The sequence below is a fragment of the Falco biarmicus genome, chromosome 3 (genome assembly GCF_023638135.1).
Source record: "Falco biarmicus isolate bFalBia1 chromosome 3, bFalBia1.pri, whole genome shotgun sequence".
NCBI classification, from domain to species: domain Eukaryota; kingdom Metazoa; phylum Chordata; class Aves; order Falconiformes; family Falconidae; genus Falco; species Falco biarmicus.
In genome coordinates, this window is record NC_079290.1 from 48,865,954 (window position 1) to 48,938,042 (window position 72,089).

General features: G+C 38.9%; 1 protein-coding gene across 1 annotated transcript; it reads left to right on the plus strand.

The window, feature by feature from the left end:
- Nucleotides 1-2,696: 2,696 nt before the first annotated feature.
- On the plus strand, nt 2,697-39,950 carry ALKAL1 (ALK and LTK ligand 1). The gene is made up of 6 exons (XM_056333896.1): nt 2,697-3,509; nt 4,378-4,721; nt 31,135-31,188; nt 33,914-33,994; nt 36,308-36,384; nt 39,281-39,950. The coding sequence occupies exons 2-5, from the start codon at nt 4,388-4,390 to the stop codon at nt 36,370-36,372; spliced, it is 534 nt and encodes a 177-aa protein (XP_056189871.1). The 5' UTR covers nt 2,697-3,509; nt 4,378-4,387; the 3' UTR covers nt 36,373-36,384; nt 39,281-39,950.
- Nucleotides 39,951-72,089: the final 32,139 nt, after the last annotated feature.

The following is a 72,089-nucleotide window of genomic DNA, read 5'->3' on the forward strand; positions in this document are numbered from 1 at the left end:
AACTGCATAGCCTTCTGCTGTCAGCCAGTTCAGTAGTGTGTCGTGTGCATTAAAAGCTGCTTTCAAAAAAACTGTGGATTCACAGAAATAAAGGACTGCAAAAGGTATTCAAGAGATCATGTGACCAACTCCTCTGCATTGAGGCAGGATCCAGTACATCAGCCTCAACAGGTGTGTGAATATATATATATATATATGGCTGTTTAAAAACTCTGATTTTAGTGTGATTGTGTGATCTGAAAACCAGTTGGAAACCTCTGTTACTTATCAGAACTTATGGCAACCACCTATAAATTACTGCCTTGGTTAATACATTCATATTTTTAAGGTCATTTTTCACTTCCTCACCCCTCCTTTAGTAACAACCCTGCATTAAATCCCAGCTCAACAAAGTCAACAGGAAAATTCCGATGGACTTCAACAGAACCAGGTTCTCTCTCTGATTTTCGTCTTGATTTAGGTGAGTGGTCATGGAAGTCTTTGGCTGACAGATTTATTTAGAAAGAGTGAGACACCTACATTTTAAATCTTTGCTTTAGCCTGTCTTTTATTTGAGTGTGTGCTTTGGGAATACATTTAGATAATTTTTATATTTCACTTTAAATCCCAAGGTAAAATGTCACTACTAAACCAGCATTTACCAATTTTTCATTTAATGGATTTGGGTTGAAGTGTTGAGCTTGATGGGAGAAATTAAAAGTTAGGTTTCTTACTGAGCCCTGATGACATAGGTACAGTTGGCTCTGCCTGGGGCAATGGAAAGCACTAGATCTTCTCTCCAAGTCCTTGTCACCCTATGATACTTTGATTTAACTCGTTTGCTTTTAAGTTCAATCAGACAGACTGGTGGCTAAGCCAGATCAGAAAATAAAAGGAACATGACACAGGAAAAAAATGTGATGTATTTGTTTAAATCCATTGGCTACAAGAAACAAATAACCAGACTTATTTAGGCTCACTATGAACAGGTTTTCAGTTTCTAAGTAAGATACTGAGTGCAGTCTTAAGATGCTGTCTTTGATGTAAATCTCATGCTGAGGTTCTTTCTTCATATAATGATAAAGAGGCATATTATCGCTACTAACAAAAGGCCCAACATAGTTGTGACCTGAGAATGGGTTTTCAACCTGCCAGGATTGCCTGGGATTAGTAAAACAGTCATCTTCCTCTGGTTGCAGTCTGGTGGTCATTCTTTCAAGTGCTCTCTGAAGAATTCAAGTATCAAAACAATCAAAAAAGAGACAGGGCTTTGTGCAATAATAGAAAACAAATCTTTTAATTTGTTTTGTTTTGTTTTTAAAAAAGTCTTTAGGGTTCTTAGGCACAGAAAGAATCTGAAAAAACTACTTAAAACTTGTGATTTAGATGTGCTGTGGCTCTAATTGGTTCTTTTCATTTTAAGTCTTGCCCCAGCTCCTACAGCAGTGAATGGGAATCACTGCAGTAACTTCAGGGCCTGATAGATCTGCCTCTCAAGCTGCTCTGCAGGGACACTCACTCTCTTGTTTCCTCAACTACTTGTTTATTCTTTCAAAAAACCACAAAGGATAACATAAAAAAACCCCACATCCTGGTAACAAATGACACAACGAACCTGTTCATTCGATTCAGTTTAAAACAGTAATTTAAAAAGTGTATTGCCCTCTGGATAGGTATAATATTAATCCAAGGAAAGGAGAATGCATCTCTTCTAAAAGAGGGAAAGAAGTGACAGCAGATGCAAAGGACAAGGGTAAAACTGGGTGGCACATAATGGTAAAGGGTCTAGTTGGGTTCTGATAGAAAGCTTTTAAACCCTAAATACTCAACAGAAGATGACGTAAACCTAATCCATGACTAGTTATGAAGGTGGGCAGAGGAGGTCGAGTCAAGGTAATACTTTGGTCATTTCTAGTGGAGAATTCAGTCCCACCCTGTGGTGGCAATAGATGTCTCAGGACCAAATGAAGTAGAGAAACAAAAAGCAAATCAAGAGAAACTTTGGGATTTATATTGGAGCTGGTAAGTTAGTATGCTGCTTTATTTCTCAACTTGCCACTGCTCTCCCTTTTCCTCTTCAGTCAACCTAACAATCAGCTTGACCAAAGAAAAGTCCTTATATGCCTGCCCCCAATAAAGAGGTAAAAGCAGGAAAGCATGTAGCGAGAAAGAGATTGACACTGCCCTTCTGTTACCCTGGGAATCCACAGGTCAGACCAGTATATCAAGTGCAGTATGCTGACCTCTAAAAAGAATTGTGTGATAAAACCTTTTGTAACCCTTCATTAGTTAAATTCGGTTTATCCCTGATCTCTGTGGCATCACTCCCCCAAAGGTGAGTGAGGATAGCACAGGAGTAGGTGGATGTGGGGAAGAAGCTGGGTCCCATCACCCATGATGGTGTAGTCCCTGTGTGATACAGCCCTGAGTGTGCTCTGCCCGAGATAACCAGAGAAGGGTACAAATGACAGTTTTGGGTAAGAGACAGAGTTGTAGGGAAATGTCATGTCAGACAGATGCAGAATGTTTAAATCTCTTTCAGATCTAAATTCCCCATTTTCACATCTTCAAGGATATCTTAAATCCTTTTTCTTCTACTCAAGTAAGTATCTCAGTGGTATGTTCTGACAAAGAGTGATACTTGCAAATTCCATCATACCATGAAATATTGTCTGGTATGATTTTAAAAATTTGTATTTCTTTTCAATCTACCCAGACCATCTGTATGTACTGTTCTCTGAAAGTTGAGATCTTATTCACTAATTATTTGCTTACACATTTAGGGCTCTAGGAGGCAAGTTTTTTAACCTGTGGGGTTTAATGGTTTCATTAGGTCAGTACTTGTTTTGCTAGCTTTTCATTAATTGTCTCAAAAATTGTCAAAAATTAAAAAAGCTGCTTGGGAGAAACAAATTTTTACAGGGTCCCTAGTTTGTGAATTCACTTGCCAAAGACAGTCTACCACTTTCTTGCCATCAAAACAGAACCCAAGTTATACACACTTCACACTTCAGACTGTGAGCAACAGCTTCTTTGTTCGGTAAGAAAAGCCGGGGAAAACAGTTCTCTTGCTGTATTCCCAATGGAATCCCGCTAAGTTAAAATACAGTTTAATCTCTTGAGCCGGCAGCTTTATTAGTAAGCATTTCCCAGTCTTCAGGGAAATCTAATTTCACAAACAGATCAGAGCTGCTTCAAACGCAGCTTTCAGTTGCCATCCACCGGGGGACAAACGGGGAGGAGGAAGTTTGTCAGAAAAGACCTTCTCTGAGCCCAAGAGTGATTACCAGAGGTGTCTCCATCGACTGCCACCCACCTAAAGTCGATAGTACTCAAATGAGTACGCCGGTGCGGACTATATAAGAGAAGCGCATGGCCCTGGAGGGCGCATCCCCCCTCTCCGGGCGCAGCACCGACCGCCCCGCTCCGCGGCCGGCGGAGCCTCCGCGGGGACCCGGGCGCTGCGCCCACGGCAGCGGACGCCTCTCCCCAGCCCTCCCGCTCTCGGCGAGACTTGCCTCCGCCTGAAGGTAAGCAGCGGCTCTCCCGAGGGGCCTTCGGCGTGCGGCGAGGGGGTGTCGCTGCCCCTGCGGCGAAGCGCGGCTCCTTCCCCGGTTGCTCCCCGGGTTTGCCGTGCGCCCCGGCGGCGGCGGCGGGAAGGAGTGCCCGGAGCCGTCGGGGAGAGCCGTCTCCCTGGCCGCGCCGGTTAACTCTTTCGCCCAAGAGGATTTGCAAGGGAAGCCACGTATGAAACACTTCGTAAATAACAGAATTTTCCTCCCTCCCCCTTAATCCCAACCGTTTGCTATAATTAGAATAGCTTACTTAGGGGCATTAAAGCGCTGCTCTCAGCCTGCTGCAATTGTTTTTGCCCTTAACACCCTGATTTGCAGCGGTTCCCGCTGTAACTCGTCCGTAACCGCACTCGGGCCAGTCGCCCGTCGGCACGCTGTCGCCCGCCGGCCGCCGTGCGGCACTGCCCGGGCGGGGGGCGGCCTGGCCCGCGGGGCTCCCTCGCCGTCCCGGGAGCTCTGCCGGCGGCGGAGCGAGGCGACGGCAGACGCGGGAGGGCCGGGGGCAAAGGGAGCCGAGCAAATCCCCCACAAAGCCCAGGACCGCAAATATGTGCGGCGGGTTAATACCCTTCCTCTAATCCGCGTCTATAAATGCGCCCTCCGGGGCGCCGGGCGAGCGCGGCGGGGCCGCCCGGGGGCTGGCGGGGAGGCGCGGCGGGGCCAGCCGGTGGCGGTCCGTCGGGTCCCCGCGTCGCCTCGGTGGGGCTGCGCCCGGCCCGGGCGGGAGAGCGCCGCCGCCGCGGGGGTGCCCCGGGCGCGGTAGGGGGGGCGGGGTGCGGGCCGGGCCCGGCGCTGACCGCCTTCGCTTTCTGCCTCCTCCCAGCGCCGCAGAGATGCGAGGGGCGAAGAAACGCCAGGCGCTGCCCGCCATCGTGCTCCTGCTGCTGGCCTCGGCCCCACCGCCGCCGGGCGCCGAGGGCAGGGACGTGCCCGCCGCCGGAGCCGAGCGGGGGGCGCTCCTCGACCTCCTCCTCCAAGCCCTCGGCGACGGCGGCCGCCCGCTACCGCCCCGCCCGCCGCGGCGGGACCGGGTGATCTCCCGGCGGTACAGCGGAGGCGGCGCCCCGCCGCCAGACCCCCGCGCCATCGCCGCCGCCCCTCGCCCGCCGCCGGCCGTCGTCGCCGCTCCGCCGCCCCCACGGCTGTTCGCCACCGCCCGCCACGGAGGTAAGAGCCACCGCGCGGGAGCCCGGGGCATGCAGCCTTCTCCGGGTCCCGTCCCCGCCGCCGTCTCCGGCCGCCAAGCCCGACGGCTCCTCCGGCGGGGTTGTCCGCGGCAGGCGGAGGGGGCGAGCGGGCAGCGGGGCAGGGGTGCGCGCCCCGGCGGTTTCAGCCTTTGCCGGTGTCGGGCCGCGCTGCGGGCGGCTCAGCGGTGGCGGTAACCCCGGCCGTCAGGGAGGAGAGGGGCGCTCCGTCTGCCGCACCGTCTGCCCAGAGCCCAGCTGCGGCCACAGCTGGTCTACGCGCCCTCTGCGCAAGTCCTCCCAGCTTCCCGGTGTGGGAGGGCAGCCGGCATTGAGGGAGCCCCGGTTCCCCTCAGGCTTAGGACGGCTCCTCTGATGTGCACAAAGAGGAAGAATGACTAATCTGAGAGACAGATGCCGGGACTTACTCCTTTAAACTTCCTCTTCAACTTGACTGGTTCCCGTGTGATGCATTTTTCTAGTTTTGCTGGGGCAGGTGCGGGAGACCCGGGCTGTGCTGGGCATGGGGACTTGTTTCCCCTTCTGGAGGCTGGGGCAGGGAGATGTCACCAGCACTGGCACAGGTCAGGCCTGGCCATGACACGCAGGGCCAGTTCAGGGCCAGGCACAGCTGCCTGGTGATGCTGAGCCAGTGAGACGGCAGCGGGGCAGCCCTGCTGAGCTCGTTTGGATGCAGAGCCACACCAGGCAGTTCCTGCTGGAGTGGAGCTGCCAGAGGGGTTCGTGTGGGTCAGGATGGTGCAGTTCAGCAAGAAGGAGATTATAGTGAATGTCTTTTGGCTGTAGCCCACTAACATTTTTCTCTTGTTTCCTGCCAGAGACCCTACTGGAAAGTAAACCAAGGTGAGGTAAACTAGGGAAGTTTGGTTTCTTAGGGATCTGTTTCCCTGGAGGGTGTCCTTGTGCCTGATGGCTGGTAATAGGTGAAGTTAGGATGCAGCCCTCCCCAAGTCACACTGGCAGACTTGCTCTTCTCTGTCCGGTGGTCTATTTTAAAGGCTATTAAACCACGTTTTGGAAAAACTTGAAGTTGGGTGACAAGTTCAGAAGTTAGGTGAGCATCTGATTTGTAGGGCAGGCACTTGCGCAGTGAGATCACTTCGCAGTCTAAGGAAATTGGATTATAAAGAAACAAATCAAGCAAAAGTAATTAATGTTTGGGCCTTGGAAGCTTTTGCTGAGTGTGATCTGCCCCGAGAACCGAATCGTCCGTCAGTAAGGAGTTGTAGTGTCCCAGTGAACTTCCAGATATCCTTGCTTTTTGAGAGCATTGAGTCTCTGGTAATTAATAGAAAGCCAGGCCAAACCAAATTGCCACAGATTTGTTTGCTGATTGGAGAAGGGGCTGCAGGTTATCAATATGACTGGTCATGAGTGATTGACTTAATTGTGGCTTAAATTCTTTGTGCTGTGAGCACACTCTCAGTGTACACTTCTCCAGGGGAAAAAAATGTAGAAAGGTCTTTTCGAGGCAGAATGCATGAAACTTTACATGTGTCTTCTTTTCAAGAGAATGAAAGAAAAGTATAAACTGCAGAGCAATAGTTACTAGCGTCGGGTGGCTTGAGGAAGAAGTCTGTTGTGGAGAGTATCTCCCATTTGAGATGTTTACTCCTAAACAAGTAATTGTCTTAAGCTATAAAACAGCGTGAATATCTCAATACTTATATAACTTTGAAGGGGAGTTTTCTTGAATTCATCAGTATTATACATAATAAGGCTTAGTTTTCTATTAATGGTTAGTTTTAGTAACTATGTTGTATACAAAAGGAGTGGAACTGCTGAATATCCTTAAAGAAGTTCTCCAGTTGTCCTGGGCATAGGTGCAGTGTCCTACGGGCAGCCATAAGGGTAGCTTTCTCTCCAGCCTAGAAAGGGCAGATCTACAGTTTAAATAATAATCAAGTTTTCATATTCATTTGATGTTTTTATAAGAAACAGCAAGGATACAAATTACTACCGTTGTGATGGTGTGTGTTTGTTTTTTGGGACAGAGAACTATGACAAGGCTTTTCTTAAGTCATCAGCCCTTTTCTTGTAACTCCTGTTTCCAGCACATTAACAGCAGCTCTTTACTCCAGCTGGTGGTACCTGAGTCTCAACTGAAGAGAATGGCTCATCTTCCCATCAGTCACAAAAGGTGTTGCGTTCAGCTGAGTACTCAGCCAACTTTTAAAACCAGAGTTATATTTGGATTGTCTGTTATTGCTGAAAATCAAACCCAAATGTCTGATTTAAAAGAAAATTGAATGGCTCAATTGCTTCTATTGTTTGAAACAAAAAGGATCCTGAACAGTACCATATACACAACAGAGCATGCAAGAAGCATAATTTCTGTGTTTTCTCTTTTTTTTTTTTCTTTTCTGAAGATGCTACTTCATATTATCAACGAGCTGAATAGCAGGAGGGTTGAAATATGTTTGCCCTCCTCTTCTCTCCCTCATTCTCAGGACTGGTTCCAGCTTTAGTCTCACCCCACAATGAGCTAATTCAATTTACTGAGCAGCACCTCCACACACACATTTCTTTTATTTTATCTCATTTGGGGATTGATTAGCTCTTTGCATAGGGAGGAGAGCTGGCCTGGAGTGCCACCAGCTGAATTTTAGGAGCAGCGCAAGGCAAGTGGCTGATGCAGATGACTAGGGGTGGGCCAGGTTTGAGAAGGGTTAGGGTGTCCTCCTTACAGCTATGGGGACCTGCTCATTTAGCTCAGGCCGTAATGGTAAAGCACAGAATCACAGGGTGTCTTCAGTGAGGCTGGGAAAAGAAGGGCAAGACACTGTCAGACATCCTACATGTACCACTCATTTATAGATACATAAATCAGATCTAAAAGCAAGAGTGGTTGATCTGTGATGCCCCATCTAGATGTGGCTTGCAGGTGGTTCAAGGGCAGGTCCTGGGCTAGAGCTATCTTACGGAAATAACAGCTGTGCTCTATGTTATGTGGGTTAGTTGTGGGGCAAAGGAGCATGACAGCCCTGGAATAGGATGGATACTCAAATCTGCCCTACCGTGTTGGGGCAGCGAGCTGCTGTGACCTGCCTGGAAATGACGTTTTGGGTCTTTTTTTCCCATTAATAATCAGAGACATATTCTGCATTGTGTGCTTTTTGGCCATATGAAGATTTGGATCATGTGTCTTGTAGGACCCAGAAGGACACCCCCATATGCAATAAAGATACCAATTTCACCATCACTTTAGCTGTCTTAACTTCTTATCTCTTTTATCCCTACATGTTCAAAAGTCTTATCTGAGAGATCTATCCCTGTTTTTCTTGGTGACCTGATTAATGAGAGCGAGCAGTTACTCTGAAGAGTATATTCAGAAGAAATAATATATTCCAATTTACCAAAAAAGCAATCTTCATCTTTTGCTAGGATTTCTGGTAGGATGTCACTAAAAATACAAGCTGTTCCTTTGAATTATTATATCTAGCGGGATTAAATTTTCTGTCAAAACATCCTTTACTTGCCTGATTTCCATGAAGCTTCTATGCTTCAGTGTGGGCTTTTTTTTCCACTAGGAAGTGTCTCATAAAGTTTTTAAGCTTAGTGCTGAAAGCTCCTCAATGGGCAGTCTTTTTCATATCTATCCCCTGCTTCTGATGTGTAATTGTGGTCAGTTTTTTTAAAAATGAAGAACACAAATATGTATTTTCAGAAAGAGAGGGTTCAGCATCGGGTTATTTTTGAATGCGACGTTGGGGAAACTAGAACAGTTTGTCATTCTCCTCAAGTTTTCTTTGTTACCTTCATCCAAACACTTTCTGTGGAACCAAAATAGCTTCCACGTAATTAGATTTAAAGAAGTCTTGGGAAATAAAAAAAGCCTGCATTAACTGTTCTTTCCTTACACATTCCCCATGACAGTGGAGAAATGAGCTATCTAAACCTGCAAGGGGTAGGGGGCTGAAATTTTTCTTTGTGCTGGGAGACCAGCAAGACGTTTTAAAACATTTTGATTAGTTATTTTTCAAGCATGAAGGAATGAAAATAAATATTGCTCTCAGTTTACTAGCATGTTCAAATTAGCCTCCTGAGCATATCTACTTCAGATTTAGAATAACATATCAGAGAAGGGAATTTGGCCCTCAAACTATTTAAACTTTGAGGTTAAACTTAAGAGTTCAGTTTTATGCCAAAATTTCTACACATCAGCAGAAGAAAACTAAGTTATCCCATGGCATGGTGCTAATTTAACCATTATTCATAATGAGTTAGATTTGAAAGATATGTTTGAGGTTTATTTTAGTTTACAATTGAATAAAAAACATGTAACCTTAGGTAAGGCATAAGAAAAGTTTTGTTCTTTTTACTCACTTAAAAAATCTGTAAGTATAGCGATAGTTACAGCTGAAAGTCCATAATTCTGCAAGACCTGTTGTGCCTAATACTAAACTACTTCAGTGAATGTAAGTACAGATCTGGAATAAAAAAAGAGACCACTGAGGAATGTAAACCTTGTATCTAGGAAATCAAAATGTATGATATGGCATAATACAGAGTTCTTTATAATACTTATGTCTTGTCCAATTATTATTCCTATTAATAAAATAGGTTGGGGGGGGGGATGTGGGGATTTTTTTTAGTATATTGTATTAATAGGAATTGCTGGATATTCAGGAGGCTTAAAAGAAGATGAGAATTAATACAAATTGCATTCTCCAAAATCTTATGTTTACCAAAGCAGGCAATTCCTCAGAAATTAGCAAAATAGTGGATGAAATTTATTTAAAAGAAGAATAATGTTTACATTTAAAAATCAAAATATTAAGTCTGTTGGCTTATAGTAATTATTCCTGATTCCAGGTCCAAAGTTTTTGAATAAATTATTTTTACAGTGAAGTTGGAGGGTAGGCTTTTCTGGAACAGAACCAGGCAAATATATTTTGCTTTCAGAAGCTTAATATAATCCATATTCCAAACAATTAAGAAATTATTTTTCTTTATTTTTATTGAGCGAACATGATAGGAAAATAAATTATAACTCTGCTTATTCAAGAGTTAGTAATTTAAAGAAAATATATTCTCATAAATTAACAAACTGAATGAATTGTCAGATATTGTGCAACTGGCTTGGGTGCTGGCAGCAGTAAAGATGTCACAGGACGAGATGCTGCCCAGGCCAGTGGTTACTGAGGCAGGATCAGAGGGGCTGTGAGGATCTCAGCACACCATGATCCAGAAGTATGACCACATTCCTAAGGAGTTCAGCGGAAATAACCATTGTTTCTGCTTGTTCCAAGGTCAGGTGTCAATTCTTCCCAAAAAATTCAAGTAAGCAGGGATAGATTTTTGTCACATAGTGTTTCATTTAGGTGAGGAGAAAGAATTACTTTTCATTAAATATATTGATAGTATTTGATCTCAAAGCCATCCTCAAATTTTCCTTGAGAAATTCTCCCAAACAATTTGATATTGGCCACTTTTTAATGACCCATTACTTACTGTTTTCTGTAATAAATATATAGTTACACACACCAACAGATCTAATTGACAAGTGTGTATTTGTAACTGTATTTACATTTGTAAGCATATTTTATTTTTTCCACCTTTTCTACTGGTTTTAATGGAATGAGCCTTGACCTTACTGCCTTTCATTCAGGTTAGCTGTTATCACCAACATTTCCTTCCAGACAGTGTTACCGTTGTACTATTTCCCCAACTTGTAAGATGTCTGTGATCTCATTGCTTGTAGTTTGTGGACTGTCTTAATTTCTAATGTTATTAAGTCCCAAATGCTTCAGAGAGAGTGTATATTCCTTCAGTTCTACACAAGTGCTTGGATCTATCATTATGTCCAGCTCCTTCGTCATTGTGGTGCCTTTTTGATCTCTAACCCTGCTGCTACGTTTATTTCCTTGACTGCTTGGGTTTTTAGGTGTATTGTGCAATATGCCTTTGTAATACCAATATTGCGTGCTTGGCAAACATGACTGCCAGGTGGTAGTGCTAGGCCACTGAACAGAAGGCATCTGAAATCTAGGATAACCAGAAATCTTCCATATCACAGTGGAAAATGTCAAGCCCATGGGCTGGTCCTGATAGCTGATGTGCAAGTGAGCAAAGACGAAACATAGTTGTTACGTACATGGAGGTTTAAACTACAGCGCAGTCCATCAGAGCAGTCCTTCAAATGAAATGATGACACTGGCCCTTCAAGGGGCTCTGCTCTGATTTCCATTAATCACAGACAAACTGGGGGTGCTCAGTACCTTACAGTGTCGACCTGCTATTGCATGCTGCCCTGGCATGTGAAGGGAGAAGCCTTGTGGAGCTGCAGTGTGCTGGGCAGCCAGCGTTTCCGATGGCAGTACGCAGTCCCAGGAGCAAGAGAGCGTATGAAAAAGCTGTTTTGTTGAACTATTACGTGCAAAAAGTCAGTGACCTTTTATTTGTTCAATATGAGGGGGGTCTTTTGGGTTTTGTTTTAGTTGTGTTTCATACTTTTATAAAAATTGCATTTAACACTGCAAGAGACACAATTATTCATGTGTACAGTCCTGGCCCCAGAAAAGTGAGTGTCAGAGTCTTCACTGATTTACACCAGGATTGGGCCTGAAGTACACCAGGGCTCCTCCAGTACACAGGGGAGTGAATAACAAATAAAACAGAAGTTTCACTTCAAAGTAGATCCAAGTGCATAACTGTCTGTAACTTGGGAACTGTAGCATGCATTTTGAATTAGGCTAGCTTGGCCCTGAGCCTGTGAGCAAACTGAAGAGTTGGTATATTTTGGGGTGGTTTTTTGTTGTTGTTTTTTTTTTTTTTTACTGTAGACACGATTTGATTTTTCAGTCAAGAAAGAATGGCAGGTCTCTGTATTTTACTAGTTTATTTTGGATGGTAATCTGCTAGGAAAGCCTCTGAGAGGTGGGGGAATGTTAATGCATGGGTGTGAGGCCTTGCAGTACATTTATTGTTTGGTAGATAGGCTTTAGCCTTGAAAATGCACTGCTTCATGTCTGGAGATGATTTTGATTTTTAAATATGTATATATACAAGGAGAAAGATTTAAAAAGTTGAGAAGTGTAACTATCCATACATACTTACATGTAGCGCACACACTCATAATTTTGAGTTTTGTGGGTTTTGAGGACAATTTGAGGGAGAATGATGCAGTGTTTCAGGCCTACACGTGATTTGAAAGTTACAAAGGTGGCTTAAAAATACAGAATGTATATTCCAAAGTGCTTAAAACAGCATAAAAATTATTGCATAGTAGTAGTCACAGTGCAAAGCTATAGACAAAACCTCCTGATCAATGAGGCACCCAATAAAGATGTGCTTTCTAGGAAGATAGCCACCAGAAGGCTACAGAGGGAAAGGGGAGGCTAGTTCCATGTCTAAAGTGTACATAGTGCCACTGTCCACATTGGGGCTGTTTTATTCTTAAAGATCTTGCCAAGTGATGTGACAGTAGTTTGTAGGACTTAATAACACCTGTTTTGAGAACTAAAATTTTCAGTGGTGTCTATCTTTTTTTTACTGAACTAAAATAAATAAATAAATACTTAAACGTGAGCAAATCTTATGTTACTATTTTGTAAGACATGTTTTAAAATATGTCAAATAAGTGCACTTTAATAGCCATAGTAAATATCTTTTCTTTCAATAAAAGCATTCAGCTGATGGACTGAAAAATAATTAGTTTTGGTAATTTGTTGCTTACATTTGGGTTTGATGATAAGGGAGAATATTAAAGCAGATTGTTAGAAAAGAATATAATGGTTTCTGAATGTGTGCACAGCTGAGCAGAGTTACATGGGATGAGATACTTTTGTAGTTGCAAAACAAGTGTTCTTTGGGACTTTTTTTGTTGAGCAATTGCATATATGCCCTGCCCGCGAGACCACAACCAAAACTTAACTCTGGTGAAGGAAATGTGTCAAAATTAAACTTTCAAAATGACTAAAAATCAGGAGAAGATACATGGTAGAAAGTGTTTGGCTAGAAAAAGTGCAGCTGATTTCCCTTTGTTAGCCTCAGTTGGTGTTTAGGTTTTCTATTTAATTTAAGGATGAATGCTTCATTTTGTCACGTGTGAATTAGAGGTTACTACTTTAGTGGAAGCCCTGCAGGATATTAATGTGTGTTTTGGGCATTTTAATGTTGGTCAATTGGAAAACAGTTACTCCAGTGAGGGAATTGATTGACTATTGATTACATACTGAGGGTGCGATTCTTTATCTCTAGGGTATAAACAAGATTTGACACATGAAGAATCCAAGCATTTGATTGGATAGTGGCCATTTTTATATTATCCTATGTTTTATTATGTCTGCTGGTCAAAAAATCAGATTTTACTGAAACAGTGCATAAAACTATATTTATTTAATACAGCCTTTAACGGCAATGGAAAATACTGTTTGGAGTTACAAATTGTGGCTACTTTTTAATCCTAAATTATTTTTTTTAAGCATACAATTAAAATGGTAATATAATCAAACAAAAACACTTATGGTAAAGGCACAATTTTGCATACTAAAGGATATTTAAACTTTTTTTGTAAGGGTTTTTTTTTTAATTCTGGTAGATGTGTCAGTCAATTCAAGTAAATTGGTTAGATGGCATTTTAGTGTATATTCTCCTACTACGTGATTTGAAATCTGTGGGTTTGGCTTGAAGAAAAACATTTAAAGTTGCATCCGTAAAGCAACTATTATCATGTTCCTTGCAGATTTTAGACAGCTTCAGGAGTGACATGGCACAAATCAAATTTTAAGGCTTTGATTTTTAAATTATGTTCTCCTTTTTTACTTGAACCTGTAAAAGAAAGTTAAAAAGCAAAATAAACCTCTACAAGAAAAGTGTCAAGCACCTTTTTTTCCTTAATCTTTACTGTTCATGATATCAAGCTGTGATGTGTTTCAGGAGAAGGAACCTTTGAAATGAAGTGTTAGGAAATGCATCCTTGTCAGTATATGTGGCAGTACTGGATACATGCACTAGATTAGTAATACTCTTAAATCCCATTGGATTAAAATAACTGAAGACATAGCTGTGATGTTATTGCTGTAATCGTGATAGAGTAATTATTTCTTCCTTGTCTGATAATGGCATAGCATTCCTAACATGTGAGAAACTTCGCTTTTGTCACTGAAATTTTAATTTAGAAAATTTAGGAAAAATATTTTCAGAACTCCATGGTGGACAAAGACTTACAGCCAAAACACAGCAATATGAGGATTTCTCTGGAGAAATCTTCCAGGTCAGAAGACAATCTAGAGCAGGTTAACCACTTCCATTTGATGCTGTGGGCCTAAAGTGTGAATGGACTTGTTGGTCAGTACTGATATAGCAAGATACCCCATACAATTTGTGCTTCCCATTATTATATGATTAGATCCCAAGTTTACATGTAAAGTTAACATACACAGGTTTGCCCCCTTTATTCAGTAACAAGCTGCTTTTCCAGATGTCAGGCGATTTTAGACTTTCAGAAGAGGGATTACTACAAAATAAATAATTTGTGTGAATAAGACCTGCACAGGTCCAGCAAATTTAACACCCAGATGTACTGCTCATGAACTCTCCATCACCTACATGGTGGAGTCACTCTGTGTGTACATACATGATTTAGCTGCATGGAACTGTAGAGGGTCCCTTACGTAAGCGCAGTCAGGGCTTTCAAAATCCTTAAAACAGATACAAACTGCACATTTATCCTGAATTCCACAGACCCAGAACCGAGCAGCATCTCCAGAAAAGCCTTGCTTCTCCTTTACATTTTTCTGGGATAACTACTCCTTTCCTGTCAGAGCAAGGAGTGAAACAAGGAGGAGATCTGGAGATTAAATGATACCTACAAGACAAGTGTTATCTTAGATCAGATAGAAAACCTCTTGAATATTGAGGGTTACAGTTTCTTTTCTCTGCAGTTACACTCTCCATCTCAGTACCAGAATGTTATAAGAGTGAGAACATTATTCAAAACCAGAGAAGCATTAAACTTGCTCTGTTTTTTTTTCTTTTTGTTTTTTTTTCTTTCTTTTTTTCTTTTCTTTCTTTCTTTCTGCTCAGCATATTTTGGCCTGCTGGACTGTATTTTACACCTGCTTATGATCTCCAAAGATAAAACCTCCAATATTAGTATGTCTAAATAGCTCATTATGCCTGATGCATTTATATGTAACCCTCAAATAAAATATTTTGATCCCAGTTGTCATTTATAAGATGTCTCGTTATATAACTGTGATAATAAGGTAAAATGACCTTAGCTCGAGTATAAACATGGCATACGTTCACTGGGAACACCTTTGAGGTAACAATTTAGAATAAAGTGCTTACAAGGGAGAAACTGTGGGTTATTAATCTGATATGATAGTTCTGAATCTGTTCTGACTTGGAAAAAAATAGAAACATTTCCAAAATAAGCACAGGAAATCTAAAATACAGTTAAAAATTACCATTTGCACAGCAATCAACCTGGAGACTGTTCCTATTTCAAAAAGAGCAGGCTGTAATTAAGCTCTGGCAAACTCAGTTCTATTTCCTTTCACTCTGATAAAGTTTGCCAGTGTTTGTCAGTGCTGAGTTTGGCTTGTATGCAGTTAAGCACGTCATCAGCTTTCATTCAGATGATTCAACTAGTTCATGTGTTGCTTTTGATGTATTGCAGCTGTTCTTGTGTTTAATTTATGCAGATATCCTAGAATCTACATTTATTAGCATCCATGATAGCTAAAACAGAAGACATTGGTAGAGTGCTTCAGAATTGCAAGAAGTTAATTTCCTCTTCATGTTTATCAATGTGTAGTCTCTATATCTCATTCTAAGAGTGGTTCTGCCTTCAGTCGAGATCTGTCCAATAACTTTCCGGGCATAATTTGGAGTCTCTGGATTCAGCTGAAATGTCTGCCTTGATAGTTTAGTGATTTTAAATAGTTGATAGATGAATGAATGGAAATTCTTATCTGTTACAGAAAAAAAACCCTGTGAATAGGAAAAGATAGCTTCAGTAAATTAATGCCTTGAATAGTTTGACCAGTCTTACCTATATGTCTCATTATTTTCAAAATCATCCTTTATAATTTAATGAACAATCAATATTGTAATACATCTTTCCTCTTGGAAAGAGTGAAGTACGTATTCACAGCTTAGTATTCAAAATAATGGGGGTTTCATAATGTCGTACATTTTCCTACTTGAATTACTTGAGGGTATCCCAACCTGTTTATTAGAATCTCCTGTGGGGGGAAAAAGAGAGCTCTTCTGCATAAATTCACACATTGGGTCTGTAATTGTTTTGAGATTTTTTTCTTTTACTCTTCAAAATAGATGTATTCCAGTATTTTCCACGTTCACATCTCTGACAGGTGAAAAGAAGAAAAAGGATGTTTTGAATTATGCACGTAATGCTTACCTGTATGTGTGGTGCTGTTCAAGAAGCTCGCAAAATAGTATGGCTGCTAAATTCTTTCTACATTTCTTTTTCAATTGTAAAACTTGTCAGAATATGTTAATATAGATCTGTATCCATTCCAGTTCTGTTTTCTAGAGTGATCACTGACAGTAATAGCAGAAAAGTAATTGTATACACTATGTTTGGCTTATTTCTCGATCCCACAGCATTTTCTGGTGGAAATAGGGATTTACAGAGAGGAAAAAAAAAGAAATCCGTGCTTCTTAATGTTCTTTTGCTCAACAAATATAAAGGTCTCCACAGGCAAGGATTAACTAATACAAATATGCTTTTGGAGCAGCTATTGAAGAATTACTAACAAACATCATTATAGCTGAGTTCAAGATATTCAACCTTGTAAATATACCCCATTATAATTTCATTACAGTTGGCTGAAGCCCTAGGAGAAGCCAATGTTTCAACCTCTTTGTTGAAGTCTTAATGAATTATTAGAAGGTGGCTGATTAGAAAGCATTGAATCAGAAGGGGCTGCTGCATTCTGAATGTTACTCTCTTTGATGTTGTTTACCTCCCAGGTTGACTCATTTCCTTGGCCAAAACTCTTGGCATGCAAAGCTGTGAGCCTACTTTGCTGGGCCTTTACATCCCAGTGCACGTCTGGAAGTGAAATATGGTAGGTAGGTGTTTAGTGAACCTTGTAAGTGTTCCCTGAAACTCATGCTATCCAGAAGTGTGGCACAACTATATTGCTAGAGCTAAAGGGGATACAAGAAGAGAAGTTGAATGCCCAAGCAAAATTTTAATTTCTCCTTAGACAAAACACACTTTCCATACTTAATTCCCTACCTTTTTTCTATGTGGTGGATCTGCTTGCTTTCTGCTTCCACTTTCCTCTGAACTCAATGCCTCTTCAGCTGTCCAAGGCAGAGTCTGCACTGTAATGTGAAAATACCAGTTTGTGACACTCAGGCCACTTCACACGGCTGGGTCAGAGCTTGGGCCTGCCCCGTGTATTGGCATATACCTGAGCTTTGTCTTCTGGAGAGCTCCACATTTTAGGTAGTGAAATAAGAGCACAGGCGTAAGGAATTAGGATGTGAGTGCATCTCGTCTTGAGACTGGAGTGAGATCCTTGACTGACTCCTTAACAACATAAACTTATTCACAGAAGTGTGGATCAAGTCTGAGGAATTGGTGCTGTCATCATCGTGGCTTAGTGGTGTTCCACTGCTTCCCAGAGCGTATTTACAGGGCAGTCCCTCTGTGAGGATTCACATTTCCCTGCAGCTCAGTTCCACAATGGGATGTTGCCTGAAGTAAACTCAGAATAAGAGCAGCAATAAACTATATCCTGATTTTTCATCTCCATTAGACTAGTATTATTTAAAGATCTTTTCATTGGGTACATCACCTAAAATAATGCAAAAGGAGCAGCTGTTAACCACAAGGTTCTTCACTCCAGCAATGGTCGACAAACTAATCCAAGTGGGTTTTTTTGGTTGAACTTGTCTTCAGGGTATCCTGTACTGCAGCCTCTGCTCTCCTGGGGTGGAGAGGGGGGTTTAAAAAGTTGCCTTGCTTGAATTGAGTGTCTTTTCTTTAAGGATTACCTAGCAATATGATTAAATTCTTGAGCATGGCCTGCACAGATAGGAGTGACCTATAGTTTAAGCGTTCAAAGCTTTTGAGATGTCTCGTTGGTAACGTGCCTCGGACAGATCCTCAATTTTGTGTCTTCTGAAATACCACAGAAGGAGCATCATAGCAGACTATATTTTCACTTCAGTTACAACAGCCTCTGGATTATTTAAAATTAACTGGATACTTTTAATTTGAAGAGGCAAGTATGCAGGCTGAGATTATTTGAAGCATATTAATGAGAGCTGTAGCCAGGCCTCTTATCGTGCGCTTAAGGAAATGGAGAAGGTTCGGAGGGTGCAAAGGAGGAGGAATAAACATAAAAGCTGGCTTTGCCAGACAGGTAAAGACTTATTCATGCTGGGAGACTCTCCAGCTGAGAAAATCCATGGTTGTTACAGCCTTTGTGCCACCAGAACAGAAAAAAAGGTTGGCTGAGAGAAGAGAATCTGGCTCAAACAACTTAAAATAAATATCAGATGTCAGAGCTGTGACTTAATTGTTTAGCTAAGTAGATCATGTGAATTACTCACAGATTGAGGACCTGTTTTTGCTTCTGTTGAAATCAAGGAGAACAGAACCAGGGCATACTCTCCTTCCCATGTCTTACAGCCCTCAAAACTGTGTTATTTTTGAGAGTACAACGGCTTCTAGAGTGATTTCTTGTACCAGTTGGGAGTCCAGAGAGCTGCTAGTACACAACTGCTTTGTGTTTTATTACTGTAGACATAAGCTAAGGCTCTAAACAGAATGCATTTCCTTAGTTGCTGTTGTTTTTTATTTCAAAAATTGAAATTCAGACAATGGCTTCTGTGACTCTTAATAATGGAAATTGGATCTCCAGGTCCAGACATTGGTTTCTGAAAGTAGCCAGTTTCAGAGATACATTGAGACATAGGTGTATTCTCCTTCTAATGCAGTCTCAGATTACAGCTCTGACAGTCTCAGAATTAGACCAATGCCCCAAATCAAAGACATTAGCTTATAAATACCCCCTTGAGAAACTGGTTCTGAAAGCTTTATGACTGTGTTGTGAAAAAAATTAGGAAATACATTAAATGTTTGTTACCTTTATGAACAAAGGGAAATAAAACATTTTTCTCTGTTATTATACTATTACATGTTTCCTTTAGCATCTTAAAATTATTAAATAAAAATCTCCATGTTTACTCACGAAGGCTTTGCAGGAGTGAGGAGACTATCAGAAGGCAGACAGTGGCAACTGGAAACTTGAAAGGATTGTTTAGTTAAATTACCTGGAGCTGACTGACAATCTTACATAGGAAGAAGGGAAAGATTTTGGGAGAAGGCTTCACATGTGCAATTGAAAGTACATTTCCATTACCGGTCTAAAAGCCATCACATAGTTCTGCTGACAGGGTGAAATATTGGTAGACAGGTGGCAGAAAGAAAAAATGTTCGGAAAGATCTACAGCCAATTTGGAGACTGACCTGTATTTGTACAAACTCTGGCTGGATGATGAATGACTGCTGGTACAGCATGTAACTGATGACATTATAAATGAATGAAGCATAGAGAAATTACTTAGTATCATATTTCTCAATGTACCAGAAGATATTGTGGGAAATGTTCTGATTTAGATAGGGCAGTTTTTAAGTGCTGCTTTCTGCATTCATATTGCAGGGGGCATCAGAGGGTGGCAAGCATCTCTGTCCCCTGGCCAGCTGGGGTCAGCATCTCCAACGGTCCTTATCATGAAGATGATGGTAATCATTACTGCAGTTTTAAACGGCAACAAGTTGTGTTTTCTTTTTCTGAGTAATGAACGTACAGTGTCTGAGCACTTACCAAACAATTACTTTCCTTTCACAAATGGTGAGTTAAGCAAAGAAAAAAGTTTGAGGGGGACAGAAGGAATGTACTATCGCCAGTGATGAAAAACCTGAATAGTTCACAGCAGGCAAGACTATCCTCTCCATACCCTGTCCATCTATCCTGACATTTCATATGTAATTAAATGCTTTTTCTGTAGCTCAAGTTCTCTTCCCTTTAGCTCCTTCCAAGCTCAGGTTATGTGTTTCCCACAGTTCAGTGCCCAGGCTTGGAGGAGCCAACTCTAGGGATAATCTGTTGCCCATAAGAGGGTGTTGAACTGGAGCCTGGCAACCCCTTTCAGTCTGTAAATAGTCGTTACTCTGCTGAGGTAGGAAGGTCTTCCTGGAATTAAGGTTCATGCTGTTAGTTGTCTTCATAGCAATGATCGCTACTAACTATTCCTGTCACTCTGTTCCCACTCGCAGCTCCATGGAGACCAGTCAAGGGGAGGGGGCCAAGCGGAGCACAAGGGAGGGAAGAAGGCAAAGTGCAATGGCTGGGCAAGAGTAGGGCATAGGCAGGGACGAAGGGGGGCAGTGGCTGGCTGGGTCCTTCCCGTGGATATGAACAGGTCTTTATCACCTTCCCAAGACTGCAAGTCAACCTTTTCTGCTGCTAAGACTACTGGAGGGACTTAGTTAAAAATGGTTTTCCTCCATAGCTTCTGAAGAATTGACCCAAGTGTGGGTGGACATAGGAATGATAAATAGGTGTTCTTCTCCTGAGCCTTGTATCCTGCGTGGGTGATCCAAGTGATACAAGACGAACACCAAATGCTTCCATGCCTGTTTCTTCACTTCTGGGTGTTCTCTCACTTCTGGGTGTGTTTTCCAGCCTCCTCCCTTGTACTGTCACAGGTGCTTTCCCTTTTGTATGATATGGGAATGTGGATCACAGGGAGTGGTCAACTGAGACAACATGAGCAGTTGTGGTGTCTTAAAGGTGGCCCTCTAACTTCAAGTCAGAAAGCTGGGTTATAAAGGAAAGAACTTCCATATCCTTCCCAAGCAGCAGCATAAAAATGAAAAAGAGTGAACTCAAGCAAAATTAGTATCTTATTTGCTTTGTTTGCTCTTGTTTTGATTTTGTGGAAGTTTCTGTTGAAAGACTGATCACACCTGAAGCATAAAAAACCCTAGAGGCACAAGGTCATCTCAGAGGACTTTGTCACTTCACTTGAATGAAAGGAGGCAGGTCTCCCACAGATTGTGTTTGGGAGGGATCGTTTTCGCGAAAGTGCCATGATACTAACTGTAATAGCACAGGAGCTTTGACCTGGGCACTCCACTTTCTCCAGTAGAGAGATAAAAGGATTATGGGACTAAAGGTCTCGCTTTCTTGAAAAAAGAGGACAAACTTCACTTTCATTCGTTTTCTAACCCAGATGAATGGAGAGGAAACTGCAGCAGTGAAGAAAATTTAGAATACAAATGAGCACATAATGCCTTCTGAGGCAGCATCACAGTTGTGGTTCTGCTGTTTTGGAAAGGGAAACTTGAAAAAAGTGAACTGTTTTAAAATTTGTCTGTCTCATGAGGTACACCAAAGTTTAATTAGTTCTCATGAAAAGAGCAGTGTTTTATGATCTGAAACATCCAAAAAAGGAGCTAGATAATGGACATTCTTTTATAAAACCAAGCTGAATCAGTAGGATGTTACTTATGGATTTAGCCTGTGCTAGAAATATGGCAAGGAGTTTGAGACATTTAATTTCTAATCCCACGTACTCCTTTGTAATGTAGTAAAAAGAAAAATAAAATTAATTCAGAAACTAACTCCATTTAATTTCCAGTAGACAAAGAATGAGGGAGTTAGCAATAAAACACTATAGCAAACAAATGCATTTCTTCTCAGGGTGAAAGAGTGTGTTTTGCATGGCTCATTATCATACATGTACAAGACTGCATAGTCTTTAGGTAAGACTTAGCACTTGATGAAAAGGACTTCATAGGGGCAGGAGTAGTAGGGATTCCAGGAGAAATTTCTCCCTCTTAGGTCCTCTCATAGGCGATGATCCAATAGGGATAACAGCACATAGAACATAATGGAGATGATGGAACTGAAGCTAGTGTTTCACACTTAGAATCATATGACTGGAACCCATTGTATTTATTAAATCCAGCCATCTACTATTTCAGGCACCATGTCCTAGAATCTTGTTCATAACCTTTTCAAGGAACTGCAGTGTGCCTAGCTAATATAAGACTTGTCTTGCCTGTTTATCATTTAGCAGATATAAATAAATACCTCTTTCCTCTTGAAGAAACGTCCAAGACACATTAGCCTTGCTCTTTAATGTTACTATTTGTATTATAGTATGTACAGAATCTTCCATACTATTTATAACAGAGTGTTGCTAAAGCTTACTGCCCCATTGCTCAAATAAAGGGTGTACATCCAACTGAAGTCAAGTGTCTAAAGTCAGTCATCTGTTTTCTTGGTACCCACCTGAAGTGCTCTGTAATAACAGTACAGCTGAAAAATATTTGGGTCCAAAACCCCTTCCATAATTCCCTTGCAATTACATTAATGGAGTATTGATGTGTGAAGGGGACTATGTGGCCATCAGCGAGAGTGGAATTTGACCTTGGTCACTATAAAAAGGCAGCACTTCTGTTTCAAGATTTTTTAGAAAATAATAATAATTCCATTCCAAAGAAAGGGTGATGAATGAGAAATTTGAAATACTTCAAATCTTCTCCAAACTATAGTGCACAGATGTCAATCCATCAAACAAATGTTATGAAGATATATAAACATATACTTCTACAGACAGAAACAAGACATGCTGAATTAGGAAAGCAGTTTACCTTTGCTCTTTATATGTTTTTTAATGTGTTCTTTCTCTGACTTTATTACAGTTTGTAGAAGGTGACCATATCTGATTTTATTGACAGTTTTAGGAATCCCTTCATACAATACTTTGTGCACTTTTTTAAATGTTCAGCATTTGCAATACTACATTTTGGTAGAACCAAATAGATGGCAGTTACTCTCCTGTGAATGCCCTGTGAGTATTAATCCCCCCTGGGTTTAAGGGAGCAACTGATGTAGATAGGGCTTACAAGGGTGAGTAAGAGAGTTTTGACACAGGTGAGCAGAGATTCTGGGGTAAGTATGAATGGTTGGCACTACATGTGATAGACTGGCAGAGGGAAGACAGGAAAAAAATAGAAATTTTGACTAAATTCCAGAATGAGATTTTATAAGCTGGTGCTTCCTTTTAAGCCCATCTTTAGCACAATTAAGAATTACACTCATTTTTTAAATGCTCTTGCCATTGGTGACTGACATGGTAAACTTTATAATCCATAATGCAGGCAGACCCTATTAGGCTTTCTCTTTGGGGTCATGCTATTTTATTTCTGAACTGACCGATGTCACAGCCCACTTTGTTGGTCAAGTTCCTGGTGAATGTTACTGAATGAAGTAACTCCAGATACTGTATTCATAATGAAAGTTGGGAGAATTTGGGGATATACCAATTACTCAGTATTTAAAAGGACTATTATTTGCCATGCTCACATCAGAAAACTATTACTGGAATGAATACCAGGGAAAGTAAATGTTCAGTCACTAGTTTAAGTATCCTTAGAAGCACTGTTTCAAACCTTGACAAGTAAATAATCATGGAAGCATTTATTTGACATGAGAGCTGAACTAGCATTTTAGGACTTGACCAATGAGGTACAATCGTGTATCACAATGTGCGTTCCAGATATTCTCTATAAAAAAGTTGGAATACCGAACAAGGATTTTATGGGCAGGAAATAAATCCAAAGAGATTAGAATACTGTTTATGTCTACTCTGAGAAGCAGAAGATAAATTGACTGAGTCATTCATTATAAATTCTTAATTGTACTCTATCTGTAACCCTTAAGCTCTAGAGTACACTTCATACTGTGAGAACTGAAAGGGCTCCCGTTTGACAGAGTAGATGGGAAGCCTAGTAAACTGCTCTCAGAGCAGAATGGTATGCATGAGTACATTCAGCATATTCTACATTCAGTAGATGGCAGTGGTATGCAGTTGTAGATTAATTCAGGATTTTCTCTTGAGCAGATGCTCTCATCTCTGTGTATCCCAGCAGTGTTGATTTGGAAGTTTATTTGTTTTGGTGTTTTTTTGTCAGAAAATAGTAAGATACCAGATAATTTTTCACCTGCTAGAGCAGACAGTGATAGAAAATGTAAAAAAAAATTGCTAATTTATTGTAATCTTTATTACACAGCACTTGGAAGAATCTGGTAAGTTTTGAATTTCAAACAGAAAGAAATGCGTCTGTCTGGAACATTGACTCATTTTCCATCTGTGCCCCATGGAACTTAGTAGTACACATCAAAGTCTCAAAAGAATTCAGCAAGTGGGAACTGTGTGTGTGTTACTTAATAGGAGTAGTAAGACAGTGATGTCTTGGAATACTGCACACAGAAGCAGATATTTTCCCTTGCCTAAAGGAATGAATTCCAGATCTATTGGGGAAAAGTGGGGGGTGTGTGTGTGTGTAAGCAAAGAAATTACTAAGACAATTAGAAATTATTATAAAGCTTTTCATTGTGGAAAACTGGAAGAAATATAACAAAACAAAAGGAGAAATACAGTTTTATGTGGTAGAAACTGCAGATGAGGAGGCTAAGAGAAGTAAAATACATCATTTAAGAAGATATTTTCTCATATGGCAGTTATTTCTAATACAAATAGTAGAAAAAGTTTAATGATTTACGATTGTTAATCATGGAAGGAGTTGCTCTCTGTTGCAAAGAGCAATGTTTTTTCTTGCCTCCCTATGGGAAACTGCAATAGAAAATGCATTAAATATATCAATCTGTGAACTGAGTTGTAACACAACCACAAATTTGTCCTAAGGATTTTGAGCAGTCTTGGACGGCCCCCAGAATCAATTGGTGGTCCCTGAGTAGGGAATACAGATGTCGCATATTTTCAACAAAGAACTGCATACTCTCCTCTGCTGTATTGGACACCATATGAGGATCCAGAGGAACATTTCAATCTATATTAACATGGCTCTTGTTTGCAGAATAAAAAGTAGTACTGTTCTGGTAGCAGTGGAATAGCAGCATTAAAAAACCAGCATTTCCAACCTAGCCAAAGCTGCTGGAAAGTCTCAGTTTTGCAGGTAAGAAATTTGTCCAGCCAAGGGCACAGAAGTAAGAGTTTTGTGCAGTCTGGTCGCAGCCAAAGTATAATAATGAAAGTAGGAAATTAAGACCTTTTAATTAGTCAGGGTACTGAAGAAAGAAGTATATGTTAATTGATTCAACTCTGCTTACCATCAGCTGCTGCTGAGGGCTGTGTTAGGAGCCATTCTCCCAAGCACTGTGAAACCGTGGGATGGCAAATGCCCTCAGGGAAGGGGACTGACTCCCTGTGACAGCTGCCTACAGTGGTGACCGCACATTTCTGTCTACTTGTAGCAGGAATACATGGATCAGATCTCTAGGTGCATGCTTCATGCTCTGTTTATTCACAGGGTGTTTTACCATGTGGTTCCCTTGTATGACACTGTAGTCAAACACTTAACACACTGTACTCTTATCAAAATGAATGTTAACATTTTTTTTCTCCACTAGGATGCCTTATCTTTGCACTGTTTCCTATTTTAGTTGATTTTGAGCAGAACTTCCTTGTTGTGCTTTTTGTTTGTTTGGGTTTTTTTTTTGTGTGTGTGTGTTTGGTTTTTTAACTGAGGCAGTACATCTCTTCCTAACATTTGTAGGAATTATTACATTGTAAATTAAGTCATACAGAGGAAGGATGGTTTGGGTCATTAAGGTTTCTGAATATCTTTTTTTTTTTTTTTAAGCACTGCCTTTTAAAAAGATTTCATGTATTTTTAAGACAATCATGATGAGATACTTTCATGCTGGCATCACAATTTCATTTCGTTCACTCATTTTTCTACTATATCGCTTTACTTGGATATTTTCCTTATGTTCCAGTCTAGTTTCATCTCTGTTGATTAAATTCTTCTTACACTTTATCAACTTCTTTACGAATCTGAAAGATTTTACCATCACTTCTATCACCATACATTTTATTTTCACGTAAACTAAGTCCATCATGACATTGCTGAATGTATGCAAACCTACTACTACTAGTAGTGTTTCACCTTGTGGTACTGTCACAGCAGACAAGGGTTGCCATCTTCGGGCACTGTGGAGAGTTTCTAACAAAGAAAAGCTCCATCCAAATAAACGGGACTTGTCTATACAAGTACTTGAGAGACAGTTTTGCTGACAGCGTTCCAGTATTTGTAGAAGCATCGTATTTCATCCACTGCAAGATTTATTGTTATGCTATGAACAAACATAGGCTTTGTTTAAGCTGAAGCTTCAGAGAGTCTTGTCCTTCAAAGTGTCACTTCTATTTAAAACTTTATTAACACATTCTGTATTTATGACATGAAATGGTCTTTTAAAAAAAATATTAAAATTTCACATGCTATTTTCATGCCAAAACAACACTTTTAGAAGCCTGCATCTGAATTTATAATAGAAGAGTCAGCTGCATCTTACTGCTGGCAGCTTTCTTCTACCATTTTACAGAGAGGAAGAAGAAAATACACAACAAAACATTTATTTTCTAAATGCCATAGTTATAAAATAACTTCAAACAAAATACGTGGAAATTAAGATTTTAATAAGATTGTATGATGGTTTTGCAAAATTTAGATAAATCTGTATTAGACTAGGAAAAAATTATTGTAAGCTTGGTAATACGAGACCCGCTGAAATGTATTGCTTTGTACTAAAATTAATTTGGCTTGAAAAGGATTTAAAGTGGAAATACAACTAGGAAAGAAGAATAAAAAGCAAAGAAAGAGTTATTCTAAAGCATTTCTCTTTTCTGAAGAACAATTACATTAAAATGACTTTACCAGAGTAAATAAAACCCAAATCAGATCATATAACCATTGTAAGATATAATAAGATATATTATCATTACTATTGAATGTCTTTTACTAAGCATTGTGTTATAAACAAATTTATGTGAGATTATAGTAATTTGAACTGCCTAACTGTATTAAATAACTTCTTGAATTGCAGAGCAACATAAAACCAAGAAAGGCCTGTTATTCCAACATGTGACATGTCATTTCAAGGAATGTTGTACAACACAACAGGGGATATTCTGAATTCACAATGGATATTCTGGAAAATGGATAATTATTAAACCTGGCTAAAAATGCTAAGCTTTTAAATACTGCAGTTGTGTGTTGTGGAGAGCACTTTAGCATCTGCATCTGCATGTAAATCTGACAAATATTGCTTAGGTGGCAGAAAAAAAGGTGTAATGATAACTGATGTAATCACTGTTTTTATGTTCTTTTGGATATACTTATGTTTTCCTGAAGCATTTACCTCCTGTGGAGAAGTTTTCCACAAGTGCTTTGCCAAGCTGATTTTTTTATTCAGCCATTGAGGAAGAATTGCTTTGGATTTTGTTGAATTGCTTTTTTTTTTTTTTTTAGATGCATGAATATTCTTACAAGAAGAGAATCTTGATGAACAATGCGGGGTCTGAGCTCTGCTACTTCACATTTTCTGTGCTTGCCTACAATACAGCCTGCAGTGAGATGTTGTAGATCCTCTGCTGTAGACCCAGACTAGGCCAAGAGCAGGAGTAGTTTTTGCTGGCTGATTTACACTGCTTCTCTGAAGAAGCTTAAAATAATCAAAGGCTGCCTGTTGGGTGCACAAAAAACTGAGATTGTGATTTTTTTCTGCCAAGGTGATATCTATCGCCTGAGGATGTGGAGTTTTCATGCCCCAAACCAACAAACTCTTGTGTGGATTTGGCTTATTTCAGTGCTGCCAGCGCAGCTCTTATTTATACTCCAGCAGGGCATGAATTTTCCAGGCACAATTATGACATGGTGCTGGAGACAGTGCAAACACAGGGTGAAAATCAGCATCGTCTGTCACAGCTTTGCAGTCTGAACAGATGAAAAACAGAGAAGCTGAAGGCACAGAAAGGTGAAAAGCCTCACCCGAGGTGCAGCAGCTATGTCTTATATTGCAGGTTGAGCACATACGTGAGCCCAGGGCTATGGCTGATTAAGTATTCTACGTCTCTGTAATCATGTCCAAATTAGTGAAAAACTAAACATTTGTGTCAGCTACTGGGTGCTGAATAGCAACTAAAAGTGTGAAGAATAATGTTCTAGGGAATTAGCTTAACAACAGTAGTTTAAATCAACTTTGAAAAGTTTGCAACAAAAATGTAAGAGCTGGAGCAGCTGTTGCACACTGCTGCTTAGCTCAGACCTTGGTAGCTCTCCCCATCATCCCATTTATCCCAGCAGGGGATAAAACTCAGGCAGATCCAGTCACCTTTTACCTGAAGCCATGAGAACTTCTGTGAAGTGTTACAACTTGAGAAAATTAACAGTATGGATGGTTTAGAACCATATTTGCAGTATAAATTTAACCATTCTGTCTGTGAAGCAGAGCTTGAAAACCCTCTAAATTGGTCTTGTCCCTAGATTTTGCCATAAATATTCTTAGTATTTTAGACAGAAGATCCAGTAGCAAATCTGTCCTAGCACCATATAATAGTTGTCTATGTGCACTGCTGTCTGTGGAAGGGGTGTAGGATGGGCAGCATTTTGCCCCAGATGAGTAATTATCTAAGGACACGCATAGAGGTCCTAATGTAAATAAGAAAGAAATCCTTGAACTAAGATTATGTATGATTACAAACTGAGATTACCCAGGACAAACCCAGGTCAATGGCACAAATGCCTTTAACTCAGATGTACTCTCTGTGATGAGGAGTGCAGATTTTGTAAGCCTAGGTGCCAGAATGCCACAATCTGAATATTCTCCCAGCTGATTAAAAACAATCATTTACTATATCCCATGGGATATATGCTGGCTGTATTTTACTGATTTACGTAACATGGTATTGAGGCAAGAATGGATTGAATAAACTCTCTCCCCTCAATATTTCCTGTTCATGAGAGTTTCACACTTAAAACAATTTATTTTTTCATTTTCCTGTTTCTTTTGTGTTTTTGCCCAGTATTTTAATTTCAGTAATACTTTGCTAATCTATCTTATATATTCATGTTTCTGCTTCTCCTTTGTGAAATTAATATGTCAAAGGACTTTAACTTTCACTGTGAGGATGTGAGCATACAATGTGAGAATGGACATTAAGCTGTCTGTCTTAATAGGTGATAACTACCACATGAAATATGACTAAAAGTGTGTTGAAAGCCAGGAAAAGCTAACACAAAGGTTTTGTTGTGATGATTTCTCACTGCTTTATGAACACATGCTGTATGGGCTTGAGATTCTGTTTCTGTCTGCAGTGTGATCTGTCTGGAAGTCAGTGATACGTATTCTGTACAAAAAAGATGATAAATATTTTAATTGAAAACCTAAGTCCTTTGAGACCTGAGCTTCACAGCTGTGTACAGGTAGTGGGGCTTGGCTATGCTGCTGGAAGGCAGAAGGGAATTACTGTGCTTGCGCTGGGCTGTTCATAGTTCGGGTGGAGTTGCCCCTGCCATTATAGCCAGTGGATAGAAGTGTTCCAGTAACCTGCGCTGCCGGTGATTTGTATAGAAATGAGCTTAGACTGTCTTTGTGAAGGGCCCGGGGCTCACTGGTGTTTTACCAAGCAAATGCACTATGAAGAGAATGAACACTTGAAGAATGGCAGCGGGTCAGGGGAGGAGCAGACACACGGTCAATATCGTTCAGCTGCTTTCCAACACATGACTGACCTAGTTTTCCCTGTTGGGACAGGTGTAGCTGGGCTGGTGTGAACCTGGGGCCAATGCAGATTACTTATGGGAAGCCCACCCTGCAGCATTCCTTCTCAGGTTTACCAGTACAGCTACAGTACAATTTTATGCTTGCAATGCCTAGCTCCTTGCCCGAGCATCAAATCCATTACCCTGTTTTACCTTCTGTGCATTTAGGGATGGGGGTTTGGCTGTATGCTGTATTATGAACTTTTCCTAAAGAATTTTATGGGGCAAAAGACAGCTACTGCTCCCATAGTAAATTCTATAGACTTTGAAAGGACCTGGGTCTAAATGTTCTCTGTTAGAGCAGGAACGGTCTGTTCCTAGCCCAACCTTTGGTTACTTGTCAGTACTGGTCCACTTCAGCCATCTCATTCAAAACTCACACAGATTGTTTCACTATTTTGGCTTTTCATTTGCTTCATTCCATGTAATTTCAAACCACCTGACATTTCACATCAGTCAAATTCTTAAGTTTAATGGAGAAGCAGTGGTATTTCTTTTGCAATAAGAAAACAAGTTAATTAAAACAGATTTTTGAGGGATCTTAAGTAAATTGGGTCCCCTAACCTGGCTGAGTTGCAATAAGGCTTGGGCATTCTAGCTTCCATCCAAGCCTTGAAAAACACTGATGTGACCTGTGAGAAACTGCCTAAAGCCAGTGGTAAGGATTTATTTTGGTAGATAACCAGCATCTTCCTGTGATATCAAAGGGAACTTGCTCTTTTCTCAGCTAAGTGTTAATTCAGATGGGGAATTAAAAAAAAATATTGGAGAACAGGAAGATTTAAAATTACATTAGCAGTAAAGAAATATTTGTAGTAAATAAATATGTTTAACTGCAGGTCCTAATGCTGTGAGTTAAAAATGTTCCTTGTATTAGTTCTAAGAAAGATACTTCTTTTGAATTTAACATAACATGCAGCTGTTATATATGATTGCTGTCTGCAGTAATAACTGCAGTTACCTAAGAAATTTTTAATACAGTTTTTCAGTGGAAGATTTATGAGACTGAGGGGAAATGTACTAGTTCTGAGAGCATTTACTTGCATCTAATTTTTTTGCTGTAAGCCAGAGGGAGCATCCCATTGCAGAAAAAAATAGCGAGTATAGGTTTTGTGTTAGCTCTGATTTCTGTTCTGCCTGATTCCTTTGGCTGTTTGGAGACTTCTATTTTCTTATGTACTTTTTGGAAAAAATACCATATATGGAAAGGGAAAATCTTTAAATTCATATCCGTTTTTACAGAAGTACTATTTTAGAGTAATAGTGCAATGAAAATATGTATGGCCCATATCTATCTTAGGTGATCTGTAGGGGAATTTTCTTTACAGGTATTTGTTATTTCAAACCCCAAAATATAGTGTTTGGTTTGTATTTATCTAGGTATTTAAATAATTTATTCAGGTACTTAAATACTTATCATAACATGATAATTAATATTATTTACAGTCTTTCTGAAATTATAGCCCAACTCAGATGTAAGATGTGCAGAAATGATTGTCAGAAAATCTGATAGTGTGTGTTGTAGGATGACCATTTGGTACTCATTTGTGAATTCCTTGAAACATTGCACAATGTTGTTTACACACGCACACACATACACACACACAACTATGAATATTAATTTAACAGTTAATTTGGGAAGCTATTTGGGCTCTTTACAGCAGACATCTTGGAATAATACGCTTGCAGAAATTTTATGGTAATTCCTATACTACATAGATTTTTTTTTTCCTTCTTTCCTCAGAAATTTTTCCAAGAGATTCCAGTCTAAAAGACAAGTTCATAAAACATTTTACAGGTAAGGCAGCTGCTTGCTCTTAGTTTTCCTACATACGCATATTCTCAGTAGCCACAAGTGTCACACCATTAGCTTTTATGAGGTTCTGCACCAAATTTAACATTTGTGAAGTTAAATTTACATATTAGGACTAGAAATTTTTAAAGAAGTAATTACAGTGAGGTTTGAGTCTCTCTGAATAATCTAGCCTAAAATAAATTTCAAAACATGATACATTAAAACATTATTTAAAACTTGTTTCATTTTTATCACTCTGTTGTTGCTTGCCATATTTATTTTCACATTCACTGATTTTAAAACATGTAATTGGACTGCACATATCTTTCAGTATTTTGAGAATACTAAATCACAGAATAGAAAAAGAGCAAAAAATACTTGAAGGGCTGTTTATGGAGCCATTCCTTTATTTATTATTATTATTTTAATTAATTTTTATTTTTACAGTTTTTATATATACAAAACCAATAATTATCAGTTAATTATTATTATGGATCCACTAAATTAATAGTCCTTTTCTGCATGAGTAGTTGTGATCAAAATTGTCAAAATTATTTGACTAACATTAGCTGGAATGAGTAAGGAAAGCAGGCTCATTCCAAAATTGTAAAAGGTTATTTCTTTGTTGTCTCAGAATTTCTGCCTATATTTATTTGTTTTTAATCATACTCTTAAGATCTTCAGTGATGGGGGTGTTGCCTGTTGTTTGTTTCTTTTTCCACAGCTTTATTAGATCCTGTAATCTGTAGGCATTTTCTTAAACTATAGCCTAACTTTCTTTTACTTTATTCTGTTCAAATCATAATCCTCTTTTAAACAACCTTAGTTAAGTAAACTGTTGAGTTATAGTCCTTGCTAGTTCAAGAGTTAGAACATCCTAAACTAATGAAGTTGTGAGAAAGAGGAGAGAAGGGGAAATCAACATTATCTTTACAGTCCATTATCTTTACAGTTTCAGGGTTAAGAAAATTATTGTACACATCTAGTATGCCAAGAATAGTAGACACATTTTAAAGCCAAATAAGAACCATATGTAACAGTCCTCGACTATAGGAAAAATCATAAATAATCTTGTGAGTCATAAAGCTATCTGTTAATTCAGCTTGAAAAGCCAGCTGACACAGAGTGCTCTGTAAGGCGCAAATAAAATTAACAGCCTATTTTTGATGGCAGGGAAAAGAGCTAGAAAACCATATATTATCTGAAGGGACATGGAATTTAGTGACAAAAGCTGATGTTATCTCCATATATCCTGGGTAATTTCAAATCACATATTTTCTCTCGAGCCTAATTACTCACTCAGATAAAAACCAGCAACAACCTTCCACTTCAAAGTTGCAGAGGCTGCTTTGTCAGTTTATTGAAAAGCTTATCTGTGGCTGAAAAATCTCATGAAATCCACATACTACTGTAAAATATGTCTAGTGTTCAAGTGTGTTCACTGTCATAGAGAGGAAGTTTCTCTCAAGCTTGTGGTAGTTTGGCTCTGCTATCCAGAGAGAATTGGCTTGGTATGTTTTACCAGGCTGATAAACCACCTTTCAGATTGTAAAATAAATAATTTTTACCCAGAAATGCTTGCTCTCTTCCTCTGACCAGAAAGTTAGTCAATACAGCATGCTTCATAGGGATACTTTTGTAGCATTGCTTGGGAAAAGCTGTTCTTATTCAGGGTTCCTCTGTGCTGAATTTAGAAGATGCAAGTTAAATTTAGGCTTGTTCTGTTAGTGTCAATATATGTCAGTGTTTGCTGCCCAAATCGCAGGAATCTCATCCCCAGCTGTCAGTGGTAGTATTGCTAAGCAGGTTACATGTTGCAATGTTAAAAATATTACATTTTTACTCTCCTTTTCAATTTGGATGCCATCAGTAATACCTTTCATGGCCATCAGCAATTATGGAAGGGCTCTTTGGCAACTTGTTACATTTAGGCCATGTTTTGGAGACCAGTAGCTATATGTTCTTATCAAATATTAACACAGGCAGATGACACTGTATGTCCAGAGAAGGGAGCACAGGCTGGAAGAGCAAAGGTGGCACACTACACCCTGGGAACACAGGGATTTGCCTCACCCAAGTGTTGAAACACATGCTTCCCTCTGCGCCCTTTCTTTCTAGGACTATTTTAACAGGAGATCAGGTTCCTTGTTTTTCAGCTGTCATTTTTTTCCCCTCAACACCCACATTGAATATTAAGAACTTCATAGACCATCTATGTGCAAATTAGAAGCATTATTACATGAAACTACATCAACTTTCCAGGGCTTAGAAACTCCTCTTTTCTTAAAAAGTTGCTTTTATTTATCCTTAGAAATAATATCTGCATTCCATCTACATTATTCCTTCTACATTAGACTACTGATGACTACTGAGCAAACTAAATTCTGTTGTAGTCACACCATTCTATTTTTCACCATATAATAAATTTTACTGTTAATTTTGAATTACTGGAGTTTCAATGCTAAGCCAGTCCATCGTTTCCAAGGGCCATTTTTCTGTTATTCAGATCATGAGCATAATAGTGTAGCAATAGCATTTTTTTGTGTTATTTCAGTAGCAAAGTATACTTGTGTTGCATCGTAACTGTTTAAGGTGTAGTAAAAGACTAAACGTAATTTTAGCCAAAAAAAAAATGATTAACTTAATTCTTTGTGTTGATGTCATTCATTGAGGCTGCAAAGCAGCAACACTGTAAGCTTGTGGTTAACTCCTGCTTACTTTCAAACAGGACCAGTCACATTTTCATCAGAGTGTAGCAAGCACTTCCATCGACTGTATCACAACACAAGGGACTGCTCAACGCCAGCCTGTAAGTAGTAATTAAAGTACCTTATAATGGTAGGTGCGCTACTTGTTTAAAAACAACCCACCTCTCATACTAAGTGTTTGGTGTGCTGGTCCTTTTGTGACCGTTGCTCTTTAGCACCATGCCACAAAATGTTCCCAAGGTATTCTAATATACAAGGTTTTCTATTCATGAACTTGCAGTCAGCTGCATATAATGGAGTTCCTTCAAAGTGAGACTAACATAAATGGAAGGAAAACTACACTGTGAAAAAAGTGTCAGGCATGCCTGTGCAGAGGGCAGATGTGAAGCCATATTCTCCTTCCTCCTCCCTCTAGCTCTACTTATAAACTTGTGCAATAAGGTAAAATATGAACCATTCTCTGCCTTCTCTTAACGCTCAATAGTATGGTTATCTTGGCTTTTTAGTATATTTCAGTTTGTGATGATGATTTTCTATTATATGCCTATTGAACTTAAAATCAATTCATCATTTCTGTTACTGATAGTTGCAGTTCTTATCAAACACTATTCCAATGAGTTCCACAGAAGTTTTGCTTTAATACAGCCTGAATGTAATTTTGTCAGAGAGAATGGAAAATAAGTGTCCTAGGATGTTATTAAATGAATAAAACACACAAGAAAATCAAATAAAAACCCCCAAACAAAATGGATATAACTTAAAAGGAAGTTACTTCAGCATTCTTTAGTGCAATGAACAGTTCAAATAAAGTGAGTGGAAAACAAGCAATAGCATTTAATTAGAAAAGGTGAATGTCATTAGTGATGTGTAAGCACAGGCTGTGGACCAGGGTGCTTTGGAATTTTTTTGGCATTTAACATGAAAAAATAATGACACTTCTTGTCTGCATCACTTAGAAAGATGGTAAGCAATTTTTGTGAGCAGCTGAGATAGTCTCTCACCAAAGCTAAGCACCTCAGAGGATCTGGCTTTTGAAAGGGGGTGGAGCAGCCCTTGCGTCCATCTTCCCTTATCAGAAGCTGGAATGTAGAAACCCATGGCCGATCCTCAAAAGATAGTCATACAGCTTTGTAAGTGGACATACGAGTAGGCTAGACATATATTACATGCTGCATTACAAAAATACCGTGCATGTTGCATATTGCATACGTTGATACATGGGTCCAGAGTATATTAATATTATTTGGACTCCCCTGTATTGCCTGAGTGCTTCATTTTTTCTATGGATAAATAGTCATAGTATTTCTCTTCTAATTAAATAGCTTTTCTTAAAGTTAAAACCAAGATTGTGGTTAGGACTGTGTGAAGAACTATTTTTAAGTTCAACTATCAAACAAAATGTACAATAAATAAATAAATAAAAATTAAAACCAAAAGCAGTTTTTTTACCCCTTTACATCACCCAAACCCAAAGCAGAAAATGAGTTTCATTCAACCTTAAATGTTCTGTTGATCTAAAAAGGAGAGCTAAATCTTCAGAACTGTCTCCACCTTATCCAGCACTCAGGGTTTAGAGTACCTATCAAGGCTGATCATAACCAGGATTTTTTCCTAGCTCTTTAGAGGGTTTTGATATTTTCTTTCAGGGAAACCTTAGTCACCATAGGATGTCTGAGGATGAGTTACTTCCTCTCCTGCTGACATGGTTATATTCTGTACTAAATCATTCCCTGAAGAACTGAACCCAGGTTAGCATTCAGTCTGTTGCTGTTTGGCACAATTTCTATTGTTTTATTAAAATACTTACCAAGCAAGAAAAGAAAATTGCACCTAAGTATTTTTTTGTTACCAGACAGTCAGTCTTTCCATCAAAAAGGATGGCAGTGGCTCAGGGGCCACTTGAACCAGGTTGTCATTTGAACCAAGGACAACAGAGAGAGGAGATAGCAAGTGAGACAGTAGTATCTCTAGTCTGATGACTTGGAGATGTACTTAGACATGGAAAATATGGATTTCCATCAATGTTAACACTTCAGTGGAACAATAAAAAAGTTTGAAAGAGCCTGACCTCAAACTATCTCATAATCTGCTGGTTAGAATAGCCTCCCAGTTAATGACTTAAATTCCTTCAAGTAAAGTTGGGAGTTGAACCTGGTCTTCTGCATCTTAGGAGAAAACTACTTGGTAGAAAATTAATTGCTACAATCAATCACATTTCCTCTCAAGCCCTGGCTAGGATAAGGTACAATCTAATTTTGCATGTTGGACACGATTTCATGAATTTCCATCAGAGAATAGTTTCACTGTGTAGAGCGTCTGAAATTCTAGTACAAATTCTACATTTCATTTTATGCATTTTTGAGGGTATCTGGCAATGGAGATTCATTATTGCTGTGGGCAATTTTGTTTTGTAGATTACAAAAGGTGTGCAAGGTTGCTAACGAGATTAGCAATGAGCCCTTTGTGTACACAGTCCTAGGATGTTTGCTATGTAAGTATCATTTTCTCACCCATATTATTTGTTGAATGGTCTAGTGATTTACTTCACACTTGTACCTTGTTATCAGGTGTGCATTCAGAAATGTGGTATTAACAGAATGCATCAACATGCAGCCCTGGCATTGCTGTAAGGACTGACTGGTTCCTCATGGAAATATATAGAAGCACAAATACCTGTGATGGGCCCCACTGTAATTTCCTACAAGTCACTTGTAGCACCATGCTCCATAATTACACATTGGGTGACCTCTTACTGTTCAAAATTTCAAGGAGTCTGGCTGGTGAAAGAAAAATGCATGAGAGCTTCATCAATGCATTTATTTCAGGTCTTTCAGAAAAGGACTTTGTTGTTAATCCATGGAAGAAGCAGAATGTCTTGGTCTTAGGTCTGCCAATGCAATCTTCATGGATAACCCCTCACTTTTTTCAACTTTGGGACCACTTTTCATTCCCAGATTGTCTCCTGAGAATTTATCTAAAGTGAATATGACTTCATGGTGATAAAAATAAACTGAACATAAAGATCTGACAAAGCTAAAGGCTTAAAGTAGCAGACTTTGAAAAGAACCAGTCCATTCTTGTTTATGAATAGCATGTTAAATGTGTTAATTGAACGGCATTGTCACTGATGAAAGGAACATCTTCCACTGTTTTCTCCAGTTGTTTGAATACCAAGAAGATGATTACACTTCCAACAGTAATTTGAAAAAATGCACTGGTTATTACTGACCAAAAAATGTATACAATCAGTGAATTTAACTTATTTACATTTCTTCAAAGATGATTTCCTTTCACCACCTCCTCCTGACAAATACTGCGAGCTTGGAGTTTGGCAGAGATGTGTATGTCACTTCTTCCTGCATCAAGACTTCAATTCATACTAATCAAGAATAAGAAAGGAAGAGTAGGATATGAGTCAGTGTTAGCTGATTTCACTTCCAAGTGGAGGTGGGATTCATTTTGCTGGCTGTGAGAAAATGCTTTGAAGAATATAGCAATATTTCAATGCTGAGGAGAAATGGTATAATTTCTTTCTCATCTTTTTTTTTTTCTTAACTATTTTCAGTCTGTTTGGCCTCTTGCCTTCCAGGTCTTGCAGATGGTTTTGAATATATCAGGGGCACTAAACCAGAGACAGACTAGGGATTTCATTACTTTGCCAGGATCTCCTTTTTCATGACTAAGGGCAGGAATCCTTTTCTGAATGCCTGCCTTTTATTTTTTTCTTTTTTTTTTTTTTTTTTTTTTGAGGTGCCTAAATTCCTGTTTGTTAGTGTTCTCTTTCAAATCTCAGCTTCCTAAAACATCCTAGCACTCTCTCCTTTTCTGCACTTTCACATATTTAGTCTGTTTTTCTCTCATCTGTATCTCTTTACACCTCTGTGTTCATGGCTCAGGGCTTCCAGAATGATTTCTGGGTGGTCCGATACTTTTTTTTGTTTTCTTTCAAGAGGATGAGTCAAAGATCTGTCTCCATGTCCACAGTACAGAAGCATCGATCTCATCCTATTTCTGTCTTTAAAATACAAAAGGCTCAAAAGTTTCTAAGATTTGCAAAACCAGGTGTTCTAATTCGCCTGCCAAAAATACACTCAAAGAGATGACATGTAGGGAAGGGAGGTTTTAAATGGTAAGCAGTGTTAGCAGCTCATGTTCACTGTATTCACTTAAAGTTGTACCTAGGCTTTCTATTTTGTTAAGAGAAAAAACATTATAGGAAAAAGTAGAGCTATGATCTGAGTGGTTCCCAGCTGCCTGTGGGCTCCTTTACCCTGCTCCTCCACCAAGCATACAGAGTGGCTCTTTTCCCCTAGAGATAAGGCAGTCTCAGGTCTTTACGTTTACTCACATCCAGTATCTTGGAATGGAAGCATTTTCCTGAGAAAGGCGAAAGGTGGCAGGAGTGCTTTCTCTTCCCTCCAAGCAGACAGGGCAGCACAGGAGTTACACATCATCGGTTCATCCCTCCAGAACACGGCATTTCTAGCATGATTCTGTGATTGCTTCTACTCCATGTTTTGGCACAGGGGGTCTGTTTTCCTCACCACCCTCACTAGCTTAGAGAGGACCAGGGTCACAGTGCCTGTTTACTGTAAGGGAATTTGCCCTTTGCTTTAACGTCCCAGAGAGTCTTGGAGATTCTTGGTTGCCTTGAAGAACGAGGCACTCCCACTCGAAGAACTGACAGCTGTTTTGAAGCATCTCTCCTGAGTGTACCAAAATAGGCAGCGTTTTCCTCATGAAAAAGAACTGAAGTGCTATTATGCAAATATTTTCCTCCCTCTCCTGCAAGTGCCCGGATAGAAAAAGACGCGTTTTCTTGTTCGATGCGAAGTTTTCCCTGCGAGCCGCCGGTGTCCCCGCGGCAGCCGGTGGCGCTGGCCGCGGCGGGCGGTTTCAGCACCACGGAGAGGGGCCCGCGCGGGGTCCGGGCGCGCCCCGCCGCGCTGCGCAGCTACTGCCGGCCCCGGGGATGCTGCGCGGGGCGCGCACTTCCTCTGGGGGCGTCTGTTTGTTACTGTTGGGGTTTTTGGTTTGCTTGGGATTTCCGCCCCCCCCCTTCGTAATTCAGATTCTTGCACATGGAAGTAAAGTGTTTGATGAAACACAGAATGTAGAAATGCACGGGACTGGATGTGTGGCAAACTTCCTCGTAAGATGCATGTGTGATGTTATGTGTTAATTAAGCCTCAGCGTCAGTGCTGAGGATTTGCCACGGCAAAACTCATTAGTGTTCACAGGAAGGCAAGACCCACTGGCATTCTGGAGTTAATCTTCAGATTTATGCAAGACACAGAAAACTGTGATTTATAAACAGAATTGTAGTAAGCAGACTGCCTCTGTGTTTTGAAATTAATTACAAGATGGCATGTCCTTTTCTGTTGCAGACTTTCTACTAAGGAGAGAATTCTGATTTGCCAAGAAAGTGCCTTGAAATCTTCCAAGACAGAGAAGACGTCTTTTACCTTTTTGATTTACAATGTTTTGTTACTAGATGCATTTTATTTTCATATATTTGCCAGACATTCCATATTTGTGTGAAACATTATTTTATTTTAATTTGTAAATTTGTTGCCTATAGTTCATACAAGCCAATTATTTAAATGCATTGTATATAAAGAATACTAATGATATACTGATTAAATGTTATAACCATATGCAGGGACTTGGTAAAATTTTGCTGTTTCTCTTGTTCCATTGTATTTACATCATTCTGCTCAGGCTCTTACTTTCATTATTTGCACTAACTTGAAATGCAGAAGTCTATGTAACTGAAATCTGAATAAGCTTAAGTGGGGAAGTTTTACTTGCCATGGAAGATATTTTATATTATGAAGCTTTGTTAATATATACATATATATTATTGTGCATCAGAAAAAAATGCTCAGAAATGCACCTTGCTTTCAGGAACATTTGTATGACTCTTCTGGATTTCATCAGTTACATTTGTACTGGCACCTATGGAAAGAGTTGCAAATAATGTAAATATAAAGACTGGAAAACTGCAATGCAGTTTTGGTGGAATAAAGAACATAAAAATAAACTATTTTCCCGGAGGGGTTTTTTAGATTTATTAAGAGGTTACTTGTTTAATATATAAATTTATCTGGTGAACTTGAAATAATTTTCCACTGAGAACTTAAAACCTGTGGGTTTGGTTTTTGACAGCATTTCATTTGCAAGTGGCAATTTTTTTCAGTTTTAGTTCTTCTTAATTCAATTTAATTCTTCAGCTGAATGAGGTGCAAAGAAAAATGCTTCATGCACCCACTGTGAACAACAGAAATGTTTCTGTGAGGATGAAGAGAAGGTAATAAAATAGCCCAGTAGAAGAGAAAATAATGTATATCTTAAACCCAAGGTGTATAATGAATTAATCTGGCTGGTGATACATCAAGCTTAACTATTTGGGAAGGATCTAAAGCACAATTGCTATGTCTTTTTTATCTAAAATCAAATTGTGATGAAAACATTTGCTACTCATTTGTCTGAGCTCTTTTATTTCAAGCTTATATGATTGCTTTACAAAGAGCCTGGTATGAAGCGAGGTTTTTATGGTCAGGCCCAGAGTAATTGACACATTGATTACTGTGCCCAAATCGCAATTCTTGTGATTAACTGACCATTCAAACTAATCCCCTCAGATCAGATGCTGTCTCTATCCTTTCCCTCAGTGTGGGCTTCTTGAGTCCCTTAACTTCTAAGGCCATCCCTTTTCCCTCTACAGAACAGCAGGGAAGCTCTGCCCTGGGATTCCTTGTTAAATAGCAAACAGCTACCATATTATCCAAAGGAGGTTTGTTTCTTCTTTCTACATTGTTCAGTGTGTTTTAGCACCAAAGTTGTGCAGTGTCCTGTGATGCACCAGGCACTCCAGTCCACAACTTCTGCAGGTAGTAAGTACCATGTTCCATCTGGGCAACAGTATATTACAGCAGCAGTTTCTGACCAGCTCCTGAGTCACAGCTGTTGAAGTAGTTACTCTCTTTGTAGTCCTGGCTGGAAGGTTGTCCTGTGGTCTTTGTATTTATGGTTAAAATAGTTGCTTTTCAAACTTTTTCCCATCATGTTCTCTTGGTAAGAGCAGTTTTGAAGCCTGATTCTAATCCATGTTGGAGGCAGTATTCATACTGAAGATACAGTGGTATATGGGAAATTCTGGTGGTGGAATGGTGAGGTGTGGGATGGATAGCCTTGTTTCTCTGTGATTAATGTACCTCATAGAAGGATTATCGGCCAAAACACTTCACACAGAGGAGAAGGGATGAGGCCCAGAGTAGACATCAGAGACTCCAAGAAAAGCATCTGCCTTTAGTCCTGCTTTTGTATTTCCACTCTGGTTTGTTTTCTTCTCAATTTGTAAAAAAATCCCTCCTTTCTCTCCTCAAGGGACTTAAAACAGTGAAAGGAGAAGCAGAGAACATTCACTTTGGTTACTGCTGAACAATTAACTTATGTTTTCATGGAAATATTTCATGATCGCATGGAAAGATTTCCAGATCGCACACTTTGGTAGAAAATAGTGGCTCAAAGCCCATCATTATCTGTGTGCATAAGTATGTAATATGACTTTTCTCATATGCATTGCTTTATGGTTATCTACACTGAATTTAATTTTCTCGTCATTGCCCTCTCGCTCTTCTTAAGGTGTGTTAGCAACCTTTTACAGGCTGACTTTCATCTTTGATACTCAGGGTGACTTCTTATCAGCAACAAAAATATTAATGATGGATTAGGTTTTGATCTTCCTTCTTAAGAGAGGGGTATATTTTGTATTTGGTTATAAGAGAGGGCTAAGAGGCAAAAGAAACTGCAGTCTTTCCTTTCTTCTACCTTTTGAAGCCTACTTCTCCCAGTAATATACCTCTGCCTTACATTGTGGTCCCTGCGCTGACTAGAAGGTATGAAGAACCATATAATTCATGCATTTTCTGCATGGCCCCTTGAATGCTTAGTTAGAAATGTGGGTGGACCTACCCTCCGTAGCTCCTTTGCAGATTGCTCAGATGAAGGGATAGGGGCATAAATACTGGTTTCTTCCAAGCATCCAAGACAAGCTGATGTTTGTCCACCCAAATTTTCAAAACTAACAGGTCCAGCAACCAAGCTGTCACATACGCCATTCATCTTCATTCTGTGCACAGATAGGACTGCACCAATGTCTAAAAACTAGAGTGTGAAAATAAGCTGTGACAACTGTTTGCAACTGCGTAGGGAGCTCAGCAGGAGATATACCAGCTCTGCCAGCATGGCTGATAGAGCTTCTTTGCTCTGTGCTACAGCACTCCCTCTGTCAGGGGGTCTGAAACTCCGTATTTCTTACTGTGGATCTGATTTCCTGGGAATGTTGTAGAACTGGTACTCGATGCTCTTTGGTAATGTTCCTGATACCTGGAGTGAGACAGTGCAGAACAAAAGTAGCAATGCACCAACATGGAAGTGATCCTTTAGGATCTATAGAAATAAAGAGCTGACAGGATTTAATGTGAATACTGGTTTGGAGAAATAGCTTGCATGGGAAATTCCTATGGGAATATCAAAGCTGCTACTGAAGATGGCATGACACTAATGTATAGCATGTGCAGAGGGGATAGCTATAGAGCACAGGATAAGAAAGAAGGTGCTAGAAGGGACACAGGTACTGATCATTTGGATTCCTGAGAGCTACAGCGTCCCAGCTGATACAGTTGTTCTCTGCTGAGCTGTAAAGGAACAGGAAATTTTCATCTCATACAGAAACAATAGTGTAGGGTAGAAGTAGAGCCACAGGTGGTCTTTGCCTGACCATGGTGGGATCTAACCGGAGGACAGTCTTTATACCCTGCAAGGAGCAGTATGCAATTCAGTTCTGCTCTTCAGTATTTTCCTTCTGTCTTTGCCTTTTGGAGATGAAGACACCCATAAAGCCGTAGGTGTTCTGCCAGTTTTTGGCTAGAAAGAGAAGGGCTCAGACTGAGAATCTCAGCAGATGGTAATGGCAGCAGATTTAAAAAAAAATCTTTGTAGCCTATTCTCATTAAGAAGCTCAGAAAAGAAGATGAAGAATCATCACTTTGGAATGCCTGGGTTTTTATCCTGAAGGTTGCAGTGCAGGAATTCAGACAAAGTATAGAATAGGTACTTTTTATGAACAATATGTAATTTAAATTGTGTTGAATTATTTAAGTCCATAAGTTAATGATTTTGAAATAGTCTGTCATACTCGGTTTCTTATACAAAGATGTGTTAATATATGTCAATAAAGAGGTCATCTTGGACCTGTTGAAATGAACAGTATCTGGACTAACCTAAATGTACTGTGGTAAAGGTAAAACTGAAATATCCTTCATGAGTAATTCTGCCATATCACTCTAATAGTAGACCCTCATGTCTGTCCATTGCATCACGTACTGTAAAAAGAATAATCAGTCCGGCAGAAGAATGTACATCTTCATTATGCTTTACTGTGTTTCTACTGTGACCCTTTTTTAGCATCTCATCTTCATTGAAATTATCAGCTGCTATTTACACAATTACGGGTTTGTGTTCCTATGGGTTTAACTATGTAAAGCTGCAAGTTCTCAGGAGCTGGCCTTAGAGACTCATAGGCAAGCTGATACGTGTGTCCAATGGAACTTTCTACTGTGCTAGTGCCTGATAGCAAAGTTTAATTTACTTTGATTACTGGTTTTGATTGGAGGATTGAAACATTTTGTTGAACGCTCATGGTGCAAAAGAAACAAAAGACTTGAAGCAGACAAATGTAGGGGTAAAACTGCCAGTGCACCTCATAAGGCTGGGCTGACTGCCAATTTGTGGCTTTGTCAATTGTATATAATCATCACAAACCTGAAGCCACAAATTTATTTTTTTTTAAAGTTAAGCCTCTCTCAGAGCTTCTGTATGTCTGATATACAGTGATAAACACAGCTATCTCTCTGTCTGTATCCATCAGCATTACTTCACAGTCAAGAATGTTTCCAGTCATAGTAAAATAAGAGCTGTCCCTATTCCCATATTTTATCATTTCCATCTAAACTGTGCTTTAGCAGCAAAATTGGCAATATCTGTTTTATAAGACTGTAACTAAAAAATGAGACAGTCTATTTCAGGGATTTTTTTTTTTTAATCTGCTGTCTGCTTTTCCCGAATAGTGCTGCTAGTACAGTTGAATACCTTGTCTCTAAATACTGAGAGGAAATACTTTCAGAAGTGCGTATGAGAGCTTTTCCAAGGAGAGAATTTCTCTGCACTTCGAAGTCAAATCCCCACTGAGCAAATAAGGTTATACGAGCTGACTGAGCCTTGACAGTAGTGTATACTTAGGAATATTTTCAAATCAAAGTGTCTTCATCCTTCCTCCCATCTGCTACATATATAAACATTTACCAAACAACCTACTGGCTTATGTATGTGTACCTTATATCTTATTCTGTTGATCTATTTAATCTATAACTTTGCTTTTATCTTTTTAACCAATATACTGATGTAATTATTGTCTTTTACTTTTTAAGTTCATTCTAAGGTTTTATTATACATGGTTTTCCAACCAGCAGCAATACTGATTTCCTTATCTTTCATTGGACACAATAAATTTATGTTATAGTGCTGTCATGAAAGCACTTTGAGCAGATTTTTTTTTCGTCTGTCCTTATATTAGTGGATGATGCAAGTTAATGTGCTATATGGAAATGCAGCTTAAATGTTTTTGTATCTCTAAACTTCTGTGAACTTGAGCAATTTAGCACCTCTTATAGGAATGACAGTTTGTCCTACTTCCCCCCCAAAAAATTCATAGTGCAGGACAAGGAGTATGGTTATTTCTTATACCCAAATATTTAATGTAAAAATGCATTTGGAATTAAGTGTAGACAATATTACAGTGAAATCTGAGTTTACTCAGTTTTGCAAATGTGGCCAGGGATGTTTGAACATGATTTATGCAGGTATTTAAGAGGAATTATTTTGAAAATATATTGTAAAGTACCACCCAAATTATTTTTAAAAGTGCCAGACTGGCATAGAAAGATGTGCCTTATTCAAAGATCTCTTTCCAGGTAAAGCCAGTCTAGATGAAGAGGATCAAATCCTTTTCCATGATTGCCAGTCATTTTGCTTTCTATATCCTAGCCTGTGAAACACAAAATGCTTGCACTTGCTGGGATATGGAAGTATGTCCCAAGTATTCTTTTACTAGGTTCTGGAGACGAGAGGTTGGAGCCAAATATACTAGACAGCTAGGGGAAATCACAGTTTACTTCCTGAGTTTTTCATCTGGACTGACTTCTTCATGTAAGAAAATCTGTCATTATCATCATGAACTAACCTATTCAGAAAGGAAACTTCCTGACTTTTATAGATTGTATCTAATTTATTGAAAGTTTTGGGGATTATATCTCTGGTTAGAAAAACCAGAACCAAACTGCCCCTTTCCATTCAGTGTAACTTAGAAGAAAATGGTGCCCATTCTAAAATGGATGTATCTTCTCTGGAGTGCTCCTTATTAATTTTTACTTGTGTTTGTACTAGGCATTTGATAGCATTGAAGATTTTGAAGTATTGAGTTGAACTGAATTTGTTGGGTTTCTTAGAAAGATGCAGAACAGCAGCTAAATCAGTTCTATAAACATCAGGAAGCTCTTCAGTAATCACTCTTAAACAGTTTTAATACTCAAAAGCTCATATTTTTATTTCTTAGCTATGGTTCTATATACTAGTCTATCTTTGAACCACACAATTTCTTCATTCTTGAGGCACCTTTTATTCTACAGACAGTAGAATTTAGGTTTAGCATTGACATTTTAAAATGTGCAGTCAAAAATGCACTTTAATTCCTACAGTCCTTCAGGGCTTATTTAACTTATGGATAGCATTGTACAGTTGAACCTGCACGTCCAAGGACCTATACATTAACTGTTGAGGCTTTCTGGACTGAGTAGGTGAAGACATTTTAAAGACAGAGCAATGAGTTTAGTAGACTAGACTTTCACTTTTGAAAACATTATGTCACAGTTGCCATCCTATCACATATGATCTTGACATCTTTACTGCAGTTCCCACACAGTATAAATCACTAACTCCTTGGCATAATTCACTGTCTGAAGTCTGTACGGTGACAACTCTAGGAGTTGGCTATGGACAAACTTCAGGATCATATTTAAGAAGTCTTAGGACCCTAATTAGTTTAACTGTCAGATTCTGAAACAGCCTTCCAATGGCAATTTTAAACATTTTTGTGATGGGACTCAGTAGGTTTATGAATGAAAAGATTATAAGATGCCTTCCTATAATAGCTAAATTCTGTGTCTCAGGAGGTCTCTCCCATTCTTATGCAGCAAAGAAAGACAATAAATGAAAGTACAGGCATCAGAGACTGAGGTTTGCAAGATGGGAGGAAATGGGTCTCCTCCTGAAGAGTTCCTACATACCCCGGGATTAACGTGTACCTCTCTTACAGGAATTGTGCGGCTGCCGGGGCACGTTAAGCGGGCGCATGGTGTATTTACAGGTGATAGTCAGGCAGAAAGCATAAAAACACTGGTTCTGAACACTAGAGGACTGAAGATGTCAAATCACGCACAGAGCCAGGGTACACAGCCGACTGGCACAGCACATGTCACTTGTCACTGGCTTATATGCAGCTGCCACCTGAATAACAGGAATGTGTTTTTAAGTTTATATGGGACTGAACTGTTCTTGGTGAGACTAGATTTTGTCAGTTTATGGAGTTATAGTGTATTTTCCCAAACAAAATAAGCATAACCATGCTTGGATTCTTACATGTAATCCTTACACAGGCTCATGGCTGAAGAGTGACACTAGACTGAGTGCCAGACTTCTAAGGGACCTAACTTGTTCTCCACTGCCTGGTATTCTCAGGCCAGGATGGAGAGCAGTTCCTCCGGCCCAGTGCAAATATAATGGAGAGTGACGGCGTCATTGTCACTGCCTTGCTTAAAGGAGGCTTTGGACTGAAAGAATTTTCTGTTTGTTTTTCAGCAAGACTAATAGTAACAGTCTGAGAGAATTTTCAATTTTAATTGTCATCCACTTTGAATAATACAAGGACTGACTGAATCACACTCTTCATCTTTTCATCACAATAATGATTTTTGGAGAAGGAGCAAGGAACTCAGAAGCTTTATTAGCATGAAACAAAGCAATGTATATCAGGCATGGTTTCGAGTTGATTGGACTAAAACTGAGCTAGAATATCCCTGGACTTGAGATTCTGGAGACCTCAGAGTATGGTGAAGACTAATGTGCTTTGGAAGAGTAGTAAGCTTTATTTTCATATGTGAAAATTATAATCAGAAAGAACAGAGATGAATTGAAGACTGGTTTATGTTGAAAGGGGGGGAACAATGCTTAGAATTCCCAAAATTAAATTACATGCCTTTAAATTTGTAAACAGAAAGGAAATGCAGATGCCAATGGAAAAACTCTGAATAAGTCAGGGATGAAGAAAGAAACCTGTATTCTTGACAGAACAAGTGATCATGGAAATGAAAAAAGCTCCTGAAATGTTGAAAATGTAAAATCTAAATAGAAGCCATCCTAGAGCTCTGGAGGGAGAAATATAGGACAAATTATACTAAACAAAAGAGAAGGGAGTCCAAGATGGCACGAATGAGTGACAAAATATATCATGAAGTATGCAGATGCAATATTTGGAGCAAACTTATCTCTTTCCTAACAATTAAAAAAAAAAAAAGGAAATAAACAGATAAACAGGACTAAAAGCTTTTCCAGATATTGTATTCAAGGCAAGTACACATGGGGGGAGCTGTTGGAAACCTGCTGTCTCAGGTGTAAGCTCAGTAACATGCATCCTCTTTTGGTAATAAAACACAGTCCTTCGGATTTGTTTTAATTTTAACTTTTCCAGCATAAAATAGTGATCTATGTTATTATTTAACGTTGGTAATACATACAGTGGGGGGACAGGTGAAAGCAGAGGAAAAGGTATGTGATGTTTCCAGTAGACTTTCTGGTGGAATGGGGAGTGCATATTCCAAGGCATCTTTCCAGTTGGTGCTTTGCCCAGAATAGAAAATCCTAAACCAGAACAACAATATGTGAAGCTGCTTCAATAAATCTGGCTTACACAAGTGTTTAAGTTTATTAAGACTTCACTGCCTGAAAGCTACTTGGAATTATTGCTACAGCTGGGTTATAACATTCTCTCACTGGTCCAGTATTCTTTCCTTTGTGGAAATCCCATAACTTATGTCTACTCTATCATGATGATTGCTAGCTTTGAACTAGAAGAGGCACATGTAGGATAATATTTTTGTCATGTGGAATTTTTATTTTTGAACCAACATAAGGTCTAATAATAACTTGCAACATGATACTTGCAAAATATCTCAAGGAAGATGAGATCTAGTCAAAACTTTTGCTAGAAGAAGCTGTCTGTATGCCCAATCTGTCATTCCTAAATAGAACTCCTGTCACTTGTTAACTAAAGAAAATGCAATGTTAACAAAAAGACTTGGAGGTGACCTTGAGACTTGACTCACTCTCTACAAGGAGACTGAGAACTCTTCCTCACTATTAAAAGTTAGATAATTTATTTTACCTTCTGACATCTAATCATAGGAAAGAAGGGACCTGGTGAATGGGGAGAAAATGAGGAGATTTGCTTAGGCACAAAAAATCAGTAACATCACAGCTTTTAACCAAGATATTCCAATCCCACTTCATATCTTGGAAAGTGCATTCTGGTATCAGGCTGCACTGTGTTTCTGTGGCTGTAGTCTTTGCTAAACAGTATATGCTCTCTACCTTTTTACCATCACCCAGTGCAAACTCGTGTGTGTGAGTAAGTGCAGTCTGCCAGTCTGGGAAAAACAGAAGATTAGAAGTGGGAGGAGAGCATGTCTCTTCACTTCATTGCCTCACAGCTTTGTGAGATCCTAGCTGACAATTAGGCTGGCTATATTGGAAACACAACATGAAGTAAGAACTCATACTGGGTTCCCCCCCCCCCCAAATTCTAGATTCTAGACACATTTATCCATATTAGTTTTATATGCTAGATTTGGTGAATTCAAGAATTCAAGCTGTTATGGAAGAAGTCAATATGTGCTTTTTTTTTTCATTTTAATAAACTTTATCATTTCCACAATCTCATATTTTCTTCTGTGTTCTATATATGCTATATTTTGTCTGTGTAGAATCCAAAGGCACATTTAGACAGATTACAAATAGCTATCAGACTGCTATCAGACTGATCTTGATGGGACTGTCAATAACAGCTCATTATTAATTGGGAGAGTTGTTGAAAAGGCGCTACACAGCAATTAATGCTTTTAAAGCCTATTAAATATTTTTGATTTATGATTTGGAAGTATGAAGTTATTGCTGGCAACAGACATGTTAAGTAATCACAAAAATTTGATAATTATATGGCTTATTTGATGACCAGGCTGATTTATAAGGCAGGCCTGCTTTAATATATTTTTAATATTAGCAAAACTGAAGCTACACATCTAGAAATATGGAATACAGACCATATATACAGAATGAAGGATTAAATTCTGAAAATTCTAGGAAGAGTTCTAGGTTCATATTAGGTATTCTAAGAAGTTTTTTACTGAGAGACAAAAGTGGCTTTACCATTGTGATATGTTGTATCACAGTGTTTGTTTTATCTTTATAGTCCCATACCTGTATCTTATCTGTACAGCTCCAAGGTATGTAGATATGTGGCATAAGTGGAGAGAGAACAGAGAAGGAATACAAATGTCTGGGGGTTGGAAAGTATATGTTAGAATGACAGAATTAAAGGGCTTAGTCTGCCTAGTTGATTTTTAAAGGCTACCACGTAATGAATAGCTTTCCATGTTTAATTACTTTCCCAAGGGAAAGGCACAAAGGGACTTCATAAATTTGTATGGAGAGGTACAATAACCACCAAAAGCTGGAAGCTGGTGTTATGCAGATTCAAATTTGAAATGGCTCTAAATCACTAATGATCTGTTCAAAAAGTTAATCAAGGTATGATGGATTCTCTGGAAACATCAGCAAAGTATTAAAGATCCTTTTTTCTAAAAAATGTACTAAGTTGATAAATTATTAGGCTTAGTAAGTAGCTAAACATATTAAGATGTCTTGGCCTGTGACTCATAAAATGTGGATATTCTAATGATCCCTTCAGGCCTTAAACCCTGTGCTATTCACTCTGCCTGTTTCTTTCTAAATAGAACTCCAGGAGGAGACTGGCAACAACTCGACTCTATAATTAGGTTACAAGAAAATGCAGTTTTATTGATGTTTTACTTATAACATACAAATAATGCTGATGCATCTGAAATTTCAGTTGCAAAGGCACTTCTATCAGAAACCACTTGTTTATTCCAGGGTAAAGAATAAAAACTTTTGATTGACACTTCTCCTCCCCTATTCCCTAAACTATTAAAATTAAGGTTCTTTGTTCTTTCTTGACAGCTTTGTTCTAGACACAGAACAGATGCAAACAAGCCAAATATCCCTTTTATATGACTGAGTTAATAGGTAATGACATATCACATAGTTTTGGCTTTCCCTCTTAGTGGCTGTGTATGTGACAGAAGATCAGATAGGAGAAACAACTGTTCTGTGTAACTTAACTTTTTCTGAAGCTGACAGAACACAGTGAATGTTTCTTTTTCATTTTAAAATATTTAAAACACTTCCATGCTTTCCCATCATTATTCTAATGCTATACTTGGTGTATGCATTTTGTGTCTGACTATGAGCAGCTATGCAAGCACTGTACAATTGCTATGGAGAGAGAAATGGAAAAGACAATGACTCTCCAGAGTGATCCAAACTGCAAAACACCCAGGGATTCTTGCCCTACTGTGACATTAAATTTTCTCTGGATCAAACTCAGGCTTTAAGAAAAAATGTCAATCTAACAATTTTGTGAAAAAAACCACAACTTCTCTGGTATTTCAAAAGAATTTTCTGATTATTTTTTTCTCTGCCTGCTTTCCTTTAATATGACATACTTAAAAAAGAAATATACAATAGTTTTTGGCCTACTGTTCACTACAGGAAAGGATTCTTGACAGCATTAAAGTATTGCCAATGAATAGAAAGGTGGTATTTTATGCGCTGAATTTATATATGTCACTATCACACGGGCAAATTTTTCTGATGTCTAATAAAAAAATAGAAAAATAATGGAGTCCTGCTAGCAATGTTTACTTTGGCTGTCATGGAATAGTCTATGTGTCTTCTTCCATGCTGAACTTCTTCTACATAAAGGTTTGCTAATGTCTAGAACAGTTCCCACAGTCTTGGCTTGTGATGAAAGTAACCTTCTCTGTGTCCTGCATGGCCTCCTTCCCATTTGGCCAAAGCTGAGCCCCTGCATGCCAGAGGTCTGCACCATATATCCTTTGTATATCTGAATCATGACAAGGATCAGCTGATACAAAACATGAGGAAAGACATGAAGGCCATGTTCGCAAAAGCTTTGCGACTGCAGGGGGCAGATTTGCACTAATTCACATCAGTGGTGTGTGTCTTCAAAGTATGCAAAGCTACGGTTACATGCAGAAGAAAATCACATTAGCATTACAGTTATACCATCTGGCACTCAGCACCACTTGTCCACAACGTTCACAGTGCCAGACCTATTCTGTAATAGTAATACATATATCTTGACCCTTTGATCTTATGGATAATTATATAGGTCATCACTTAGGAAAATGTTCTATTCTGTAACACAGATGTGATCTGAAAACCAGTTACTCCAGTTAGGTTATTCCAGTGCTCTGGATTATCAGGGTTGACTGCGTTGCCTTATGAAGGATATTCTAACATGTCAGAAAACTGCAAGAACAGGTAGACAGTATGAAAACAATAGCATAATGCAGATTTTAGGATATTATTAAACAAACTTGTGTGCAATATGAGTAGTTCCATGCGCATCTTTTGGTAAGCTGTGCAGAACTTGGACCATGGCCTTGGAACTTGCTGAACCTGCCTGGGACGCCAGCCTTTAAGACAGAAGATAGTTTCACTGTTTATGGTAGAGTTGCTTTCAAAGTATACTTTTGGATGAACAACTTGGAAAAGGAATCACTAGCTATGCCTGGACAAAACTCTTAACTGCTAAGTGAAAAATTCATGGCTGACATATAAAGAAACTGGCAAAATACAATACTTTGCTGGAATAGACTTGTCATTAAGAGAATCAATGTGTTCTAGGTCAATTGGTAAAATGGATGGCTGCTTGGGCTAAGTGGGTAAGTAAAGCTTACAGAATTACATAGATTTGACATTTTTAGCTGTCAAGCAAAGTTGCATGGTGTGTCTTAATGCCATTTTACCCTGGAATCTCCAAGCTCAGCTGGTCTGGGAAAGTCTGCCTAAGCCAGAAGGTTAATTATTCCTTAAGGATGGAGTAGCTTAAAAATAAATACTGTTTGTGGGGTTTATTCCTATTTTTACCACCAGAAGATATAAATGTCATTCTTGCGGCTGTCTGAAATGTAGTATTTCTTTCTGTCATGGTATTCATTAGTGTCCACCTTTTTTAATATAACAATTTAAGAAAAAATATATATACAATGAGAAGTTTGGTTTTGGCTTCCTCAACAAGTTGATATTACCATCTCCTGAAGGCAAGCACTTGGGTCTTCCAGCTTTCATGAGCTTGAAGTGAGGATACTGCAGACAACCTCAGTCACATTTGGCAGTGTGAGACTCTTCTGTACTTAGTTCACCTAAAAGTTTCCGGGATCTCTTCCAACTAGCAGAACATGACTACAGCCTCTTTCAGACTGCCATACTGGCGCTGCAGGGCAGTGGCTAGTTTGCTAGAAGCAAAGGCAATGGAACAGGACATGAGAAACTACTGGCTGTGACAGACAAGCCAGGAAAAGCCGCTGACAGCACCATGAGGGAGGGCTGGTTTTCACAGGTGGTGAGGGGGTGATGCAAGAGCCATCTGAACCTGCAGACAAAGTGAGGGGAGCACTGGGGACCTGCTGGCTGCAGGAGCTGGCAAGGCCACCAGCAGCCTGTCCTGTCCCACTGCCCCAGTCCATCTCAGCTTATGATGAGGCAGCAGAAGTGTCGCTCTGCGGCACTGAGGGATGTTTGCCCTTGCTGGGCCAGCACATTGTCTGCATGGGAGCTGCAAGGGAAACAGGTGAAAACACAGTCATGCCATCTCACTGCAGCAATGGCTTTCCAGATTACCTGGCTCTATAGGTTCTCTTTGTATCCTTAGCATCCCTCATATCTTTCTCCTTTCTCCTCTACTTGTTTTCTGCATATTTATCCACCAGTAATCTTGTAGATATACATACAAATGTATATACATATGTGTACACATCTCCTTGGTCTAGATCTGATCTCTCTGCTTACAGACCTGATTTAGCATTGGCAATAACCCAGCTCTGAAAGATTGGACTAGACCTACAGAAGTTTCTTCCAGCTAATATTTCTGTGATTTGTACATTGTCATATGCACAACACTATACTCAGTTTTCATCCTGCAGGTATCACTTTGTACAGTATTGTCCAGCTGCTCACACAGTGTCCCAGTTTCAGCTAGGATAGTTTTCTTCCTGGTAGCTGGTGTGGTGCTGTGTTTTGGATTTAGTATGAGAATAATGTTGATAACACATGGATGTTTTAGTTGTTGCTATGTAGTGCTTACTTTAAGCCAAGGACTTTTCAGTTTCCCACACTCTGCCAGTGAGCAGGTGCATGAGAAGCTGGGGGGGAGCAGAGCCCGGACAGCTGACCCGAACTAGCCAAAGGGATATTCCATACCATAGAATGTCATGCTCAGTATATAAACTGGGGGGAGTTGGCTGGAAACCACCGATCACTGCTCAGGGACTGGCTGGGCAGCGGTCAGCAGGTGGTGAGCAATTGTATTGTGCATCACTTTCCGCGCCCTCCCCCCCCCCCCCCTCAGGTTTTATTCCTCTCTCTCCTTCTCCTCTGCATCAGTATTGTTGTTGTTGTTGTTGTTCTTACTGTTTTGGTTTTTTTTTTACTTTATTTCAATTATTAAACCGTTCTTATCTCAACGCATGGGATTTACCTTTTCCCACTTCTCCTTCCCATTCCAGCAGGGGGACAGGGCAGGGAGTGAGCAAGCAGCTGCGTGGCACAGTTGCTGACTGGGATTAAACCATGATACACAGAAATGCAGTTAATATTTGTCATATCAAAAATCCATCTTTCTTACTCAAGATACTTATTCATTACAAATCAAATTAAGCGAAGACAAAAGTGAATCTATTTCTAGTACACTGAAACAGTTTTTACTGTGCCATCTGACACTTCTCAGTTTTTGATTTATTCATCCTCACAATTAAATTTTTGAGGTAGAAAGTCTGTGTTAACTGTATTATACCTCTAAGAAATGGAAATGCAGAGACAATATGGTCTTAGAGGCCTATATTTGATCCTTTTTAGGATCACTTTTTAAAAGTCACTTTTTAGCTGCTAGCAGTCTTGGAAATGAGTATATTTCTGAGGCACATAAAATCTCACCTCACAATATTTCTAAGACCCTATACCATCTGTCCCATGACATAAACCACATAGTATTTATAATGAATCTGCTAAGCCTGGAAAAGGCCAAAATCCTAATGTAATACCTACAGTCAGCAAGGATACTACTGCTCCATTAATTCTGCATGCCCATGGTTCAAACATGGAGCTGATTTGGAAAACAGACCTGAAGCAACCTCTCCATCTCCCTGGACCATGCTGCTGTCTCTAGGCTCTGCTGTACTTTCTACATGAAATTGTCATTAATGGGAGGACCAACTCCTGTTATCTACCTAATGTGCGTGATTTGGCTATTGGTTATTCTCATAGTTGCCTTTCTGTATCCTGAGGCACTATAATAGTGAAAATACTATTGTGAAATAGTGAAATGTGACATGAAATAACTTCAGAGAGAGAAAGCTACCCATGCTGAAGGATCCCTGTGAGCCATTGGTATAGATTCAACTCTAATAAGAAAAAATGAAGCAGTAATATAGATTCGGGGGGGGTTGTATATAAAATAAAATATTTTTATCTAATGGAGCTTGATAAATTGCATCCTTTTCTTAGCAACTTTGTAATGGAAAGGAATAGGCTGGTGACAAAATCTGGCTCCAGGAAAGGGCTTGTGGTTTTGAGTCATAATTAGAGGGTAGTGCCTATGTCACCCTCCTCAGTGTGCATCTGTGTATGTGGAGCTGCTATTTGTTTGTTTTCTTTTGCTTGTTTTTTAATGAAATCCCCTTCTTTAGCCACTAGCTCTACTGTTGTTGTATAGGAAGTCTATGGGGAGTTTTTTCTACTTCCTAACTTTTTGACACCTGCCTTAGGTTCTCTTAGTGGTAAGGAAGAAAGGTAAATTCCACTGAATGTTGTTTTAGAGCAGTTTCTCTCCACTTGCTGTGGACTGGCCTATTACATTCTCTGCCTAAAGTTATGAAGTAGGTCTATAGTGCGTCTCAATGACTTCAGTTGAGATGCATCAGGGCGTTTACTACAGAATGGTGATCACTCATACTAGTTGAATTTTCACTCAGCTAACATTTTGAAAATATATATATTGGGGAGAGTTTAGAAACTCCTATTGTAAAAATATGGTTTAAAAATATGCAAATTGAATGGTTCAGGGGTAAACCCAACAAATTTATTTAAACTTTGCACATATGTCTTTCAGTGATGAATTTCAGTGGGCCAGTGAAGAGGAAATGTGTGATGCTTCACAGGAAATGGAGATTGAGCCCTGATCATAGATGTAAAACACCTGAGCTCCAGCTCCCAGGATGGAGACTGGCTGAAGCTCCCATTTTCCACAAAACTGGGTGCCACTGGATGGATGGATGGCCATGCAACCACTCCTCTCACACGCATGAGCCATACCCCATGTCACACCGCACAAACGAGGAGAGAGAAGGAGGGACAAAATAGCTGCCATTGGTAAACACTGTCCTCAGCAGCACATCTCTACTTCACATTTTTGACACGTTCAGTTTTGGACATATACTACTTCTTGTTTCATGAGGAAAACACATTTTTCCTCTGCCTTTTCTCATTTTTTTCCATTGCTGTGATTGTAGCTCTCGACTGAACTACAAATACCTGTTCTTATCTAAAAAGATTGCTTTGCCACACCACGTGCTTAAGTTTTATTTGAGTTCCTGGTATCTGAGCTTCATTTCAATTACTAGGCAGAAGAAGAAATCATGTAACTTTAATCTTTCAGTTTGCATTATGTTTTAGAACTGACACAGAATTTATTTTCAAGGCTGTTAACAACATGATAAATCTCAAGAGAAATCTGTATAGGCCAACAATTCCACATTCATTATATAGAAGGAAATATCTTCTATGCTATTGTTGTAACTATTTATGTGATGGAAAGAGATTTGCAGAGCTGGTAATGGCAGCTTTGTTTGTAAAGCCGTCTTGCCTTCTGTGAATTTTTTAAAGAAGATTATTATTTGGTGGGAGGACCATTTTCTCTGATAAATTTCAAAAGTGTAAACTTGAATCTCAGTTATCAAGTTTGGTATAGTTTCTGGTGGGAGAAGAAGTCTTGTGTTGGGTCAGAACTTTCCCAGGCCTTGTGTAGGACTGTGTCAAATCAGACCTTCCCTGAAAGCCATGTGAAGGGCTGTTCTGGCCAGGTCGGGGACTCCCAGATCAGTCAGGCCCGAATCAGCTGTTGAGAACAGGAAAAACTGAAACTGAGAAGCAGTTTACATCTGTTAAACACCAGTTAGAATTTCAGTACTGAAAGGATATTTGAAAGTTAGGGTTTTAAAACTTCGAGGATAAGTGGTTTTGAATCTGGTTCCATAGCTTTCAGAATGAAACTGAATTGTAAGGAAAAAAATGTATCGATATACAATTTTAAATTTTGTACAGAACAATATAGACTTTGATGCAAAACGTAATGTATGTATCTCAAGGCTGATTTGAACCACAAGTCATTGGTTTGTCTTCTCTTTAAATTTAGGCATGGAAATCGGGCTTTGAATCAATATTGTTAGAATTACTTTGGCAGGGATATAAATCTGAAATCTGCCTAAGTGCTGTAGGCTTTACTTATTTCTCAGGGGATTAATTACACCACAATAAACGTTTCAGCATGGAATAAGTTAATAAGAAGAAAATGGGATAACAGTAATATTTTCAAATATAATAAAGCCAAGATTTTAAATTTTCTTTCAGGGAAAAAAGTACTAATTTTAAAATTCAAAAGATATAAAATACAGTTCAAAACAAATATAGTAAATCTGAGCAAACTATCACACATACGAGGCAATGGTCTGTCTTTCATTTTCCATCTCTTCTGCGGATGTTTACTCATCAACTTTTCCCCATTTGTTGTCTTTAATATTGTGCAACCAGTTCATATAACAGAATCTCCTAAGTAGGCCTTTTGTATGTAGCTGATGTAGGATTATATTTATGAAAATCTCTAAAACAATTTAAAAATACTATGAAGAACAGTAGAAGAATACATGTCAGCAGCTTTGGTACTGCTCTTTGCAGAATAAGCTATGTGTGCCACCAAAAGTAAGTGTAGGAACTGGGGAAGACAGCTGAAATGTAAACCTTACTAGGCGAACACAGTATTGCTGGAAAAGTAGGGAGAGAATAACACTGAATTTACTCTTCTGTTTTTATGTAGCTATCTTTGCTTGCACTATCATGGAGACGGTCAACGGGCACATATGCTGAAAAAGACATGCTTCACTGTGAATAAGAAGGATGTAACATGTGTGTTTTTTCCATAGGGAGTGAATATAAATATTTGGGTACATTCTGCTAAGGACAGCCTTTCTTCTGGCCTTTTATTTCAGTCTTTTTTCTGCTTCCCAGCTTCTCTGCTTGTTCTCTATCCTTTCTACTTCAGGATATTTACTTTGTTTCTCCTGTCTTATGCAGATGTGTAGATTCCTACATATGCATTTGCACAGGAGATATTACCATGTCAGAACCAGACTTTCTAGGAAGAGCCATGTGCTAAATATGGACCTGGAAGTATTGATGGGAAAGTATAAAGAGGCCAAGAGGATTCTCTGCTTGACATTCTTCAGCCTCTCATTTTTCCTGATTTGCTTGTCTTTTCAGAAGCTGGCTTGGAGCAACAGTAGATGGTAAAATGTTTTAAAAACAATATATAGTCTTAAACCCATTGATTGATACAGCTGTGTCCTAAATTTTTTTAGCATTTGTATGAGCATCTTTCATTTCAAATTGAGGAATGAGGAGAAACATAAAAACTAAAGGAAAAATCATGAAGTGAGTTCGTTCAGGTTTTTATTTTGTAGAGATTTCTGTAGAATAATTTTCCAAGAAATACAGTGGAGGCCTTACTGCTAGAATATTTAAATGTTAATTGAACAATTATTTAGAAAAGTATATTGTAGGGAACACTCCTTCTAGCAAAAAATGGACACCATGACCTAAAAGCCATTGCTTTTGAATTAGATCCTGCTCTCAGTAGCTCTTACCACCCAGAAGATCTTGCAGAGCTTATCTCTGTTTGCTGCACCTGGCCTGTGCAGTGGACTTGAGCTGGGTATGAGTCCATGATCTGAGTGTTATTCAAAACAGAAAAATACAATGTGTTATATACAAGAAGGTCTCTGTGTGAGTTTATAAGGTTTCCAATGAACTGTGCATTCATTTAATTTAAATGGCTTTATTTTCTGTGTGATATTCCAACAACAGCAGCTGATGAGTGGGTGACATGCAATGTCAAAAAATAATCAAAGGTAACACAGAGATCAGTGAGCCTAGGCGATTAGAACTTGAATGGATAAATGTTATTAGTATATTTATGATTTAAAGACAGATGGTGCAGAGTTGAGCTGAGGGAGATTGGAAAAGCACAGTTGGCAAGCAATGTCTCTATTTTGGTTAATAAGACATTCAAGATTGCACACGCTATTACAGAGCTCCGTTTGATTATATAAGGAATGTATAAGACGGATAAAGTTAAGCTTTTGCACACACTGAACTCATTCCTCAGCTGTCTTCACAGAGGCCTGGAGATAGATGCCCTGCTCTCTTCCCTGGCCCAAGTCCTCTTCCCAGTCCCTCCCTCACCCCACTGCAGACCTTCTTCCCAATCTGCAGCAGAAATTGGAGATAAAGAGTGATTGCATTTGCATTCCCTTTCCTAAGGGCAGGCTGAGGGCATCACAGGACTTTCCCAAGATTTCCTGGACATGCTTTCTTCCCTGCCCAAAACACAAACTCATAGAGGTAATTCAGGGAGTAATGGCAGGAAGGGGGGACTGCCAATGGTTGCTCCAGGATCTTGTTTCATTCCTTGGAGCACTTTGTTTGGCTTCTATTCAATAATATAGTCTATACTGTGGCCAGAGATGTAGTCACTGCTTTTGTTCTAGGCTCACAATGATCATCTTTATAGTGCTCAATAGTAGAACAAACACTTAAAATCTCTTTATATTTGTGTCTTTCAAAATGTATCCTTTTAAGCTCATAATAGCATAAGAAAATAAGAAACAGTAAGAGAGCAATGCTTTCTGTGGTTCAGTAGTAATCCATTCTTTAAGATACTCATTGCTCAGTTTCATTCTCTAAAGCACCTCACGAAGGGTTGCATTCCTGAGTCTGAGTAGCAGTTTATTTTCAGTTGTATCTCACTACTACTGATGTCCTGTCATTGCCATATTTACCTTCGTTGTTTCAAAGTCCAGTAGCCAAATCCCTGGGATCGGGTGTGTGAGTAGTATGATAAAACGTTGGAACTGTATTTATATCCACAAATGTTTGTATTGTATCAAGCTTATCTGGGTACAATAAAACAGCCTGTGCTCCAGAAACTTGACCACCGGTATGAGAGAAATATGACAGCAGAGCAGCAGTGGTAAAATGCCAGTGGAAATTAAGATATATTATTATGTTTGGATATATGTTTATGGAAGGACATCAGCTGGTTAGAAGGCTGGCAGCAGATAAAGTCACAGACTAATGTGTTTGTATTACTTGACTACACCTATAATTAAGGATTATTAAAATCAAATAAGAATTAATACCTAAGTTGAAATTGTGAGAGAGTCTCAAACACAAGTAGTGGCAAAGCTGAAGTTAAACTAATCACAAACTGGTCTGAAGTTTGCTGGTTAAAATATACTTTCATGCATATGATCAGGGACAGCAAAATATTCATGCACTTCCACGTATGAGGAAAGAAAAAAGCAGCAATGCTTAAAAGGAGCTCTTGGAGGGATTGTGTGAATTTTTGTTTCTGCAGAAGTAAAGAAGAACTACTAATTTTGTCAGTATTTCCTCCATTTGTTTTTCAAATTACATTTTACCAAACCTACAGCTGTAACTTAAAAGTAACTGGCATGTTCTAACTAGCTTTTCAGTATTTTATTTTGTCAATATTATAAAAGTATTTGGAGCAGTCTCAAATGCTGAGATACAGTGGTTTCTATAGTGATGTATTTAAGCATGGCTCCTCTTCCAAACCACAAAGGAGATGTCTCAGAGACGGGAATCTCACATTGTTCTAGGTGCCCTTGGTTACCCTATCTGGTCCCAAATCCAGAAACGTGAGGTCCCTTATAGATCCTCTTTCATATTTCATAGCCCAATGTGTATCAGATACCTGTGGGAGTCTAAAATGGAACTACTCCTCTTATTGTTAAAACACTTCCTTGTTAGTGGTACCAAGTTTGGATGAAAATCTGATTCACTTACATAGATTTAGTTTAGTGGTATCACTTGAATATCTGCACATAACCAAGATCAGATTTGGCCCACTATATTGACTGCAACTTGTCAAGTTCTAATGAAATTATGCTGGATAGATAAAAGAAAATTTATTTGCTCTGCAGTTATTAAAAATTATTTTATAAACAGAAATAATATTTCATATTTGAGCAGGTTACTAGTAGATTAGTACTGAGCTTTATGTTTTTATTGTTCTTGCACGTGTATAGAACTGGAATCTCAGGTGTCTACATTTATTGATTGATATGGCTAAATGATCCTGCCTAGTGTGTAAGCATCCATATTCAGTAGCAACAAAATGAAAACGTATTTTTGAAAATGTAACAAAGTTCCTTTGGATAGAAAGTTTCATTGTTTTCAGCTGATTAGTTATGCTTTGACATTTAATTTATATTTTTAATCATTTTCTACTCAGTGAATGAACAAATTATTATGAATTATAATATTCTTACTTGTAAGGAAAAACACAATTTATCTTGGATTAGAGAACAGACTAAGACAAACATCTGTTGAAAACCTATGCTGTACCTGTTTCAGACAGTATGCACAGATACTCTGCTTATATGCATATGACTTTATCAGACATAGGAATATAGAGAATTATGGAAAAAGATCAGTGAACTCCACCAAGTAAAGTAATCAGTGAATTTTGAAATATTCATGGTGTTACCCAAGTAGTATTTGAGTATGCATAGACATTTTAAAATATCTGGTTTAATATGTATTATCATTCTGACCCATCTGATCTGCATGCCTTATCATACATGAAATATAAAGTGTCTCAATTCTTTGCAATGGCATCATTAGAGGTTTTTCAAAACAGCAAAATGATACTGACAGCAATAGCTAATATCTCAATCATGGTGTAGTACCAATTATTCTGGTTTTTTTTCCTCAAGCACAGCACCAAGAACAGCATAGGCACAGTTTAGATTACTAATGCTGTCTACTCGGACCTCTGAGATTTTCTGATACCCATCCAACCTTTAATCATGCCACACTGCTGCTACTAAATAAAAGAATATATTTCTGTGATTTATTTCATGACTATCTGGTTAATGCAATGTACCAAGTGAGAGTGTTTGTTCCCATTCATGATATATATGAGCGCTGCAGTACTTCCATATAGGCAAATAAAATTCCAGTAGTAATCTAAGGCCTGTAAGAAACGCTAAGTGATCTGCTAAGCAATTACACCATCATTCAAATATCTGTAGGCATATTTCTTCATTTTCATTCATCCACCTAAATTGTGAAAAAATGAACAACTACTTAATCTGGTCACTGACAGATCTGAATGTGAAACTTGCAATTAAAACCCCAGAATACTCAGTAGAAGGCTCCCAGCCAGAAAAATTAAACGTTGAATTCTTGTCAGTGATGTGGCCGGGATAGTGTGTTACCTTCATGTGATTTTTTAAAAATCATATGGAAATAAATCTCCCCCCAAACTGACTCTGTATTCAGAACTATTCAGACAATGTATTAGAAATGTCAGCTTGTCTTGTCTGGGAAGATTCTGAACACCAAGAGCATTTCTACTGTACGTACTCTCTGAAGTATGTGTAGTAGCTGTGCACAAACCAGGTGGAAATAAGTTTTTGTTTTGTCTAACAGTTCCACATTTTCTCTAAATTTGTCATTCATATCCTAGTTAGACCGAGCAGAATATACTAGTTTATACACTGCACAAACAGAATATTTAGTCTAAATGCAATTCAAGGTTATAATGTATTAACGTGCCTGTAATCTAAAGTTATTTGGCTGCTTCACAAGACCATGGACTAGGTGCACAAAGGAGGCAAAGATGCTCCTGTCCTAAGTGCTTACCTGTCCCCCTAAACCTTTTCTGTGCCTGGGGAACACTAAATTTCTCTAGGTGTTAGAGTTTCCAGCAGACCATTCCCAGGGGTGCCTGCCCATCTATTGCTTCACATGTACAGCACTGCTGAAATCTTGACAGAACTGGTGACTCCACCAGCCCAAGGAGCTGGCGGACCAGCAAACAGAGGTAGGTCTCCAGGAAACACACAGGGCAGTGATCTTGTGCTGCCCGCGCTGCAGCTGGATGTGTTTACCACCTGCAGCCCAGCAGCCATCTAGGCATTAACAGCTCTGCTGAGCAAGATGTTTTAGTTTGGGCACAGGGCCATGCTGAAATGAATCTATAGCTTCCAGACCACAGCTGGCTTGTGTCTGTGAGCTTGGAGAGCTGGCAGAGGAACTCTCAGATGTCTTAGGTAAATGTGTGGGGTAGATTTATGTTTCTCCAGACCCTGTGGAGAAGAGAGGCATTCTGTTGGATAAGCATATAATGCTTATCCCCAAATAAAACACAGCAGGGGAGAAAAATACAACTTCTTAGGTCAGTTCTGATCACTCTAAGGCCCAGTCGGAAATCCCTCAATGTCTTGGAATGATTCATGCTCCTCATTGCCAAATTCATGCTCATCATAGCCAAGTCAGAGGGCAAAGTTGTATGTGAACAGGGTCTCTCAGCTCTTTTGCTTGAAACTGTTCCATGTAGGGGTGGGTAATTGCACAAAGAAAACCCAAACTCGTTTAGTGATGTAACATCTAAGATTGCTGGTGAGGTGTGTTAGGTGCTTCCAACAAAGTGGGACAGCTTCACTTAGAGATAATGAATAAGCCCCAACCTGGAATACCATATAACTTTTAATAACCTGCGTGTTTCTTTATATGACAGGCCAGATTTGCAAACAGGAATTCAAAACAAAAGGACAGAAAAACCCACCTGTAATTTAGTATTAGAGTTACATGTTAGTACATGTTAGTATACAGGATAACCAACTTTCTTTTAATTTTAATGAAATAAAATACTACATATGATTTTAGGAAAGATATTAAGAAGTGCAGCATTATTTCTCTGCCACAGGTCTATATAGCTGAAGTGGTAAATCTGTTTCTTTTCATTATGCCAACTCTAGTCAATTACTCAGGGTTAAATCCTGCGATGGATGTTTTCAACTTATATCAGCTTAGCATTTTACCCCAAGGCATTCATGCAAATTTTCAGTATTTTGAGAACATTACAGGGCTTGACTAAAAGCTCAATGTGGTCTTTATTAAACAATTTAATAGCAAATACCTACAAGAATGTTTGCCTTAAAACACTTCCATACAAAGAGCTCTCTAGCAATCAACATGACAGGCCCAGTTCTACAAAGTCTTTAAACTGGTAACCATGTCATTCCTATTGCCTTTCAGAACATAAGGACAGCACGATCAACTCCTTTGTGAAATTGTCCGTGAATATAAAGTACATAACACTTCTGACATGTTCAGACTCTTCTATGGAGCTTAATACCCTGCAGCACCACTTAAACCTCGAGAGCTGTCATTCTTTTAATCTTTTTCCCACCATCAGGAAACTGTCCTTCACATGGTAGCATGGCTAATTCACAAGTTTCAAATGCAGCTTTGAACCACATAACAAACTGGACCTAAATAGAACAGTGAACACTGAATGTACTTGGAGGAAAAGAAATACTTCCTCTCATTTTAGTGTTGAAAAAGAAAAAGAGATCCATAGTTTCACATGAAAAATGCTCTCCAGTGCCATTTGATCAGAGACCTAAAGTACTGTTTCAAAGTGATGTAGAAGTATCTCAGACAAAAGGATTTATCTGTCCCTAGTTACACACTTACGCTGGAAGGAAGGGGAAGTGTTATTAAAACAAAAATGGTATAGCTTCACATTATGCAGCTCAACTAAAAGGTCTTTTTCCACTGGCATGAATCCATTCAGTGCTTCTTTCCTATGACATGCATTTATAGCTTTTTAGGCGTGAAAGAGTCATTTATTTATGCTACACAGACATGACTCTGCAAAAACACCATGCAATGTTTATAAAATATATTGTGAATTAAGCATCTGTTAAAGAACAAAACCTGCAAGAAGAACCTGAAGAGTCTTGGTTAGAAGAAAATGAGTTCTTCTTTTCTTTCATAGTGTGTGGTGGCTGTCTGCTCTTGAAGTATTAAGGACATCCAGCCAGCACATTCCAATAAAATAAATTTTTGAAAAACATACAAATTCCTGTAACTCCAAAAAGCTGCGTTCTGAACTTCTTGTTGTAAGGCAAGAGCTGGAATGAAGTCTGCCTGAAAAGTTTAGTTGATGGCAGAGGGAAAATAGAAACAATCTGGCTCAAGCTCTGTATCTGCAGCCCTCAGTAACACAATTAGCATTAGGGGCAATGCAGCCACCCGTAGAAACAGACTCCAGGTTTCTTTACATAGACTTGAGCTGTGTCTTTTTGATGCAGGGTATGAGTAGACACCATGTTTCAGTGCTGCGATTTATAACTGAATTTATAAAATTTATAAATTTATAAAATTTATAGAAGGCTGAGGATGTAGTTCAGAGAAAATGGATGCACATACAGGTGAAATTGGCACAGTAGTCCCAGGTAGTACGGTCAGACTGTGAAACTAAATGAGAACTTCAGCTGGATGATCAGATCTAGAGAAAATGAAGTTAACAAATGGATATTTAATGGTGGAAAAAAAAATCCAAATGATGTACAATACTGTAGGAAAAATATTCTTTTACAATTTACTCAAAATGTGAAGCTGCATGTATTTTTGGACAATTTTTTTTAATAAGCATACAATTTGCCTGCCAAATTGCTGTACAGGAAGAATAGGATCACTAAACTCTGGGAGGACGGGAGCACCATGCTTCACACCAAGAAAAAAGATTTGTCACAGGGTCAAGTATAGCTTGGCTGTAAAATTCATACATAGAGGAAATGTGTAATTGAATTTCCTGGGGATAGAAGAGTAGAGCTGGTTTGATTCAGTCATAATCCACCTTTGAGTCTCTGTTTCCTCAGGCAAACAAACTGGAGAGGAGATGTAGGTATCCATTGGGACAGGGGAAATTTGAGATGATCTGCATAGCCATAAATGAAATAAACCAACCCTTGGTGGGTTCAGTAATCATTCAAACAAGAGGCTTACTAGACTTGTTTTATTCAAAATTTTAGTTTCCACTACTTCCATGTTACAGAAGCAACACAAGGACTTCTTAATTATGTTATTTTCCCATATTTTAGAGCTTAATAGGATAATTAGAAGCACTGTTTTTCAAGGTGTGAAATTTATTGATGGTTTCAGGGTAGCTAAAGTTGGAAGGAACCTTTGGGTCATACAGTCAAACTCATGGTTCTTCACTAACTGGTTACAGAAACAGCAGGCAGGCAGGGAGAAATGGTCTAAGTTAGGCAAATGCAATAGGAATATTAGTTATTTGAATAAGTTTGGGAGTAGAAAATGAACGAATCTATTGAAGTTTCAATTTGTAAACATCATTATTTCTTACAAGGGATAAGTAAATGGGAAGCAGAATTTAAAGGGTAGAAAAGCACAGCTGTCTGCCCCTCATATGGTCTGTGCAATAAGGAGAGAAAAATCCATCTCTTAATAGCAGGAAGAAGAAATAGGCAGCTCCCAGAGCTTTTTGTGTCATGAGAGAAGCAAGAAGGGAGGAGAGGTTAAATGGTCAGCCTCACTTTTAGCCAGGATGATGAAGATTTTCAAATAGCCATGAATTGATAAACATAGCCTAGAATTGCGTTTTCTTGTCTTGTGTTTTCCTTTTGTAATTGTTTCCGTTACAGGAAATACATTACAGTCCAAACTGCAGCAGAGCTGGACTTTTATATCCTATATAGTGATTAATATTAAAATCATCTCAGTAACCTGACAACATGCAGCCCCATTCCTACAGCAGCAGAGCAAACATTATTAGGGCGCATTGATTACTTCTGAATGACAGGCAACTCAAATCTAGGAGACCAAACAACCGACAGACCCCTTCACCACTAAGCTGTTAAAATTTGCCTTTAAGATCTTCAATTGATTGTCCCAGTGCTCTGGAGGGAAAGCTCTCCCTCAGTCAAAGGGATTGTTCAGTCAAAGGAAAGCAAAGTGATTTTTTAAGGGCAAGGGCAGGAGAAGAGTCTCTTTCCAAACTTTTTATGCATCATTCAGTACTTGTGTGACCATTACCCTTCAGGAAGAGGAGGGTGTTTTTAAACTTGGGTATCTTACACTGTTTAGCCAATTGTTTAGAGTTTTTCTATATTTTAAGTATATTAACCATATGCCTGCCTTCTGTTGACATCCATTTTCTTATGTTTATTTCTATGGCATTGGTTCAGATAATTAGGCTCTTCGGATCTACATGGCAAGTATTTTGGTTTCTCAGTAATATCTAACTGTCCCTAAAACTGTTAATTCCATTGAAATTACATTGTCAACTGGATATTTTTTGTATTTGTTAAAGGCTTTAAAGTTTTTGAATTTCATGTCTTGATGTATTTTCTAAATGCATACAATTTTTCATTATTAAAAACTTATAGTTCACAAAGATAAGATTTCTACTCTCTAACCTGGTTTTGCATTCAAATCACATCTCATTTTTATACAGACTATGTATTTCTCCAATTTTAGAGTCACTGATTGTTTAAAAATAGAGCTACCTTTGATCCATTGAGTTGCATTCAGCATTTTCCAGAGTTCAAATCTTACTCAGTTATTCACTCCCTCCTCTTCGTAGCACAACATCAAGTAATCTCCCAAGGTGAGCTGCTTAACATCCATGCCTGAAATGTATTGTGGTCAACTGCCTCCATGTGACCTCTTCTGAGAGTTTAAAACTACTCTTCTGAACAATTAATTTTTCTCATCCACACACAAAGCCAAGGAGACTAAATCTTGGAAAGTTTTGTTTCCTTGCATAGGTAGTGGTTGGTATGTGCCAGCAGAAAGGGAAGAGTTGAAATGGATCACAGAAATGAATACATGAAAAATTACTGCAAGATTTCTCCTTTTATTTCTTTTACATTTATGAAATTATTAGCAAAACAGTTTGATTTTTCAAAGCAGAGGATACAGGAATTTTGTTTTAAAAAGGTGCTTGATATGAGAGAAGGTGACATATTGAGACTGAAAATGACATCTAAGGAAACTTTGTCATAAGGCTTTGTAATTGTATAAGGTTTTGGTGGGAATACCCTTCCTAACCACTATTTACCAACTATTGAGAAGAATTTTTATAAAACAGAAACGTAGATCATAGAAGAATAAAAAGTTTTCATTTTAGATCAACTGCTGAAATACAGTTTTCACTTGAAAGAAATGAGTTCTAGAGGGTCTTACATTAAAAAATGGTGAATAATTACATTTTTTTCATCAGAAAACAAGTTCTGTCATAACTGATCTTACAAGGAAATAAAGGCAAAATTCTGCAAGATCCAGTAGGAAAGGTGCTAAAACCGAAAGTTAATAGTCTTTTACCAATTATGAGGAATTATTTACATTTCTGAGATAAAAAAGATTTTCAACATGCAATTTTCCATTTGACCATACATCTAATTTTTTAGCTCATTTCCAGTTAGTAATTTAAAGAGCAGTTAAAATTATTGATAAAATAATTTGACCAAAAGTTGTAGTCTTAAAGGTGTTCATTCTTCTAACCTGTGTGCTAGGTGGAATATACGGTCCTCCCATTTCTTTGATGAACTTTGAAAGAGTTATGTTGACAAAATCACCAAGGTCAGCTCAATTTGGTAAGGAAAATAGCAAAAATTAACCTGGATGATTTTACCTCTTGGCAAAGAGATTACATGGAGCTCACAGAATGCCTTCCGGCAGTACCTTGTATGTAGCAGAAATGGGTTAGGAAGGGACGGGGGAAGAGGAGCAACAAGCATCTGGAGAATGTACATTATCAAAGAAACACAACTGGACCTCAGAGAGGGTATGAGCCTTACAGTGTGCTGGCTGGATCTGTGTGTGGTACATCCAGCAACAGCTGCTAAAGGTACAGCTACTGCCAGATGACACCACGGTCTAAGGAAATTGAATGTATGGGGTAGGGGAATTACTGCAGGAGGGAAGCAAAACTGAGCAGCAGGAGAGTAGCTGTCTCTATACCCTGTTCCAGGAATCAATATTGTTTTTAATGAGCTCATTCCTGTGTCACTATTCCAGGGAATTAAGTGCTAATCCACCAACAATTGACCCTTCAACTGCACAATATTTTCGTAGAATTGTATTTTGAGAATTCTGAAAGATTCTTAGAGGGAGACAGCACTAAGCCATGGCTGAGTGCCACTTGCTGCCCCTCCATGCTGCCTGCTTCTGCTTGCTGACCAGAGATATTTTTGTTCACTCGATTGTATAATGGATAGACCAGACAGAAAAAGAAGGCCTAAATGGACCACCGCAAACCCTGATGGCCAGTGGCTGATTCATATGGGAGCATGTAGATGAGGAGTGAGTTTATTTCCACTGTTTTTCAGATGTTATAGGGGCTGCAGTTAGGTTCTGAAGAACATTCCACAACTTTTTGCTTTTTAAAAATAAAATCATATTGTTCCTAATTTAGTTGGTGAAGCAAGGACTGTACCTTGAATCATTCAAGCACAAAATCCAGTGTCTCATGGAATGCTATGTATTTGTCCATGAAAGACTGTCACGTGCAGTTTATGGCCTGACTGAAAAAGAAGCTGTGTGTCACAAGGGGTACCATGATGTTTGCTTGGCAGGCCTGTGTTTCAGACCATTCCCTTCATAACTAAGCTGAACAAATTGAATTTCCAATCACAACTGGTCTCTTCAAAAAAGAGTTAGAACTTAACCACTATTGGAAAGAAAGAAACAAAAAAACTGACTCTTCACACCCATTGCTAAAGACCCATAAGAACTGATTCTCCACACAAAGTAACTGCTGAAATAAGAAATCATTAATAAACAGCCATGGAGGGTTCCAGCTTATTTGTTTATGTCAGTTCTGAAACTTTTGAGATATTTATATGAATAAGCCATAAAACCAGTATTAAACTTATGTATGCATTCTAACACCTATAGGCCTTGGAAGACAGTCAGTTTTACTGGGAATTTTTTAGTAAATCCTGGAGATGTTTTAGCACTTCCCCATAAAATCTGATGGGAAAGAAGTATTTGGCAGTTGCTGGCCTACAGCACAGAACCATCATAAATAATTGAAAGAAAGAGTCAGTAAATCTCATAAAGATGGAAATAGCAAGTATAAATGGATTTGCGTTTTGTGTTAAAATTTACAATGATCAAAACTTTTGACCTGCTGTAGTGAGCAGCGAGAATGAGGGTAACAAGACAGTGACTACAGGGGAATAAGTTAGAATTAATAAAAAGCAGGTCTTTATTCTCAGTTCTTAAATTGCAAATGTGCTTGCCAAGAACACTGTAAATTCAGCAGAATGTACAAATGAAGAAACAGTTTCTTCAGCAGAGATTACTGTCACTGTGTGGCTTTAGTTGTTTTCTGTTCTTTAAATTCCATGTTTTAATTTATTCCAAAAACATTATGGTTGTTTTATGGGGTATTTTTCTATTTACTCTTTGACATTTAAGCCTTATGCACCAGGAGTCGAAGATATTATAATACCTTTAATCAAATTTCTGGATTTGATTAATATTACAAATATGGATGATGATTGGTCATGGAATAGGAACAAGAGAGCAAGGTCCTGCACTCATATTCAAACAGCAGCTCTAGAAGTCATGTGGGTAGAAGATGACTGAAAAAACACTAGGATGGAAAGAGTATCTCTGGTTGGTGGGGACACACCACCGTTGATAGAATGCAAGTTACAGTTGCATTTGGAAATTATTTGAGGATCTTAAAGTAGCAACCATAGTAGCCACATAGCACAGCCAGATATTGCTAACCCTCATTTTATATTCCCAGTTTTAACTTGCTCTCACTGCATGTTTAAATAGACTGAGTAGAATTTTGCTTTTTTTGAGCTAGTGATCTCTCTCAGGATAGTTAAGTCTTTGTATGTAGATTAATAGGAAAAAAGAGATAGAACAATTATTTTGTTGTTTCTGTCAGTCTCTCAGTAATGCTCTTGATTTTTATTTTTTTTATTCCATGTGTCTTGCAAACAGAAATGCTAAGGTAACGTTAGCAGAGATACAAAAATGCACTGGTGTAATTTCAAGGCTTGATGAACTGATGAAAAAGCTTAAGTTTCTTAAGACAGTTGGTGTCTTGTTAATGAAGATACCTGATGCTATCATGATAAAAGACATCCTTAAATAGAATAGGAATCAAAATCAATCTGGCTTGATTGTATCAAGACATAACCAAGTAAGTACTGACATAAAGTAGACGAGCACCAGATAACATACATTCTCTTGGAGTATCCCTGTATAATTTCCAGTATTCTGAAGCCAAAATATTACCAAAAAGATGAGTTTCAAGAGTTAACTGAAGGACAACATCAGAGACTGGAGATTCTGAAACTGAACAGCTCATGATTTCCTTCTACATTTTCCACTTGGTGAATTTTGCATAGAGTTAACAGAAACAGTTTAGTACACTGGAGTTCCTTTTAGTGTGAATTTGCTGCATAAGCATACTTGCAGACTGCACCCAAACAGTTGCATATCGAAACTACAGTCCTTTCCCCTTGATTTGCACCAGTAAATAGTGGAGACACATCTACTTTCCAGTGTCGCTAATTCCTACTGCACTACTTTATCCTCCTGTCCTGTTTGACAGTCTTTACTACATATTCATAAAATCACTTTCTTTCTCTTTTATCACTTCTTTCAAACACATCTAGGCGGTCATCTTCAGCTTCTTGAAACAGAAGTTCCTAAGTAAGTTTTGTCTTAAGGCATGTTTGCCTGTGCTCTTTACAGAGCACTGAGACGTGGTAAATTGCAGAGCAAACCCAAGACACACCTCAGTGTGCAAACTGATTGCACGAGTTCAATCCTTCCTCCACATCAATCTCATTACAAAAGCAGTGTACACCAACCCAGCTTTAGTCAGACCTCAGCTTAACAGTGGTAGAGATGCCCTCAGCATACAGTGGTTGTTCTTCCTGGATTTCCACATATCCAGCACATCCTCCAAAGAAAATGATTAGTGGTTTTAGCAAATGGTTATTGAAATTGGTGTGACTGTCAAGCCTGCTTCAGAACTAAGAATGCTATCTGATACAGACTGTTCTTAACAGCCCAACTTAGCACCTCTAGTAAATTTGAGGATTATTACATTTCTGCCTGTCAGGTGAGCCACACTAATCCAGTGTCCATGCTTCACAGAAACAAGTAGGTAAAATTTGTCAACTTCAGTGCAAAATGACTCAATAAAACTTCCAAGCTAATGACTTTGTCTCTTCTTTTCCCATGGGCTATATATGTATGCATTATTTACTGTGGCTTGGGTAACGCATAGAAACGTGATTATGTCTCTTGGTCTTGAAGTGCTGTTGTCAATTTAAGCATCTAGTGAGAATGCAAAAGCTGAAACTTTGGGGTACTTTTTTTCCTGTTTCTTTGTTTGCAAAACAAGTTTTCTAGTGCTACTTAATAACATAATTCAGATTGCTGAAGTATTCATTGCTAGACTAGGTTTACCTAATATATTTTTTAGCCAGC

Excerpts from the sequence above, each read along its gene's own strand:
- ALKAL1 (XM_056333896.1), top strand. The coding sequence starts at position 4,388 with ATGCGAGGGGCGAAGAAACGCCAGGCGCTGCCCGCCATCGTGCTCCTG. Across the intron at positions 4,722-31,134 it reads CGCCACCGCCCGCCACGGAG|AAATTTTTCCAAGAGATTCC; the intron begins GTAAGAGCCACC and ends TTCTTTCCTCAG. Across the intron at positions 33,995-36,307 it reads GGACTGCTCAACGCCAGCCT|ATTACAAAAGGTGTGCAAGG; the intron begins GTAAGTAGTAAT and ends TTTGTTTTGTAG.